The 60,615-nt window shown below is 32.2% G+C and overlaps 5 protein-coding genes across 6 annotated transcripts; 2 read left to right on the top strand and 3 right to left on the bottom strand.

Moving 5' to 3' along the window:
- Positions 1-6,938: 6,938 nt before the first annotated feature.
- Positions 6,939-12,677, bottom strand: LOC142626252 (endo-1,3;1,4-beta-D-glucanase-like). The gene is made up of 7 exons (XM_075800052.1): positions 12,485-12,677; positions 9,596-9,617; positions 8,267-8,396; positions 7,944-8,034; positions 7,765-7,854; positions 7,582-7,682; positions 6,939-7,228 (listed from the first exon to the last, which is right to left on the bottom strand). The coding sequence occupies exons 1-7, from the start codon at positions 12,630-12,632 to the stop codon at positions 7,088-7,090; spliced, it is 723 nt and encodes a 240-aa protein (XP_075656167.1). The 5' UTR covers positions 12,633-12,677; the 3' UTR covers positions 6,939-7,087.
- Positions 12,678-16,426: 3,749 nt separating this feature from the next.
- LOC142624798 (uncharacterized) lies at positions 16,427-17,059 on the bottom strand. Its single transcript, XM_075798548.1, has one exon. The coding sequence runs from the start codon at positions 17,057-17,059 to the stop codon at positions 16,427-16,429; it is 633 nt and encodes a 210-aa protein (XP_075654663.1).
- A 4,989-nt stretch (positions 17,060-22,048) lies between these two features.
- Positions 22,049-25,767, bottom strand: LOC142624007 (endo-1,3;1,4-beta-D-glucanase-like). The gene is made up of 7 exons (XM_075797501.1): positions 25,470-25,767; positions 24,735-24,756; positions 23,440-23,569; positions 23,109-23,199; positions 22,890-22,979; positions 22,706-22,806; positions 22,049-22,343 (listed from the first exon to the last, which is right to left on the bottom strand). The coding sequence occupies exons 1-7, from the start codon at positions 25,615-25,617 to the stop codon at positions 22,203-22,205; spliced, it is 723 nt and encodes a 240-aa protein (XP_075653616.1). The 5' UTR covers positions 25,618-25,767; the 3' UTR covers positions 22,049-22,202.
- A 5,422-nt stretch (positions 25,768-31,189) lies between these two features.
- Positions 31,190-36,409, top strand: LOC142623897 (ribonucleoside-diphosphate reductase small chain A). Of its 2 annotated transcripts, XM_075797379.1 has the most exons (9): positions 31,190-31,589; positions 32,989-33,149; positions 33,641-33,689; positions 33,779-33,905; positions 34,492-34,557; positions 34,663-34,779; positions 34,968-35,130; positions 35,256-35,326; positions 35,954-36,409. In XM_075797379.1, exons 1-9 carry the CDS (start codon positions 31,427-31,429, stop codon positions 36,066-36,068), a joined length of 1,032 nt encoding a protein of 343 aa, XP_075653494.1. In that variant the 5' UTR covers positions 31,190-31,426; the 3' UTR covers positions 36,069-36,409. The 2 variants fall into 2 exon arrangements, with proteins under 2 accessions (XP_075653494.1, XP_075653493.1); XM_075797378.1 differs by lacking the exon at positions 35,256-35,326 and having other exon boundaries at positions 31,287-31,589.
- A 12,470-nt stretch (positions 36,410-48,879) lies between these two features.
- Positions 48,880-60,051, top strand: LOC142624438 (mediator of RNA polymerase II transcription subunit 33A). The gene is made up of 12 exons (XM_075798003.1): positions 48,880-49,408; positions 50,930-51,040; positions 52,316-52,663; positions 53,029-53,348; positions 53,466-53,557; positions 54,081-54,441; positions 55,160-55,370; positions 56,039-56,153; positions 56,344-56,505; positions 57,094-57,754; positions 58,058-58,264; positions 58,697-60,051. The coding sequence occupies exons 1-12, from the start codon at positions 49,134-49,136 to the stop codon at positions 59,812-59,814; spliced, it is 3,981 nt and encodes a 1,326-aa protein (XP_075654118.1). The 5' UTR covers positions 48,880-49,133; the 3' UTR covers positions 59,815-60,051.
- The last annotated feature ends 564 nt before the right edge of the window (positions 60,052-60,615 follow it).

Here is a 60,615-nt window from a genome sequence, read left to right as displayed (position 1 = left end):
TTGATGTTGCCAATGAGAATTGAGCTTTTGATATTGCTAGTGAGAATTGGGTTTTTGATGTTACCAATGAGAATTGTGTTTTTGATATTGCCAGCGAGAACTGAGCTTTTGATATTGCTAGTGAGAATTGGGTTTTTGATGTTACCAATGAGAATTGTGCTTTTAATATTGCCAGTAAGAACTAGGCTTTTGATATTAGCAGCGAGAATTGGGCTTTTGATGTTACCAATAAGAATTGTGCTTTTGATATTGCCAACGAGAATTGGGCTTTTGGTGTTGCCAATGAGAATTGAGTTTTTGATATTGCCAGCGAGAACTGGGCTTTTAACATGACCAATAAGAATTGGGCTTTTTTGATATTGCTAGTGAAAACTGGGCTTTTGATAAATAAATTGTCATGGGTTTAAATCATAGGCTTTGATCATGAATTTGAATTCCATTGATAAAACTGCAGTGAGTTTAAACCATGGGTTTTGATTATGGATTTGAATTTCATTAATAAAATTGTTTTGCCATGGACTTGAATCATGGGCTTTTCAAATATTGTCAAGCATAAGTATTTTTGGACTTTAAATATAATGGGATGTGTGCATTGGGCTCGTAGGGCCGGTTTTGGGCTTAGCCAAATAATGATAATAAAATTCGATAAAATAAGAGTTCTTTTTTGGGCTTTTTTGTGATAGTTTACATTATTATCCAATTTAAATAATAAGATATGAAATATTTGTGGTTAACATAATAATAGGGCAAATTTTTTTTGGCAAAGCCTAATAGCTTATTAATGGTCTTTGAAAATAAATAGGTGGTACTTAAATAAAATTAGATGTAAAAAAAAATGTACCCTAACAATGCCCAAAATAGCAGATTGGGTTGGATAACAGATTGAAACATTGCAAACCCACTACAACTCAACCCACCTGCTTAATTATACATAAATAATATATATATATATATATATATATATATATATATATATATATTAGTTCAAATTGATCAACCGTGTTAGGACATATGTGAATAATGTTAAGAACATATGTCTTTTAGAATTGGCTAATCCTTTGACAAAACACGCTTTACTTGTAATTGGGTAGATCTAGGATGTGTTTAATACTTCAAGGAACAAGAGTTCAAGTCCAAGTATTGAAACCATACAAATCTGGCTAAAAAACAAGTGAAAAAGTACTGAATTTTAAAGCTCGACAGATAATATCTATTGAGGTTTAAAAGGTTGCTTTAGTCCGATGGTCAACAGCTGCGCGATAGATACCCTATCTATTGAGAATTATGAAAATCAACTTTTTAGATCTGATTTCACTCAAATCTGTGTGTACATGTTTAGGTTTTCTTTTTTCACAATCCTAAACATATATAAGGATTAATTTAAGGACCGTCAAAGGTTGCGTGAGTGTAGAGCAAAGTTTTGTTCATGCAAATTGTGACCGGAGATAAAATTTGCCCTAATTCATATTTCTCTTGAAGAAGCTACTACGTTTGTATGCCATTGGGTTTTGTAACTAAGGAGATTCGTGATCTTCATCGTGTTGATGAACTGAAGAGTTTTGCAGCCAACATCTTTTTCAAGTTGGTAAGTAAGTTGCATATTGGGATCCGCGCATCGATTGGTTAGTCACGTACTGGAAGCCATGCATTGAAAATGAGAGATATTGTCACTACAGAACATGTCTAATTGTTTATTGGGGTAAAGGTTCAACTGTAGGTTGGTATAAGGTACTAGGATGCCTTTATTTGTAACCGCTTGTTATGATAATAGTAGATTTTCAAGAGTGGTGACCTTAAATTCACCCGGTGGAGTTTTGCCTCGGTGGTTTTTCCCATTCGTAAACAAATCACCGTGTCAACTTTATTTTCCGTTGCATATAACTTTGTTGGTGATTTGTTTGTGCTATTACGCGTTTTGCATGTTAATTGGATTAATTAATTAACTTGGCTAATTAATTGATTAATTTACTAAAGGGGTTAATACATTTTTGGCCTATCAAACCGTATATACTGTATGTAAAGTTAATCAATTCACCTAATCAATAACCAATTCCTTATACAAAATATAAAAATTCAATATTGAAACCCTCAAATCACTTCAACTGTATACTACATACACTCTGTATTTAGCCTTCACCTTCAACCACTTCCTCTCCCTCCCTCTTTCATGTTGTTTTTTCTTTTTCTTCCTTAACCTTTTTTGAAGCCTCCTTTATTTTTTTTTTATTTTTTTTTATCCCTTCAATTCTTCACCTTCCATCAACTGTGTAGTCTCCTAGACAACCACAAAGGTAGTTGTTTTTATGTCTTGTATCTTAATGTTTGTATCTCTATTTTTATTATGTTGTTTGTCTTTTTGATTTGAGTCCCATATAATCTTGTAAATCTTGAGACCATACATACCATTTTAAATTTTATTTGTTATGTTGGTATGTTGTTATTTTGAATGTTTGATGTGACTTTGGGAATATTAAGGCTCTGGGTTTGTTAATTCAATTTTCCTCAGTTGTAAGGCAACAACCTACTGTGAAATCTACCTTTAATTTTTTTTGTGCATCAGTTATATTTTGTGATTATGCATTAATAAATTGTAGATTGTGATTTTTTTTAAAATAACACTGTTAATGCCAACCCGCACAACTCTCCTAACCTGCCAAGTTGAAACTGCCAAAATTTGTAACCAATCCACCGGATTTAGACTTTGGTGAGTTGGTGGCAGATTAGAATTTTCCCAACTTGCTAGTGGTGATTTGAATAGAAATATTGGCTTCTACCCGCTCGATTCAACCCGTTCACACCCCTACTTATCATTGGCTAGCTAGCCCATGTGAACATATTTATGTATAAGTATAGGATAAAGAATAATCTATAAAACAACACAATAATCTAAAACAAAATACATAAATAAAATTAAGATTATTTGATTAAGATTATTCTATAGTCAAATATACATTCAGGAATTGTGTTGTTATAGCTACATGTATATGTGCAATATGTTTTTATTGGGTATTATTTATGTGTATATATATAGGGTCCGGTTAATGTATGTCATTAGGGTACAAAATAATCATCAATTTTAAGAAATTTTTATGAAAAATTGAAAAAGTTGTAAAAGAAAGTTAATTATTTTTTCATAAAATATTTCCTAAAATGGTTTCCTAACATATGCTCTAAGGATATACATTAGTAAAACCTATATATTATATATATATATATATATAAAAGACAATTGTAACAAACCATATTACAAGAGAGACCTACTTCTCTAGTAGTATATATATGACACACCACTCTAAAACTCACTTTGCTCATTCTTTTTGTTTCTACAAACTCTTTGTCCTTAAGGGATGTGAATTTTAGACTCATCAAGTTTGGTGAAAATTTAATCAAACTATGTGTTGTTTTGGTTTAATTTGTTTTTTGGCTACTTAAAAATAAGATTGTTTAAAAAAAATTATTATTAGAGCAAAGTGGACATATTTAATAGAAAAATCATCACAAAATCTTTTAAGACCTTTTTTTTATCAGTTTTCTATGCATAGGGCTAGTTATTATTATTAAGAAGTTGATACTAAGTATGAAATAAACTCTCCTATATAAACATTTTGTCCTTTTTGATAATTTACAACTCAAGCCACTATTTTTATAAGTACTAGTCAAAATTCAGTTTAAAAAAAAAAATTTTTAACAGATTTTACCAAATACTCTACTTTTATTAATAAAAATAATAATAATAAACCCAATTTCATCGCACTTTTTGAAACTACTATTTTTTCAAAAAGCACTATATCAAAAAGCTGAACCAAACTCATCCTAATTCTCGTAGAAAAAGGTTTTTTCTTTTTTAGGTGTGAAAAAAAAAAACATTTTTAGAAAGTTACATAATGGGTAGAGCAAAGTATAATTCTCACTCTTCACCTAAAAAAAAAAAAAAGTCAAATTGTAACTTCTCTCTTTATCTCTCTTAACATATGTAAACTTGTAATTTTCTTGGATATGTGATAAGTCCAGTAATCCTACAAATAAGAAACTCGATAATTAAGTTGAGTGAAAATCTAGAGGAATATATATATTTATTTAGCTTTCAAATCTTTTTTCCATGACCAGGAATTGGATGTTCAAATTTGTATTATTGTGTTGCCTCAACTAAAATTTCAGTTTAGTTTCATAGTCAGATTATGTACAGGTGTCAAAACCTTTTCTTTCTTTTTTTTCAAAACAATTGCCTCAATTTGATTTCCATGAATTATTTCTACTAGTGTGTAATTTCGTGTATATGCACTGGTACAATTAAAAATAATCACAATCAAATAGTTTAAATTATACATTTTTTGAGAATTGGTTCAAGTTATACATGATATATATTAGTCTACACATTTTTTAAACCATACATTTCTAAAATATGTAATGGTTTCTTATTATTTATATATATGATATAGAATTTAATTGAATTTAGACTTTTCGGTATTTGAATCCAATAATTTACTTGCCACAAAAATTTAAATTTAAATGGACACGTGGCATAAAATTGAACTCCAATTGAAATTCAATTTAAGCGTTTCCTCCACCAAGATTCCTTGTCTACTTGTATTGTATTAACTATCTAGGATTGCTTAGAATCAAGCTATAGAGAAATTCAACTTGGTATATTTTCATTCTAAAATCCAATATCCCGAATTTTTTATGGGAGATATGCTTTATCTCATTCAACCTGTTCCAGTTCATCATAGAAATGGGATTCACATGACAGAGATTCTAAACATCTACATGTTAAAGATGCTTTCATACCATGTTAGATAAATTAGAGGAGATAAAAAATAGATGCGGAAGCATAAAAGAGTAACACAAGAATACTTGAAGAATTACGTGATTCGGTCTAACAATTTACTCTTAAGGACTGCATTTTTTATATATGAGTGAAGTACAATTCCTATGTTACAAATTTACAATGAACTAGTTTCTAAAAAAAAAAAATACAATGAACTCAATATAAGTATTTACAATTAATAAACTTGTAGTTACAAGTATGTCTTGGCTTGCACATCAAGCATGATTGGGCTTGAATTTCTCTAAGGCCTCGTTTGGGAGGAGGGAACAGAATAGAAAAGAAAGAAATGAAAGGAATAATTTTAGAATATTCTCCACTTATATTGTTTGGGAATTTTAAGTGGGAGGGAATGGAATGGGTAGAAAAGAACACTCATTCCTCTCTATTCTCTTAAAATCTCAAATTTTCGTTTCCCCTAAAATTGAGAGGACTGAGAGGAAATAGAATTAGATTTAATGATTTTTTTACTAAAACTCCCAAAATACCCCTATATATTCAACCCTTTATTTTAAAATAGAGGTCTAATAATAATATTGTCATAAAAGGATTTCATTATATTCCCTCCATGTTACTCTTAAACAAGATTACTTACATTCCATTCCATTCATTTCCATTCTTTAATTTTAATACAACCAATTAAGGTTACTTAATTCTATTTCATTCCATTTTTTTCATTCATTTCCATTACTTAAATACATTCCATTCAATTTCCTTATGATCATTCAATTCCATTCCCTTATGAACTCCCAAATGAAGCCTAACAGTACCAAAGTCGCATCCACCCAGGGACGGCTTTATACATTTAGGGGTCTAAGGCGAAAATTGATTATCTTGTTTTAGATGCAAAATTACTACTAATTAACATGAACTACGCATAATTTTTTCTTTTTTTTAGAAATTTTATAGACAAAAAATTTGACAAATTTTTTTCAAACTTATTGATATGGCAGATTGATAGTGGTAATTAAAAGAGTGATGTTAGTGGTAGACTTAGATGAGAACTAATAAAAATTTGCTAACTCAACCCTTATTATTATTATTATTTATTTTTAGAAGTGCAACATTCACAATATTTTTTACAACAAATCTCAGATTTTAAGTTGCTTTTTGTTTTTTATTTGAAAATATCACTATAATTTTTATTTTGCCATCAATAACAGGCTGTAACCAAAGTTTTCAGACCCGGACCGGTCTGGGAGGTTGGACCGTGAAAATCGAGAACTATATGAAAATTCGGTTTTTTAAGCATAGAGAACCGGACATATGTGATAATTCTGTGAACCCCTAAAATCGGGATTGAACCCCTAAAGTTGGGGTTGGACCACATGGTCCAACCCCTTAACAATTTTTTTTATAAAAAAAAAAAACTTAATGCAATTTATTCTACTTAATTAAATTATCCATATCTTACAAGGAATAAAAAAAAATTATAATTAAAATCCTTCAAAAATATTCAACTTTACTTCAAAAATTAATCATAAAATTTAATATTTTCATGGTTATTATTTTATTTTATTAACTTTCTTATTTAATAATTAAATATATGCTTGAAAATCATTAAATTTCTCTCACATATATAGATATATTAGTCAATTTTGCTAGTTTTATAAATTTAATATTTATATTTAGGCTTTAATTAATTATTAAATTAATTATGACGTTATCATGGTTTGATTCCGGTTCGATCTCTGTTCGACCTCAAATACTTTGAACCTCTCTCTTTTACGGTTCAATAAACGGTCCGGGTCTAAAAATCTTGGCTATAACAACTTACTACTCAGCATTTGTTGTAAAAGTGTTGTGAAAAATATTGTGGACATTTCATTTTTCTCTCTTTTTTATTTATTTTTCATCTATTAAAAAAATATTATTTTATTTATTGATTATAAATAACCCTATTGGTTAAAATTTGACGGCCTTTTTTTTACTTGGGGCCTTAGGCAACCGCATCTCTTGATCTACCATTCAGCCGGCCCTGCATCCACCTCATATAAATTTCTTACAAGTCTGTGGCTTGACAGGAGACTTAAACAGGGGGCATAAATTTAGGACTTCCAGGATCACATCAAGTAGGAAAGCTATAATCATGACTTAAATACAATCCCATAAAATCCTCAGTAGCATCCCATAATATCCTCAATCAAAATACGAATCAAACAAACTCAAAATTAAAAAAAAAAAAGAAAAAAAAAAAGCAGCACAAAGTCTAATTGAAATCATCATAATATCTGGTGTCCACACCAGTGTATAAACCAATTTTCACTTAACGTACTTGGTAAACCAATTTAACATGTCCAAATGAGACTCTTCAGCACTTTTGACAGCTGATTCATCATCAACATTGTACCTTAATGTCCATCCATGAGCCACACCAGGGAATATTTTCACAAAGCTGTCGAACTGAAAGATATAAATAGTGTGAGGGTTAAAAAAAATGCAACTGAATTATCATTAAGCTTTGACACACAAAGTAGATGCTGCAAATCGCTTCACTTTTGTTTTGGGAAGAAGAAATAGTATCTTTCACAAAAATAACTAGAAATTTTAAGCAAATTGCACTAATGCTGGAAGAGATTATGCTCTCTCAATTGAAAGACATGACTAAGAGCATTTTACAGGCTTTATTTAGTTCTAAAAATCTTCTGTGATGGAATTTTACTTGAAAGTTATTTAAATTGGAACCAAATGTTTACAGTTACTAAATTCAAAATCATGATGTGAAAATCCAAGAATGGCCTTTCTTAAGAACTCACCTCAGATTTTGCCAATAACTTCTCTCCAAACTGTTTCAATTTTTCCGGTGGGGACCATTGGTCAATCTCAGCTCCCAGTATAGCAATATGAATCTTAACATCTGAAACAGTGAACTTTAACATCTGAGACAACATGCAGTATGTAACAAAATTTAGCATGAGCTTGAAAAATGGGAGACTTGCCATCGACTTCATCTTCTGTGATTGAACCAGGATGCAAAACGACTGCAGCGCGAAGGTCAGTAGAACTTGCTAATTTCACTAACACCATCCCTGAAAAGTATGCAGGCAAACCAGACGTTTTCGAAGATTTCAGGCTTTAAGTTTCTTGTCAAAGTTTAAATTGAAAGCAAATCACTTACCTCCCCAGCAAAAACCTGCAGCCCCAATAGCAGAAACCCCTTTACTCTTCAAAGCTGCAATCACAGCTTTGGCATCCTCATATCCTTTATCCTAGAAGGAAAATGTATTTAAATTAAGCTTTAAGGAGTCAGGAAAAGGAAGGTAGAAGTCGTACAAAACAGATGATAAGTCATTCTATTTCAACTTAGGTCCCAAATAAAACATGCATAAACATGTGATAGTCATCAAAGGCAAATCAAAATGGCCCCTGCTTGTTTTGTTGATTCTTGCACAATTTTTCATATGCCCATCCCAAATTGGAACTGAAATACAAGAAACTAACCGGGTTGTGAACTTTTCCCCACGACTTTACATCAAAGTTAGGGTCGTTATAATCAATAATAGGGTCGCCATAGAAAAAATCAGGAACTACCACCAAGAATCCAGCTGCTGCAATTTTGTCCGCTAGTTTCCTTCACAGGTTGACAATGAATAATATTAAATATCATATAATTAGGAATAACTGATAATTGAATGCATGAATGTCCAGTATTAGTTAAAACAAGGATTGATTTAGCTGGTGAATAAGAAGAGTGACTTGGAACAGAAACAAATCCAAGACATGGGTGATGGCAATAAGGTTCAATTCAAGTGCTTAGTGAAAGCTCAAATATGATAAATCATGGTATGCGAAAAACAGTCTTCCACCAATTCAAATGACAGAGGACTGGAGATCATTTGGCTCAAGTTTAGATCATTCATTATGAACATAATCAACAGATCATTTACATGTGAAGGACTAACAGGTGGTATGAGAAATATCAAATACATTGTGAGTGAAAAAGAATAAAAAGAAGAGGAAAAGTACATTTACTGGGCTAAGTATGGTGTTTCAGACTAGTAATCTGAACATCTTATACTGATGCTATGTACAATCAACAAATAGAAACAAGTTCAATTTACAAAACATTAAAATTAGTAAAGGGAAACTACCAAAAAAAAAAAAAAACTTGTGATATTTTCCTCTAAAACACAGAGACCCCCTGAACTGTGAAATGTTACACATGACCCCCTGTAGTTGTGTAACATTCATGGGGTTCTTTATATTCCCAATGTTGAAGGATCTGGGAGAGGTGATTGGTTAGGCATCCCTACCCCCCCAAATTTAGGGACTGTGTTTTACAAGCAAATCACATGGAATTTTTTTTTATAATTTCTCCATATAGATACTTGCCAATTTCATTTCTCTTGTTCTTCTAAGAAATTATAGTCTGAAAGTTTACGAACTCATCATTGTATCCACTTCCATTGATAACTCTATTCTTATGATATTCAACAGCTACATTTTCCTTATGCTTAGCAATAAACTAGTACAGATCTTTTGCTAACTCATATTATTATTGGCTTTAAATTTTCAACCAAAGCTAGTTGGTCCTTTCAATATCTATCTTATGTTTCTCTTCTTTAATATTTAAATTCCCAATGGTAAGTATTGAATGTTGTAACAAATCCATATTCTCTTATTTTGAATGATAATTCTCTTTAAAGAACAGAGGCAAGCACCCAAATTTGCAATTAGTTTCCTCTATACAGCTTAATTGAACTTCAATTTTGAGCAATCTAGTTGGTTACAATACTTGATCTAGTGAAAGAAAGAAGTCATTAATTGTACCTGAAATTTGGTGCTTCATACCCTGCAAAGCAAAACATCACAAGAGGATGCAGAGATTAAATTGTAGCTTCTAGGAACATAATCAAATTTATTACGAGTTATACAAGAACCATATAAACAAACCCAAATGGTTAAAAGTTTTTTTTTTTTTTTTTTTTTTTCTGTTAGCAATTAAAATCGCATAGCATTTAACAAGGATGTACCCAAAAAGATAATCAAAACCCACCTCTAAGCATTTTGAATTAGAGTCTAGAGATTCAAGAATTCAAAATATACATACAACTTTATACATATAAAATATGGAATAAGATGAAGTTACACCCAATTTTTGTAACTGAATTGGTACCTCCCCATGGACAAAGTACTTGGGGGTCTAGGGGAAGAGTTCGAACTGCAGGGTAAGCAGCATGTTGTAATTATTTCTCCAAAAAAAAATAACTTTTTTTTTGGGATATAAAGAAAAAACAATTTTCATGTATTTTTTAAATAAAAAACATGTTTGGTTGGTTGAAATTAAAAAGATAGTTTTTTGAAATAAAAAATAAAAAATATGTTATTACTAGGATTTGAACTCTAATGCTAACTCATTAAATAAGATAGATTTATTAAATTAAATTCCTGTTTTCATTGACTTTTGAAAATTAGAAACTGAAAACAGTCTTTTGCATGTTTTCAGTTTCCTTCAGAAATTGAGTTTTGAGAACAGTTTTTATTTTTTGTCCATTTTGAGTTCCCAAATAAGTTTTTTAGTCTCAAAAATATAAAATTGTTTTTGGAAATAGAAAATAAGGGAAAAAAACAGTTACTAAACATACTAATACACAAGGAAATAGGAGAAAGTCTTAAAAAAACTGATAGTAGTGTATATTTAAAAGGGCATAACTCTTGGATACACAACACATGCTTTAAATTTCTTTAACTCACACTCATTTTTCAATGTGGGATTAACCCGCTGTTTTTCTTTTGAGAATACTAAGGTTATGTTTGGTAATAGTTTTTGTTTTCTATTTTCAAAAATTTGTTTTTGATAATGTAAATAAAAAACAATTTTCTTGTATTTTTGAAATAAAAAACATATTTGATTAGTCAAAATTACAAAAAATTGTTTTTTGAAGAAAAAAATAGAAAAAAAACTAAAATATGTTGTTATTAAGATTTGAACTCTAATGCTAACTCATTAAATGAGACAGATTTATTTGATTAAATGTGTATTTTTACTAACTTTTGAAAATTAGAAACTGAAAACAACATTTTATATGTTTTCAGTTGTTAGAAACATATTTTATGTAGTTGCCTAATTATTTGACAAAACGCAATTTACTTATATTTTGGTAGATCTAGGATGTATTTAATACTTCAAAGAACATGTTGTTCAAGTCTAGTATTAAAGCCATGAAGATTGGACTAAGAAACAAGTGAAGAAAAGGTGTTTACTAAAGCTGGACACCTACTGGACACCTGTGGACTCCTGCGGACAGTTGCTCGACAGATAGCTATCTATCGAGATTTAATGAGACTCAATACCTACTATCTATCGAGGTATCTATCGAAGTTACGGAAATTCAAATTTTCAGATTTGATTTTTGGGTCAGACTTTTGTATTTGTGTAGGGTTTCTTTTCTCACAACCTTAGGCATATATAAGGCTTATTTTAGAGACTGTTACATAAGAGAATACAAAGAGAACATATGCAAAAGGTGACCGAAGCCTTATTCTCTCTGAAAGAAGCTACTGCGTTTTTTGCACCTTAGGGTTTTATAACCAAGTGCTTCTTGATCTTCATTGTTGATGAAGTGAAGAACTCTACAGCCAACATTCTTCTTTCTCAAGTTGGTGAGTGAGTCGCGTACTGGGATTCGTGCAAAGGAATTAGTCACGTACTGGGATCCGTGCATCAAAGGGTGACGTTCATATATTGAAGAGTTCAGAGGTTTTGAAGCGGTAGAAAGTTTCTGCTATGAGTTCATCTACAGGGATTGTAGAGTCTAGGGACAAAAGTTTTGTACTAGATCTGAAACTTCTCTTTACTATAGTGAATTGCTTTTCCGGAAGGTTTCCCCCGAGGTTTTTTCCAGTGAAACTGGTTGGTTTTATTGGTTTTCCTGGATCATCATATCTTGTCTTATTTATTTTTCTGCTGCACTTATATTTGACATGATATTGATGTTTGTTTGTTTTAACAAGTTTTATGCATGATAAATCTACTTAACAACTTGGATTTAAAACTTATTAATTCTATCAACCGGGGTCTAAATTTTCCAACATCAATTTCCTTCTCAAATTGAGTTTTGAAGATAGTTTTTGTTTTCTGTCCATTTTAGGTTGTTAAACAAGTTTTTTAGCTTCAAAAATAGAAAATTGTTTTTGGAAACAGAAAATAAAGGGAAAAAACAATTATCAACCATACCCTAAGTATTTTTAACACACACACGAGGAGAGAGAAAAACACCCAGTATAACTATCTACGAGTGCTACACCACTCAAATAAATTTACTGCTAAATTAAATATTTACATTATTCTTAATATGCATGTCAAATTTCTTATTAATTGGATATTATTAACCATTCCATCATGTTTTGTGTAATGTATAAAAAAAATCATATTTTGAATGTGGTAAATAGTTATTAAACTCTAATCATCTTGAAAATTACAACCACGTAGAGTAATTTAATGGTAGATTTGACAAGGTGTCAAGGTATGTATCAGGTAAAAAGATATTGAATTATGTAACATTTTTGAAAATTATATCATGTATAACTTAAAAAAATAAAAGACAAAACATACACACATAAGAGAAGAAAAAGAGTTCTAACACAAAATCACACCTCATATCACTTGAACGCAACTTATTATATGTATTTAATTAGAGAGAGAAGATAAATTGGTACCAAGACCATCAGAAATGAGAAGGATAGCAAGCTTAGAATCTGGAGAGCCAGTGATGTAAGTTTGAAGGCCTCCGAAGTCTTGGACAGTCCCTTCTCCACAGATTGAGCTCAGGGTCGATGGGTTCTCAAAGCACTGAGAGCTCGACATCTTTACAATTATCAATGTCAAAGTTAATCTGAAGTGAAGCTTAACTGAGCTCTTATTGCAGAGATAGTGAAGACTAAAAAACAAAATGATTGAATTTGATATTTGAGAAACGTCAGTACTTACGTAACACTAACAGGACTAACTAGCGTTGGTTCGTATAATCTCTTCAAAACAATTCTATATTCCGACCATATTTTTATTATCTTTTTCCTTTCACATCACCATAGAATCCATGTCCCTACTTCTGTTTCCAAGAGTTCTAAATTTGTTCTTATATTTACAATTGTTTAATAATTTAGGAACAAACTTTAATGTTAAATTTTGGGTAAAATACAAAAATCATATTGGTAAATAATCAAACCAACACCAATCACCTTTTTAGTACTTATAAAAAATATATAATTTATTAAAAACAAAACGACACACAGAAGTCAATTTCTGACAATTTTTTTTTGAAAATTTTTGAAAATCCGTACATTATTTAGTGATGAAAATAAACTCGTGACAACACAACAATACAATTTTGAGCATCCGTACATTATTTAAAGTGCTGTTCGTTCGGGTTGTCCCAGGCTCAGCCAAGAATATTCCTTGCTGGTATGGGCTTGAGCATCGACATGAGCATTTACAATTTTTTTTTCATTTCGTACGTTTTAGACTTATTTTTCCTATTTTATATACTTATTGTTACAAAATACTCACATCAGTTTGTTTATTATATATATTTATTTAAATAAAATATTCATTTCTTTAACATTGTGAACAGTAATCATGAGAGTGAGGTGAGAAAGTAAATGAGAAAAAGAGAGTGAGGAGAGAGAAAAAAATAATTATTATTATTTACACAGTGAACAATAACCATGCATATATACATGGTTCCTATTTATTTACAAGACCATTGTGTATATTTAGACATTTTTATAAAAACTGATGTGGGAGGTTTTTGGGTTAAAATGTGCAAAATTAAACACTTTTTGTATTTTAGAAGACTATCCATGAGCTGGTGTGGATGCTCTTACAAGACTACTTAGATTTACCACCAAGCTATAGAGAAATTCAACTTACTCTTTTTTTTTTTAAAAGAAATTCTAAAATTCAATACCCTAAACTTTAGTGGAGCCACACTTGACACCATTCGACTAATTCAAGTTCACATAGAAATGTTACGTCTACAATATTTTTACAATAAATTATAGGTGGCAAATTGTTACTATTAAGTAAAAAGTTTATATTAGTTGTGGGCGGGCCCAAATTATGACCAGTAATAGTCTGCCATCTAAATTTTTTTGTGACAGTATTGGGATAGGAATGGGTTTTGCTTGATGTAGATTCTGAATATGTACCAAAGGCATGTGTAACTCATACAAATTTCTTACAAAGATGTTCCCATCCCCCTCGATGTATTCCAAACCCTCTCTCTTGTTAAGGCCTTAGTTAATGGATCTACAAGATTATCACAAGATTTAACATATTATATATTAATGATACCATTACTCAAATAAGATCTCACAATACTGTGTTTTCTTCTTATGGGTCTGGATTTGCCGTTATAAAAACGGTTACGTACTCTACTAATTGTAGCAGTGCTATCATAATGAATTAAAATAGGTGGTATTAGTTTTTCCCAAAAAGGAATTTCATGCAACAAATCTCTCAACCAGTTTACTTCCTCACTTGCTGAAGCTAAAGCTATAAGCTCAGCCTCTATAGTAGAGTTAGCAATAATAGTTTGTTTTTTAGATTTCCAACATATTGCACCACCACTCAAAGTAAAACTTCCTTTTAAATCTAAAAATAGTGGGGGCAAAGAAGTTGTAGAAAATGTGTTATCTCAGCCTAGTTCTTCAACTCATTTACAAAATTAAGAAAATCTTGAAATTGAACTTAGAAGGAAATCTATAGGCTGTACCGTTTACTACATATCCAAGAAAAACACAGGTGGTAGCTGTAACACCCAATTTAAGTATTTTGGGATCCGTTAACTTTACAAAGGCTAAGCAACCCCAAACTTTAAAATATCCCAAATTTGGCTTATGCCCCTTCCACAACTCAAAAGGTGTAAGTTTAGTTTTTTTGTGTGGCACTTTATTTAAAACATGACAGGCTGTTAAAATTGCTTCCCCCCATAGATTTAGAGGAGCACCTGACTCAATAAGCATGGCCTTTGTTAAATTAATCAAAGTTCTATTTTTTCTTTCAGCCACACCATTAGATGCAGGTGAGTACGGAGGAGTAGTTTCATGGATAATTCCCAAGGACTAAACAAATGAGTTGAACTCAATAGATTCATATTCCCGACCTCTATCACTTCTATATCTTTTTATTTTTCACCGAATTGGTTCTCAACTTCTCTCAGAAATATTTTAAATTTCTCAAAAGCATCACTTTTATTTTTTAATAGATAAACATATGCATATTTCGAGAAATCATCAACAAATGTGATGAAATACCTGTTTCCTCCTCGAGTTAATTTCCCTTTAAATTCACAAAGATCTGTGTGAATTAGTTCTAACAATTCAGTATTTCTTTCAACATTTTTATGAGGTCGTTTTGTAATTTTAGCTCGGCTGCATGCTTCACATTTTTCAAAGTCTTTTGTTAGTCTTGGGATTAATCATATGTTACTCATAATTCCCACATATCTACTGTTTATGTGACACAAGTGAGCATGCCAAAAATTCATAGAAGACAGCATATAAACAGAACTAGCATATGACATATTATTTTCAATATTTAGTTTGAACATTCCACCACAAGCATACCCTTAGACCACAAATAATCATTTCTTAGAGATTACATATTGATCAGATTCTATTGTTTGTTTGAAGCCAGCCTTATTCAGTAAATAGCTTAACATTAGATTTTTCCTCATGGACGGACTGTATAACACATCTTTCAAAGTGAGCACACATCCAGAGGTAAATTTTAACTCAACCTCACCACTCCCAAGTACCTTGGTTTTGCTAGAGTCACCAAGCATAATTGTTTTTTCTTCTTCAAAAGGAGTGTATATTTTGAACCAATTTTAATCATAGCAGACATGCGTATTGGCACCAGAGTCTGCCCACCACCTTTCAACATATTGGATCATGTATATGTCTGTAATCATAGCCACTAATGGCTCTTCGGTAACATTAGCCTATGGGACAGATTCATGTTTCCGAAATTTACAAAATCAAGCAATATGCCCACTCTTGCCACAGACAAAACATGCATTAACTTGTTGGTTATTGTAACGGGGTCCTTGGTTCTTATTCTTTTGACTAGGGTTGCCCCTATTGTGAGGTCCACCATAATTTTTCATATTTTTCTTTCTTGGCCTCAATTGAGAATTTTTAGGAAAATGATCTTTGGGCTAGTTATTGCTTGCTGAAATTAAATTTACCTTGGTGATAGAATGTCCATTACCCTCTTATGTTATAAGTGCATCTTGTCCTCTAGTGGTAGAATGTCCATTACCCTCTTGTGGTAGAATGTTCGTTACCCTCTTCGGTAACATTAGCCTATGGGACAGATCCATGTTTTCGAAATTTACAAAATCGAGCAATATGCCCACTCTTGCCACAGACAAAACATGCATTAACTTGTTGGTTATTGTAAGGGGGTCCTTGGTTCTTATTCTTTTGACTAGGGTTACCCCTATTGTGAGGTCTACCATAATTTTTCATATTTTTCTTTCTTGGCCTCAATTGAGAATTTTTAGGAAAATGATCTTTGTGCCGATTATTGCTTGCTGAAATTAAATTTATCTTGGTGGTAGAATGTCCATTACCCTCTTGTGTTACAAGTGCATCTTATCCTCTAGCTTCCTCCTCTATACGGATGCGAGTGATCAAGGATTCTAGGGACGTCTCCTTTTGCTTATGGCGCATTGATTTTTGGAACTCTTTCCAAGATGGTAGTAGCTTGTCAATAAGACCAGGCACAATAAGGTTGTCCTCAATCTTTATGCCTTCGGATCTAACTTCTGCTACGACCATTTGAAAGTCTTGAACCTGTTCCACAATAGATTTGGTATCCACCATTTGATAGCGAAAGAAACGACTAGCCGCATATTTCATTGCACCAGCCTCTTCAAAGTCATATTTGCTTTGTAAAGTTTTCCAAATTTTCTTTGCAGAATTGTATGTAGTATTATAATAATCATAAAAATGATCCGCAAGACAATTTAAAAGATAATGACAACATTTATACTCATCTTGTTCATACGTATCTATTTTTTCTTGATGATCATAAAGTTCATCTTCGATTATGTTGTCAGTAGAGACCTTGTTTGGATTCTTCTCAATGAGGACATAGGCTACCTTAAAAAGACTTAGATAGAAAAGAACCTTGGCTTTCCATCTTTTGAAATGGGCTCCCTTAAAACAGAAGGGCTTGTTGAGATCTCCAACATTGTCATTTGACTTCTCAGTTGTTAGCTCCATTTTGAATCTCCTTAAAATTGTTGGCGCAAACACAATAATAATGGAAACAACACAAAGAGAAACTGAATAATACATTGAATATTATTAAATTGAAGAGATGAACACAACACTATTTGGACTGAGGCGCGGCACTCACTCTCTTTAAGGAGATTCAAGCCCTTGGTTGGCTAATCTTTGTAACCGGTGTAGACCTTCTCTGACTTGTCTCCCCCAAGATATAATAGCCCAACAAATGTTGTATGGCTAGAACAGCTTCTGCACAAAGTATTCAAGCCCAAAACTCCACCAGAAGAACACCTTTCTTTGGCCCGAAATCTCTCAAGTATTAAGGAATATTATTGAATTCACTCTCTCACACAATACTTTGAGCTTTTAAGTTTTTCTCTTCATTCACACTTGATATGAAATTAGTCCATAGCATAACCATATATAGTCTTCCAACCCTTCACATAACCTACATGTTATTTATTAATTTAGAAAACTTATTTTAAATTATTTAATCTAACTTACATACAAGTAACTCTTTCTTTAACAAATTTTATTATTACTCATCTCTTTATTCATCTTTAGTTATTTTAAGTTTCAACATATTTAATTTAAAATGTACTAACAGTGTACGTGTATGTGAGGTAGAGTTGGAAAGGAAAAGTGGAAGGAAGCAGAAGTCTTATAGAGAAGACTAAATAGAGACTAGTATTGAATTCAGTAAGTCGTATGTTAAAGATATCAAGGCTCAATCTTAATCAAAGTTCAAGTCTATTATATAAAACTAATTCAAGTTCATTTGATCAAATTCTACTTAGAATGCAAGCAAAGCAATTCTAGTCTTACTTGCAATACAAGCAAAAAAATCATGTTCCTACTAAATTTAACTGGTTGTATATACCTAATAACGGATTTATTGTAAAATAAAGGTCTTAATAATAAAGATGCAGTTATCATCATTTTTATGTCCGAAGTGTTACATGCTTTACATTTACAATCATGCACTGGCCAGTGCGTTGAAGACCCGTCTGGTAATTCTTAAAAGATAGAGCTCTTTAGTTCACTGTATAAGTTTTATTTTTTCCCTCCTTTTGTCAGTTCCATGCCATTTCAAGTGGTTTGTACGGGTCACTACGTGCTTGGTCTAAAGTTCCCTGTAAAAGCCTGCTCTTCTCTGGACAAATTCAATCCACTTGTCTTCCTTCATGGTGATCTATGCCTCCAGAAAGCTAAACATAAGAACATGGCATCCCTTGCAAAATCACATTGAATACTTTGTCCAACTTTGTTGTTGTGGAAGGAGTTGGATTTTTGCTTTATAATAATAGAAAAAAAAAAAAAAAGTTACCTTGATTTTTTTGGCTATTCCATTCCCAATATGCCTTGATGCCTTCTTCAATTATATCTTTTATACCTTTTTTTTTTTTTAATAACACAGGTCAACTATTCAAAACAGCCCATAATGTTAGGGAGACAAATAAAAAAAATTGAAATATTAAGGAGCAATATAAAACAAAATCACATTTTAAGAGCGTAATTTGCACTTTTTCTTATTGATTACAACCAAACATGATCAAAACATCACAAAACATAATTATGTCCTTTCATAAACCTCATAAATATAAACATGACTACAAATATGAACTAACCTAAATCTCATTGCACACAAAACGAGATCTCAATACCGGCCAACAACTCACTCTTACACAGCCAAACCCTAACACCGAAGGGCCAACTTGGACAAAGTTTCATTGGGGGAAGATTTCTAGCCCAACAATGTTATATACGAAACAAATTTCACTTTTTTTTAACACTTGTGTAAAATCACTTTTACTTAAAATCATCACTAACATCACTTTTATTGTAAATCAATCACAATTCACAAGTTATTAACAGTTTTAAAATCTGTCACATATCAAACTTATTGTTCTCACAAGACGACCATACTCTAAACATCTCAGTAAGAGATCTCAATAAGCATCCCACTTTTTAATGGAGCAAGGAGTTCTTACACAAGTGGACCTTGCACCGAACACACCCACATTGCCTTGAAGTAGGTTAGGTCAAACCAAGTTGGGCTCAAGTCCATGTGAGCTGAGCCTTGTCCATCCAATATTTAATAATCTTTTCCCAAAAAATAATAATAATAGAAGAAACATCTTGAGAAGCCCACTATTTCCCCACTATTTTCTCAAAACTAGGGGTGTGCATGAGTTGGGTTGGGTCGGGTTGAGAGGGTTTTTTAACCCAACCCACCATGGTGGGTCAAAAAAAATTCAACCCAACCCAACCTAGCCCATCACATAAGTCAAACCCAACCCACATGGGTCGGGTTGGGTTAGGTTAAACTCATGGATTAGACAAATTATTATTATTATTATTAAATTAAGTAAAAAAAATATAAATATAAATATATTAAAAAAACCCAAAGCTTAGTATCAATGTAACTCCTTAAAGGCAAACAACAATAGTAATTTACTAAGTTTTGTGTGAACTAATTAGCTTTAATATAGAATAGTTAATTATATAATATATTTTATATATATATATATATATATTAAATATATGGGTGGGTCGGATTGGGTTTGATAGATTTGAAATTTTATGACCCAAATCCAATCCAACTCACTATCAAAAAAATTTTTATAACCCAACTCAACCCAACCCAACCCAAGCCCCCAAGACTTAAAAACCAACTTAATCTAACAGATTGAATTGGATTAGTTTGGTTTTGACAGGTTGATTACACAACCCTCCTCAAAACTAGTAACACGATGAAGCCCATAAACCCAACCCCCCCCCAATTTCACCATCACCAATTTCAACCCCTACTGTCGGTTTCTCCTCTCTTTCTTTGTAAGTTTTTGCAGGGTTTATCATCTCAAACCCCAATATATCATTAGCTTCAAACGCACCACACACATACGCACAAAAATGGGGTCTTTGGAGAACGGGGTTGAGAAACTAACACTACATGTCAGAAGAAGAAGAAGAGCCAATATTGAAAGAGCAAAACCAGAGGTTTTGCATCTTTCCCATAAAGTACAAGCAGCTTTGGGAGACGTACAAGAAGGCTCAAGCCAGTTTCTGGACCGATAATTTCTTAACCTTCTTGATTTTTTAGTACATGAATTCTGTGTTCTTTTTGTGAAAGTTTGGGTTCTTCATTTTAATCTGTGTGTTCTTGGAAATTGGGAGAATAGAAAGCTGAACTGGTCTCTGTTCAACTTGTCATGTTTGAATTGAGTTTTAGTGTCATTGAATAAGGGACCTCAAATATCAAGTTTGAATCTTTTGGTCCTTAAAATGCTTTGTTTACTATGCATCTATCAAAATGCCACCAAGATAGAACCTTTTGGCCCTGAAAGTTCTTAGTTTAGTCGTTGAGAAATTCGAGGAGGATAAAGAAGAAGACTTGAAAATTTTTGTATTGAATTGGTTGAGTTTCTAGGAAAGCATTATAAGGAAAATGAAAAATTCACCCACATGGGTTCTTTTTTCTGTTGAATAAATTTTATATAATCGTAAATCATTTGTTTCATATTATTTGAAGTGACAAAAAATTCATTAGAAGTGATTTATTTCAAGATATATAATCATTAATTAAGTTTTTCAAAGTCCAATTAAGTTGAGTACTTGAATATTGTAGTAGTTATATTTTTCCAAGTTTTAGAATTTAGGACCCATGTTTGGGATCAACATCATTTCCTGTTTTGAATTCTGTTCCTATATTTGACTAACCAAATGTATTAGAAACGCTGGCCTTAGTAATTGAAAAATGTTGAGAGGCTGTGTTTGTGTTTCAATGACTTTTAAAGAAATGAATGTCTACAATGGAGAAGTTATCCTATTCTTTCTATATATCAGATAAGGAGCTGTTGTGCCCCTTGGCACTTAGAGAAAAACAAAGGTTAGCCAAATGAAACTGACCATAGAACTGTCACGCTTTAGCTGTTGCAATTGGATTTTCATTATTGCTCTTGTTTTTTGAATGAGGCATTTAAAGGCTGAATTTGCCCTATTCTTTCTATATTTTTATTTTGTTTTGATAATTGATTTTGGATTTATTATCTCATATGCAAAGGTCTATGCTGTTGATTGAAGTTATGGATGGGTTAGATAAATTAGGGGCAAATACATTATTGAAATGTCAAACAACATGGCCATTCTGCAGCTTCTACCATCTGGAACTATTGGCTATAATGTCAGGATGCAAGTCTATGTTGAGTGATATGCACCGAAATAGAGAACTGAAGAATCTGGATTCAGGTTTAGAAACAAGATGTTCAACTTCTAGGTTGAGATATTCCCCTCCCCACCTTGTCTTTTTTTGTTTTGGAGTAGTAGATACACTGGAAAAATGTAGTGCTGCAAAGCATCACTTTCCTCTTCTGAATATAGCAATTACCCTTTTAGTTGGAAAGGATTGCACCTTGTTGTGCCAATGTGTGACAGATATTATTAATTTTATAAAATTCATTGCTATTATCAGTTATCTCATAGTTATATCAACTTCATACACAAAATTTGTTTAAACCAAAGTCACTTCAGTTATAGTGTTTAAATATTTCATGTTCGCCATTTAGAACAGATGTTATTATTAATTTTACTCTCTCTCTCTACTATTTTTTAAAATATTTATCACAAAAATTGTTTAGACATTTTCTCCTTGAAACTTAACTCGTGGTTAAACATGAAAGTATGACCATTGTAGTCCGGATTGTCTCCACCAGGATTCTTTGTCAGCTTGTATTGACTTCACTTCTTAGGATGGCTTAGCATCACCACCAAGCTATGAAGAAACTCAATTCGTTATTATTACTTCAGTCTTAAAGTCAATATCCCAGAAGTTTACTGGAGCCATGCTTAACACCATCAAACCCATTCAAGTTATTGGCTAGGAAAATAGGAATGGGATTTGCATGACAGATTGACAGATATTTTGAACATGTACCAATGCCATGTCTAATGGATTTTAGGGTTTAGGGCTTTTAGGAACACATCAACAAGAAAAGCTAGAATCATGTCATTAATACAATCCTATAAAAAAAAACCCAATCAAAATAAAATTCAAACTTATTCAAAACTCAAATAAAGCACAAAATCTAGGTCAAATTGGCACAATATCTGGTGTATGCACCAGTGTACAAACCAATTTTCACTTGACATACTTGGTAAACCAATTTAACATGTCCAAATGAGACTCTTCAGCAATTTTTACAGCTGACTCATCCTCAACATTGTACTTTACTGTCCATCCATGAGCCACACCAGGGAATATTTTCACAAAGCTATCGAACTGAAAGATATAAATAATAGGAGGTTAAAAAAAAGCCACTTAAGTTTTAACACACAAAGCAGAAACTGAAAATCACTTCATTTTTGTTATGGGCAAAAGAAATAGTTTTTTCATAAAAATAACTAGAAATTTTACTCTACTTGTGCTAATACTGGAAGAGATTATGCTCTCTCATCTTGAAAGACATGATGATGAATTTCATGTATGAAATTCATGCATTTTACCCAGGCTTCATTAAATGCTGGAAATCTTCTATGATGGAAATTACTTTAAAAATTTTATAATTGGAACAACATGTTTACAGTTATTAAACTAAAAATTGTGATGAGAGTATTTAAGGATGTCCTTTCTTTAGGACTCACCTCAGATTTTGCTGACAACTGCTCTCCAAACTGTTTCAGTTGTTCCGGTGGGGACATATGGTCAATCTCAGCTCCCAATATAGCAATAGGAACTTTCACATCTGAAACAATGAACTTTAACATCTGAGACAACATGCAATCTGTAACAAATATTTAGCATGAGCGTGAGAAATGGGATACTTGCCATTGATTTGATCTTCTGTGATCGGACCAGGATGCAAAATGACTGCAGCATGAAGGTCAGTAGAACTTGCTAATTTCACTAATACCACCCCTGAAAATAATGCAAGCAAGCTAGATATGTTATCAGATAGAGCCCTCACGTTTACCATGCAAAAACCATTTTCAAAGATTTCAAGCAATTAGTTTCTTGTCAAAGTTGAATTGAAAGCAAACCACTTACCTCCCCAGCAAAACCCTGCTGCCCCAATGGCTGAAACACCTTTACTTCTTAGAGCTGCAATCACAGCTTTGGCATCCTCATTTCCTTTATCCTAGAAGAACAATTTGTTCAAATAAGCTCTAAGTGGTCAGGAACAGAAAGGTTCAAGTCATACAAAACAAACGATAAGTCATTCAATTTCAACTTAGGTCCCAAACAAAACATGCATAAAATGTGATAGTATGTCAATTTGGACATCAAAGGCAAATCAAAATGGCCCCCGGCTTGTTTTCTTGATTCCTGCACAATTTTTCATATGCCAAAGATTATAATTGAAAAGCAAGATACTAACCACGTTGTGAACTTTTAACCATGAGTTTACATCGAAGTTAGGGTCATTGAAATCAATGATCGGATCACCATAGAAAAAATCAGGAACTACCACCAAGAATCCAGTTCCTGCAATTTTGTCTGCAAGTTTCCTTCACAGGGAGACAATGCATAATATTAATATTATATAATAGGAATAACTGAGAATATAATCCATGAATGTCTAGAACTATCTAGAACAATAATTGATTTAGCTGGTGAATAAGATGAGTGACTAGGAACAAAAACAGCTCTAAGACATGGATGATTGCAGTTAGGTTCAATTCAAGAGCTTAGTAGAAGATCAAATATGATAAATCATGGTATGTGAAAAAAATTTGCTTCCACCATTTCAAACCACCGAGGACTGGATATCATTTCATTTGGCTCATTAACATGTGAAGGATTACCAGGTGGTATGAGAAAAATGAAATACATAGTGAGGTAAAAAAAATATAAAGAAGAAGAAAAGAACATATCCTACGCTAAGTTTAGTGTTTCAGACTTGTGACCTGAACATCTTATACTGATGCCATGTATAATCATAAATTAGAAAGAAGTTCAGTTTACAAACCCTTAAAATTAGTAAAGGGAAACTACCAAAAAAACTTTGTGATATTTGCCTCTAAAACACAGAGATGCCCATTGTGTAAAATTTATGGGGTGATCTATTCCGGTGTACAAAGTTTCCACTTTTGCAAAGTTTGTGAGAGGTGATTGGTAAGCAGCCTTACTCCAAAATTCAATGGTTGTGTTATACAGGCAAATTACATGGAATATTTTATAATCTCCCCTTATACATACTTGCCACTTTCATTTTTCTTATCCTTCTAAGAAATTATAGTCTGAAAGTTTAAAAACTCATTTTTATTCACTTTCCTTGAAATCATGTTCTCGTAATATTCGTCAGCCACATTCTCCACTCAAGCTTAGATCCTTTTTATGCTTAGTACAGATCTTTTGCTAACTCAAAGCATTATTGGCTTTAAATTTTTGATACAACCACAGGCTTTGTGTTGACATGCTAAGTTAGCTGGTCCTTTCAATATATATCTTATGTTTCTCTTCTTTTATGTCTTAATTCTCAATGTTAGTATTGAATTTTGTTACAAATCCCTATCCTCTTAATTTGAATGATAATTCTCTTCAAAGAACAAAGGCAAGCACCCAAATATGTAATTAGTTGCCTCTATACAGCTCAATTGAACTCTTCAAGTGAGCAATATAGCAGGTTACAATACTTGATCCAGTAGAAGAAAGAAGTCAATAATATAGTACCTTAAATTTGGTGCTTCATACCCTGCAAAGAAAAGCATCACAAGAGGATGCAGAAATTAAATTGCAGCTCCAAGGAACATAATCAAATTTATTACAATTTGTACAAGAACCATATAAACAGACCCAGATGGTTAACAGATTTCTGATTGTTTGTTAGCAATTAGAATTGTTTAGCAAAGATGCACCCAACATGTGTATCTCTTTGAAGTACCTAACTATTTCCCCACGTGTATACTATGTAGTCTTCTTCTGTTCCAGGTATATGCATGAAGGAATCTCTTGGAGTCTCTCCATTTCAAATATTGTCTATTTCATCCATTTCATAGTACACGTTAGATTTTACAAATCTAAGGCTGTACAATTTGCCAGCCCGAAGATACTAGTTAGAGATTTTAAACCCGGATTTCATGGACCTTGTAACACTTTAAGAACCACTACAAAATGAAAAATGATATGTCCACAACATTTTCACAACATCAACAAATCTTAAGTGGCAAGATGTTACTGGTTGTTATTGTTAGGACAAAAAAGTAATCTTCGTGTTAAGTTCAAGTTTGATCCAATAACAACTACCTGTAATTTGTTGTGAAAATATTATAGACGTAGTATCTTTTCTAGACAATTTGTTTTTTAATGATCAATAGATCCATTTCTAATTGTTTGAATTAGAGTCTAGATATTCAAGAATATTGCAGCATAAATAGTATGTAAGTTTATAAGAAGATGAGTTGGTACCAAAAACATCAGAAATGAGAATGATGGCAAGCTTAGAATCTGGAGAGCCAGTGATGTAAGTTTGAAGGCCTCCAAAGTCTTGGACAGACCCTTCTCCACAGGTTGAGCTCAGCGTCGGTGGGTTCTCAAAGCACTGAGAGCTCGACATCTTTATAATTATCAATGTCAAAGTCAATGTGAAGTGAAGCTTAGCTGAGATCTTATTGCAGAGATAGTGAAGAATAAACAAAGAAAAAAATGATTGAATTTGATATTTGAGAAACGTCAGTGCTTACGTAACACTTCAACAGGAGAAACTAACATAGGTATCATCTCTTCAAAACATTTATATATTCCAACCATATTATTATCTTTTTCCTTTCACATCACCATAAACTCTATGGCCCTACTTATGTTTCCAAGAGTTCTAAATTTGTTCTTATTTAAATTTATTTTATAATTTAGGAACAAACTTTAATATTAAATTTTGGGTAAAATATAAAAATCACAGTGGATAATAATTCAGCATTGTTAAAAGCGAGCTTAAGCGCAGAGCGCAAAGCCCTTAGGGCTTTTTCCCTCTAAAGCAAAGTGCCCTCACAAAAACACGCTTTTTTTAGCCTTTTTATTAAGCTTAAAGCGCGTTTTTTTGCTTTTTGTAAATTTTTTAAAAAAAATTCCTGATTTGATTTTTAGTCATTAGATATAAATATGTTTGATATAAGTCATGATTTAATATTTAAAAACTAATAGTGTGGTGTACTATCATACACCTAAGCTTATCTCTTTAGATATTTTTGAACTTTTGACCACAACCACACAAACAAACGCTAAACTAAGGCTCACAAAGATTAACATTACTTAACATTCTAGTATTTTTTAGTCTTTGTCTTCTTGGTTCTATACTTCTATTTTGATTCAACTATGTTTTGTAATTATGGCCATCAAATATCATGGTTGTATATATTTTGTAAAGCACAAAATAATTATATAAATGTTATATAAATTATATAAAATGTTTTATTATAATTTATATGATTAATTGATCACTTGATTGTTGTATTGATCATTAATAAATTTTTTAAAATTTATTAAATTTAAAAAAAAAATGTGCGTTTCACATTGATCAGGCGCACGCTTGCGCTTTGCGCCTAGGCTTCAGGAGGCCTTTGCGCTTAAGTGCGCTCAGCACTTTTAACAACACTGGAATAATTAGAGCATAATTGGTTGTGTTGTTTAAATAACAGTTTTCGTTGTTTAAACAACACAACATGTATTTCTAAAATACTTTTTCATCACACGTATTTTGACAACGCTTAAACAACACTACTAGAACAAAATTACCAAATAGACCCTTAAACTAATACTAAGATATTAAGCAAAAATAAAAAATAATAATAATAAAAAAAAAAAACTAACACCAAGCACCTTTTTAGTACTTCTCAAAAATATCTAATTTATTAAAAACAAAATGACACATGGAAGTTAATTTCTGACAATTGTTTGAAAAAAAAAATAGAGGTTTGAAATTCTGTAAATTATTTAGTGATGAAAATAAACTCAGATTTTAGTTGAGGCAACACAGCAATACAAATTTGAACATCCAATTCTTGGTCATAGAAAAAAAATTGAAAACTAACTAAATAAATAAATACGTATTCCTCAAGATTACAAAAGAGATGTTAATTAATTAAAGGTCCAACTGATCACCGCATTTGTCTTGTAAATATGTAGTTACTAATAATCTGACCAAAGTAATAGGAATTAGACCTAACACGATTCAAAATAGAACAACTTTAATCATTTCGATTTGTTTGAAAGCGAAAAAAAAAGAGGGTTCCAAATCTAAGTAAACATCCGAATCGCCCATGAATCTCAATGACCAAGAATTATAAATTGACGCGGGAAGGAAGTTTTCCATACCCAGAATCTCACAAAAACTTTCATTTTTATGAATTGTTCATTCAATGAATTTTGAATAAGTCGTACCTACTCAACTTATTTGTGGAGTTTCTTTTTTTGTTAGGGTTATTAGATGTATCACACATCTAGGAAAATTACATGTTGTTTACATTCTATTTGTTTCAACTGAAAATGTTTTCTAGAAAATATGACGCATTTTTTTAAACACTTTTTAACCAAAAACTAGCTCTATCTTGTGCTAAGTTGAAACCCTAAAAATGAGTAGAAAACATTTTCTGGCAGGAAAACAAGTTTATTACCAAATGGGAAAATAGACCCTAAATTTGGAGTAGGTAAAAAAAAAAATTAAGTGGGAAAGCTACTGATTTTGAGGGGAGAAAAAAAGTCAAATGTTGGACAACATTGACCAATGATTGGTCTGTAGAGTAGGGGGTGAACAGAGAGAAGTTACCATTTGAAGTTTCTTTTTTCAAGATTTTGAAATCTGAACCGTTCATTGAACCGTAAAAAGGAGAGGTTCAAGGTTTTTGAGGTTGAACCGAGGTCGAACCGTGATGATGTCATAATTAATTAAAGCTTAAATATAGATATTAAATTTATAAAACTAGCACTATTGACTAATATATCTATATATGTGAGGGAAATTTAATGATTTTCAAGCATATATTTAATAATTAAATAAGTAAGTTAATAAAATAAAATAATAAGATGAAAATATTAAAATTTATGATTAATTTTCGAAGTAAAGTTGAATATCTTTGAAGGATTTTAATTATAATTTTTTTTTTATTCCTTGTAAGAGATGGATAATTTAATTAAGTATAATAAAATTGTGTTAAGTAATTTTTATAAATAAATAAAAAATGCTAAGGGGTTGGACTGCACAGTTCTTGACACTAGTTCGTGCGGTCCAACCCCGGTTTTAGGGGTTCACGGAATTAACTAAAAATACGGTTCTTCATGCTTAAAAAACTAGTTTCATTCCAGTTTTCGATTTTCACGGTCTGACCTTCCAGTTCGATCTGGTTTCGAAAAAAGTGTCTTTTTTTAGGTCTATATAACATTCTAAAATGTGTTTTTATTACATTTAAAAAGCGAAACCGTTTTCTAGGACACAAATGAACTCTGTTGATCTATGATCTTTAGGCTCAACATGGAGATGCTGGTCGTTCGGGTTGTCTCAGGCTCAGCCAAGATTCCTTGTCTGTTTGTATTGGCTTCACCACTTGGAGACTACTTAGAATTACCACCAAGCTATAGAGAAATTCAACTTACTATTATTATTATTTTTAAAAAAATTCTAAAATACAACACCCCAAACTTTAGTGGAGCCACACTTGACACCATTCAACTAGTTCAAGTTCACATAGAAATGCTACGTCTACAACTTTTTTACAACAAATTTTAGGTAGCAAGCTGTTACTAGTAGGCAAAAAAGTGATGTTAGTGATGGACCCAAATGATGACAAGGAACAGTTCACTACCCATAAATTTTGTGAAAATATTGTGAATGTAATATTAATCCAAGTTCACAACTAGGATCATAGGAATCGATTTTGCATGATGTAGATTCTGAATAAGTACCAAAGGCATGTGTAACTCATACAAATTTCTTACAAAGAAGTAGCCCACCAAGACACTTAGACACTTAGACAAAGGGTATAACTATGAAGGTAATGGTTGTTAGGGTTTTAGGGACTTAGGGTTTATGGCTTCCAAAGATCAAAACAACAAGGAATGCTTTAATCATGTAATAAATACAATCCCATAACATCCTCAATCAAAATAAGAACCAAACTAACTCAAAACTCAAATAAGCACAAAAACGAGTTCAAAACTTCAAATCAGCTTAACATCTGGTGTTTGCACCAGTGCACAAACAATTTCACCTTACATACTTAGTAAACCAGTTTAACATGTCCAAATGGGGCTCTTTAGCACTCTTGACAGCTGACTCATCCTCAACATTGTACCTTACTGTCCATCCATGAGCCACACCAGGAAATATTTTCACATAGCTGTCGAACTGAAAGATATGACTAATATAAGGGTTAAAAAAATTCAACTGAATTATCGTTTAGTACTTGAGTTTTGACAACAGCAGAAACTGAAAATCAAATTTTTTTTTATGGGAAGAAGAAATAATGTCTTTCTCAATAATAATGAAAAATTTTACTTTTACTTGCTCTAATGATGGTGTAAGAGATTATGCTATCTCATTTTGAAAAACTTGTTTCGGACTATAAATTTCAAGTTTATATTTCGAGGATTTTACCTAGGCTTCATTAAATGCTGGAAATCATGAACCAGATTCATAATTTTGTGACAGATAAATTGAGCCAAAAAAAGCCCCAACTTTTTATGTCCCAAGAGTTATATGCTTGCATTTACAATAATGCACTGGCCAGTTTTTATCTCCTTTTGTCAGTTCCACCGCTTTGATTGTTCCATCTTCCATGCCATTTCAAGTGGTTTTCGCTTTTTACTAGTCACTACATGCACGGTCTAAAGTTCCCTGCAAAAGCCTGCTCTTCTCAGCGGGACAAGTTCAATCCACTTGTCTTCCTTCAAGGTGGCCTATGCATCCAGAAAGCTATACATAAGAACTTGGCAGTTGGCATCCCTTGCAAAATCAAATTGGAGACTTTGACACTTTGTCCCACTTTGTTGTTGTGGAAGGAGTTGGATGATGACTTTGTAAGTACCTAAAAGTTATTTCATGAAAGTTTTGATTTAAAAAAATTTAAAACAAAAAAACTACCCTGAAAGTTATTCCATTTTATTTCCTCTGTTTTCTTAATATATCTTCTTCTTCTTCTTCTTTTTTATTGTAATTTTTGGTTATTACATTCCTTCTATGCCTTCTTCAATTGTTTCTTTATAGCTTATAAAATAATATGGGTCACCAATCAAAACAACATATAAAGTTAGGGAGATAAATTAAAATTTTGAAACATTAGGGAGCAAAATGACAAGGCCTTTAAACTTTAGGGGTGTATTTTGTACTTGAGCCTATAGGTTACAAACAAACTTAATCAAAACATCACAAATCATACTTATGGAGTTTCACAAACCCCATAAATATAAACATAATTACAAGTGTGAACTAACCTAAATCTCATTGCACCCAAAACAAACTCTCAATACTTGCCAACAACTCACTCTTACACACCCAAACCCTAAAAAATGAAGGGCCAACTTCGAGAAAGTTGCATTGGAAAAAATTTTGAGCCCCACTGCCCAGCAATGTACATAACAAATTTCACTTTTTTCTTTTTCACAATCTAAAGTGTTAAATTGTGATTGGTGTAACATCACTTTTATATAGAACTATTACTGACATCACCTCATTGTACATCAATCACAATTCAAAATTTATCACCCTAACAGTTATAAAATTTGTTATGTATCAAAATTTATTGTTCTTGCAAGGCAACCATACTCTAAGCATCTCGAAAATGTGTTTCAAAGGGCATCCCACTTTTACAACAAGGAGGTCTTACCCAAGTGGGCTTTCCACCCCACACACCCACATCGCTTTGAACTAGGTTAGGTCAAACCGAGTTGGGCACAAGTCCATGTCAGCTGAGCCTTGTCCATCCAATATTTAATGATCTTTTCTCTAAAAAAATAGAATTTTAAAAAAAGAAAAAACAAAAGAAGAAGAGGAAGAAGAAAGAAACTTATCGAGAAGCCCACTAGCTTCAGCCCACAAAAAATTCTTCAAAACTAGTAACACAATGAAGCCCATAAAACCCCAAAAAAAATAAAAGTGTTACAACCAACTATGACACCCAAAACGTCGTCGAAGAAAGGAATCCAAGCAGTCTATTTCAATTCCAACCCACCATGCACGAAATCAAACAAACATTAAAAAAACACCAATAATTCACGGACTCTGTTTGTGGTTTCGCTTTCACGGTTTCACCATCACCAATTTCAACCCCTACTGTCCGTTTCTCTTCTCTTTCTTTGTGGGTTTTTGCAGGGTTTATCATCTCAAACTCCAATATATCATTAGCTTCAAACACAAGCACAAACACATACACACAAAAATGGGGTCTTTGGAAAATGGGGTTGAGCAACTAACACTACATGACAGAGAAGAAGAAGAAGAGCCAATATTGAAAGAGCAAAACCAGAGGTTTTGCATGTTTCCCATAAGGTACAAGCAGCTTTGGGAGATGTACAAGAAGGCTCAAGCCAGTTTCTGGACCGGTACTTTCTTATCCTTCTTGGTTTTTTTGGTACATGTATTCTGTGTCCTTTTTGTGAAAGTTTGGTTTCTTCATTTTAATCTGTGTATTCTTGGAAATGGCCAAATGGGTATGTTTGTTTTTCTTTAATTTCTGTTGGTAATTCATGGTCTCGGGCACCTATTGTTTGAAATGTTGGTTGTTGCCGTTAAGACACATATATAGAAATGTTATTATATAAGTTGTCGTTTGAACCCCATCAATGGGCTGCGCATAAAATGAATGTATTTTGGAGTTATCTCATAATTCATGGAATTATGTGTTTGTTATAGAAAGCTTGTATTTTTTTTCTTAATTTTTTATTTTTATTTTTTTTTTATGTTTGAACTTGAAAGCAATTAAATTTGAATTGGGAATTCATTATAAGGTTTTAATTTATGCTTTGGTCAAGTTTTGCATTTTCTTTTGGCTTGTTTCTGTTATATGTTTGTCATTTTTTAGAGAAGTTGTTCAATTATGTGTTTGAATTTAATATATCAAATTTGGTTGGGTAATTCAGTTATATGATACTCCCTACCCTACTTTTAAAATTTGAGTTTATGTTCTCATGCTTTTGAAATTACTCTCTTTAATGTCATTAATGGGGTCCAGCCATCCAGAACATTACTTTAGATGAGTTGAAGTCTCAATTCATACCCTTTTGGGCAGTTCTAGCTATTGACAAATCAACAACTAGGACATATGAGGTGTTACAAATACAAGAATTTCATAATGTTTTTGGAGATAGAAATTGAATTTTGTGAAATTGTTGGTTCTTTGAAAGAAAGAACTGTAATTGAAATAAATAAATGGGTTATTGCATATAAATATTTATGCATTAGTTTGGGAACCTTGGGATACAACAGCTGTTTAATGTATAGAAAATGTCATGTCATAGTGATGACAGACATTATTCATATGGAGATGTCTTGTTCTAATAGCACAGTCATCATTAAGCTGAGTGAATTCCTCTTGCAAGAATTACATCAGGATTCTGAATTATTTCTCATGATGCTGTGCAAGCGTTATTGAAAAATATCACTAGCGGGAAAGCTTACCGGCATACCAAATTATGTAAATGTAAGCTATTATGGGCAGCAAGTTTAATGCACAAAATTGATGTATAGTGAAGACTTAAACTTCAATATGTCTCAGACACGGAATAGTTACATCATTGGGACTTGCTTGTAAGTGCTTTAAACAAATTGTAAGACACTTTTGCTATGCCTGCAGTACCAAGCATAAGACAAGTAGTGACATTTGAATTTGAGATATGTATGTGAGGCCATGAGTCCAGCCATTATTATTTATTGGATCAGGCAATGCACATGTTTTTTCTTTTTTTCAATGCATATTCTAATAACTTTTCATTTGACTTACAGCTGAGGAGGTTGATCTTTCCCAGGATATGAGGCAGTGGGAAACACTGTCTGACTCTGAGAAACACTTCATTAGCCATGTGCTGGCATTTTTTGCTGCTTCCGATGGGATTGTATTGGAGAATTTGGCTGCAAGATTTCTAAATGATGTTCAAGTACCAGAGGTGAGTTTCATGTTCATGCTGACAGTAGTATATTAACTTTGGTTTTCATTTTTTATGGAGAGAGTTTTGTACATATAACCTCATAGGAGAATTATATTGTTGAGTTAATTGCTTGTTCAATTGTGCGAATAGGATTGGGGACTTGCTATATAAGTTAAGGCATAACTTTTATGGTTAATCACCTTAAATTTCTTCAAAATAGTCAAGCGGCAGAGTGCTCTGTTATTCATGCCTCTTTTTATGCACAATTATTAGAAACTTTGGGGAAGAATATGCCTTTTAAATGCTTAGTTCTGTGATGGTGTTTTTATATTTTGGATATATAAAAATGTTTAATAAAATCTGTATTCCGTTTTAAGAGATATAATGGGGATCAGATACCTCTGTCACGCTTGTCCCTTTACTGCCTAAGCCAAGTGGGGGTGCATCAGTATCACCTTTTACTTCCTTATTGTTGACCATCTAAAATGAAGGCTTTTCCTTGATCTCAGGCTCGGGCATTCTATGGATTTCAAATTGCAATGGAGAATGTTCATTCTGGTAGAGCTTTGTAAGTGATATATGTGGGTTTCTCTCTATAAGCTAGTACAGGCTACCTGACTTAAATATGTTCTGCTGCCTATTTTCAGAAATGTACAGCTTGCTTCTGGAGACATATATCAAGGATTCAAAAGAGAAGCATAGATTGTTCAATGCAATTGAGAACATTCCTTGTGTGGCTAGGAAGGCTAAGTGGGCTTTAGATTGGATTCATAGGTATGTATGAAGTTTTGTTTTAAATATTTTTGATATCACTACATATAGAAATTATATTTAAGGAAACCCTAATTCATTTATAAGGATTTAAAGTAATGTTGAGGATTTTTTTTCTCCAATATTTTTTATGAACACTAAAATGAGCAGCATCCTTTACTCACATATCCAGGGTATCAAGCTCTCATATGATCACTCACAAAAGGAATCTTAGAGATATTGGGTGTGTGTAATTACTTGTCAACATGCACCGTCCTTTTTTTTATGTGGGGGGGGTCACATTTGTACACTCCAAGCAACTAGATTCAATTTTTTCCTTCAAACTAGTAAAAATGCCTGCTACAATAGAATGCTTATACCATGTGTTTGGGCTTTGCTGCATACAATTCTCAAAAACTTAAATTTTGCCGGTGTAGTTGGATTAATAATGTGTTATATAAAATTTTCCATAAAAGGAAATGTAACAAGTATCAATTTATAAGGCCATTTATCTGACGTGTTTAGTTCTACAAGTTCTTTAGTTTTAGGAAGATTTTTCTCATTTTGCATCATATGCAAGTAACAATTTCTCATTGTGCATCTTATGCAGCTCCACCTTGTTTGCAGAGAGAATTGTTGCTTTTGCATGTGTTGAAGGAATCTTTTTCTCTGGAAGGTAGTCTTCCTTAGAGATTATGGACATTAGGATATGATTGTCTTTCTTTTTTCCCTTATTTGTTCTGAATTTTCATTGTTTGTTTTGTTTCTTTGTGGTTGCCAGCTTCTGTTCCATATTCTGGCTTAAAAAGAGGGGAATGATGCCAGGCTTGACATTCTCAAATGAGCTTATTTCTAGAGATGAGGGCCTCCATTGTGACTTTGCTTGCCTTCTTTACAGGTTCTGTCTCTTTTTCTAGTGTAATTGTCAAAATTTCACATTTGAGGGCTAGAATAGAGAATTATAGTTTGGTGTTTCTACAATAAATATTTGACAGAAATCACAGGCATAGGTTTGGTTTCTCTAATGATATGCAAAGTAACAATCATAGGAAAGACAGAAGGTTCATTTATTGTTACTGCTTACAGTTTGTTAAGGAATCAATTACATTGGGAAAAAGTTCATCACATTGTACATGAAGCTGTTGAAATCGAGACGCAATTTGTGTGCGAGGCCCTTCCATGTGCATTGATTGGCATGAATTCAATACTCATGAGCCAGTATATAAAGTTTGTAGCTGACCGACTTTTGGTATATTTCCTCTAATTTTTTTATTTCTCACCCATTCTTTCCCAGGGAATGGGATTTGGCATTTATTGTTAAATAATTCCATGTTGATTTCTTTTTTTGTGAAATAATGGTTTTTTTGAACCCAGGTTTCATTAGGGTGCCAGAGGAAATACAATGTGGAGAATCCTTTTGATTGGATGGAATTTATTTCTCTGCAGTGAGTATTGATGAAAGCATGCTTAGGTTCTGATTTTAGTCTTTAAGTTAACTCAAGCAAAGGTTAAAAGTACTGCTGATCTCATTAGGATTTCCTTTCATTTTCAAGTGGGTTGTAACCCCTTGAGGGCGCCTTTTAGAGGGCTTTAACAGCCAGATATTTTTCTTTGAAAACCAATTGATTTATGGGTTTCTACCATCCCCTGCATTGTGATAAAATATTAGAAGGTGTATGATATTATCATAAGTATGATCATATCACTATTAGCACCTGCAGGGACCAATCAAATATTGGTCCCTGACTTAAATTATCAAACCATGTTTACAAGAATTGAGGTGTGAACAGCCAGACTTAATGGAAGTATGGGATAAGGCTTAAGAGAAACTTAGGCAATCAGACTCATTTGAGTTGGCGACATGTTTGGCCAAAATAAACCGGTCAAACCATTTTTTCCCCTTTCCGTTGGCGTATAATATTTTGACTTTGAGCTAATGAATTTATAGAATGTGGTTAAGGTCCTGAAATTTGGTACCAGTTTGGTTATTGAAGTATAATCATACTGATTATGACATCATGCACTTGAGTTCTGGCTTAATTTTCTTCAACTTTATTTGTTTGATTGAACAGAGGAAAGGCAAACTTTTTTGAAAGAAGGGTGGGCGAATATCAAAAGGCATCTGTAATGTCAAGTCTTCAAGATGGTGGAAAAAACTTTGTCTTTAAGCTGGATGAGGACTTCTAATCATACTTATCCCACCCCCTCAAGTATCATACAGATGCTAGAACTGGGCATCAAAATTTTGTTACTATTCTTCATGGTAACCTGTTGTGTAAATCTATTCCAATTATTAGCAATTTAAAGGCATCATCAAGGCCTAGTTTAAAATTGTAATTTTTATTAGAAAAAAAAGTTTATTTGAACTTATATAAACTTGTCAAATGTACAGAATACTAAGGTAGTGTGTCTTCTTCTTATCTATGATTTTTAGTGGCTGTCATAATCAAAATGATGGCATGTATCTGTTTTTTTCGATTGATTCTAAGGTGGAATGTTTATGTCAGGCTGTTAGCACTTTGTATGCACTTGGTATTTGTTTCTTTTGCTTTCGTCACTTGTCCAGATGATATTGAACTGAAATCTTGACTTGAAATCATGATCAATTTTTCTATTTAGAAAACAAATTGCTTACCGTGTGCGCAACAAGGTTTGTGCAATGACGAACGCCCATTACTTTATTTAGATATGGACATGGATATGGATACACTGTGCATGTATGTGTGTCTGCACATTTCTAGACACCTATAGGGTGACAAATCACAAACCAAAGTCAGGTTGTCCAAGTTGTTGAGACTTCTCACTTCTAATAAATTGTAGTAATTTGCAAGTTTTAGAAAAGATGTTGAAGGAATATGACATTTATGATCCCTTTTAGTAGTAAAGCTTCCATGAACTGTTTATTTTATGCTCTATTGAGTCTATTCTCATTGGAAAAGGAAGAGCATATTCAGGATCAGATTAATTTATTCTCTATTTCATTATAGGTTTTAATCTTAGTTAGGGTTTGTTTACTACACGTGGAAAGCTGAAGGTGGAATTGAGTGCAAAACCCTCATGTTGCTTAGCCATAAAGGACAAGGCGCATGCAATGCAAGTGTGCTTGTGATTCAAGTGAAAGCAACACTTTTAAATGCAATAGATTACTATTTCTAAGATAGATCTTCTTCTTCTTCTTTTTGCTGATTAATCCTTGAATAACATAAAAGAGACAGAGAACAATACATGCAATTAGGGACTAGGAAATCGTTCAATCTATAGAAAATTAATTTATCAAATTTGTGATTGATATAGTTCATTCGCACAAATAGTTTTGATCTGTTAAACAAAGGTTTTAGGTCCACAATCTAAATTCTACATGGTGAAGTGGATATTTTTGGTTGGCGTTTCCACAAAAAGCTTGAAACTTTCCTCTTTTTTTGGTTGGCAATTCGACAAAAAGCATGCACATTTTGCATTATAAGTCGTACATAAACAAACACTAGTAAGCTAAAAAACAGAGGTGAACTTGAAGATCAAGATAGAAATTCTATGACCACCCCACCAAGTTGTTTTTCTTTTTCATAAAAGTTTATAAAAATATTTTCTAAAAGGTCATTCCTTAATTTTTTTTTTTTTTTCATTTTTTATTAGAATCCTAAATTTATGTTGCGGTGGCTTGTTTTTAGCTGTGAATTGATATAATGTTTGGATTTGAGGTGGTTTGTTTTTAGTCGTGGACTGATATGATGTTTGGATCTGAAGTTTCCTTTTGGATATTTGCATGAATGGCTTTAATAATAGATTGTTAAACCAACCAACCAACCCCCCTCCCCCTAAAAAATAGGTTCCAATTCCATTAAAGAAACGATGGCATGTCATGCCTAGAAGTGCAGGTGGAGTTATTTAGCTTGTTTGGCACAAAAGGAATATTGGTTCTTGTGGACATTGTCTCATATTATTAAGAAATGAATTTAATTTTATAATAACATATAAATTATTTTAAGGAAAATTTCTAGGTACTCCTGGAGTATAGTGAAATGGTGCTCCCACCTCTCACATTCATGGTGAATCCCACCATAAATTTAATGAGCGGGCCCCATCATGAATGTGAGAGGAGGGAACACCATTCTTCATGCTCCGGGAGTACCTAAGTATTACTCTTATTTTAAATGGATTTGGAGCTTGTGGTTATAATATTTAGGGTTCACCAAGAGTCTTGAAACTCAACTGGAATATTTGATATTTTCAATGGAGACATCTATGATTCAAAATTCAAATCTCTTTACTCTTAACTATCCATGTATAAATAAAAAAATATTTAAAAAAAACATTTAAGGATTCAAATCTTTCCACTTCTATCGTTACTTTTGACTTATAAATAATTATTATTAGTAAAAAGAAAACACAAATACTTCGTCTAATTGATGGATAGAAATGCAATAGCAAGTTGTGTAATTAATGCTCCAATGGAGTTTTGAATTCTCCATCTAAACAAAGACATTTCAGCACTCACCTTAGATTAATTAGTTGGCCAACAAATCCTTAGAAAAAAAAAAGTCGGTAAACAAAGAGGCATTTAATTAATATATATCAAATTGTCAATAACAGTTGGACTCGATTCAGATCTATCTGTGAGAAAATTATATGTGGGATATGCCAATATATTGAGTGTTGTATCCTAATTCATTTTAATAACCTCCATTTGCATCAAGACATGGCACATAATAAAAAAATGAATTTTTTTTTTAATTAAATAGCAATACTAGACTTCATTAGATTCTCACTCCCATGTTCTTATTATACCCTTATTCATATAAAATTAAAATTAAAATTAAAAAGTTCATCTACCCTTCACTCCTAGGACTCATAAAAAGTCTTGAATTTTTTATTCAATCACGCCTGGTACAAAGGGCCAATATATCAGACAAATGCATTTATTTATACATTAAACTTTTTCCCCAATGAGATAGTGGGTTTATTTTAATCCTTTTATATATATATAATTATCCATATTCTAAGGTTTCATGATGACTTTAACAGGATATAAGGATAAGGGGGACTATATAAACTTGAGACCTAAGTCAATTAAGACAATGATGTATTTTCCTCTTCAAGGATGGGACCTCTCTTATCAACTCTCTCCTTTACGGATATGATCATTAGATATGAAATTAACGTGAGGAATCTCGAGAATTACCAATAATAGTTACTATTATGAGAGTTTAAAAGTCTTGGGTATCTCAATAATAATTCATGAGATTCTAAAATTTCACCTAAAAAATTAAGGTTTAAAAAAAAAAAAATTATAATTTGATAATTGAGGAAGGAGGGAGAAAAGAAGAAGGATTTGAATTTTGGACTTTTTCGATGAAACTATCAGGAATTATCAGTTAAATTACAAGACTTTTGGCAAAATTAAGATTTTTAATCTTTTGTACGTTGCACTTAATTGAAATTATAACAAATCTCTCTTAAAACTAGTTAACAATCCTTACCTATTAAATTAAATCCTTTTTGCCCCATTATAACTATCAAATAATTTTAAAAAAAAAAAACATTTTTAACCGGTCTCACCTGCCATAATGCAGAGATGTGTTGTTTTCTATCCCATTAAATTTACATATATTTATAAAACTAATTTTTTAATGCATCTTGAACGTTAATATTTAATTTCTTCAAACAGTTAAATTCATAAATTTGTATATACAAACTCATTTAATTCTCAAAAAAAAAAAAAAAATTCATTGGGACCTAAAAGACCCCAACTTTCTTTTGATTAGCAAAAAAGATTGAAAGGGAGTGGTAACTGGTAACATTCTCTTTAATTATATCTCCATTTTTTGACTGATTGAGTCCATAGATGTTTGAATAGAACTAAATGGCTCCAATACAGATTTTTATTTTTTGGATAATTTTTTTGATTCAAGATAAAAATTATACTTTAGATTAATTTAAGTATATATATGTGTGTAAAACTCCCTCTTAGAGACTTAAACTCTAATTTTTTTCCTTCATCTTATAAGAATTTAACTCGCACTCGTAAAGTGACCATAAAACCAATTACCTGGTTTTTTTTTTTTTTTGGACAATTAATTAGTGGTATAAAGTGGTACTCGAAACCTAAACCGAAGTTTTAAATGAAGAAAACAAATGCATTTATTAGTCATCTACCTACTACGGTGAGTGGTGACTCTCATCCTGCCTCTTCTATATGGTCTGTAACGACATTAGAATAATAAGTGGCAAGTTCAGGGTCACATAGGCATGGCTCTCCTCTTTTTGTCTTTGCCTCTCTCTCTCTCTCGCTCTCTGCTTGTCAGTTGTCACCTCTTCATGTGTGTTCACTATAGGCAGTGTGGCCCAGTGGGGCACTCAAAATTATTGTTCCGAAAGTAATGGTGGGTGATAGTTTGATACCAAGTTACCAACCTCCAATTCTTTTTTTTATGTATATATTATATTCTTAGTACAGTACCTTTTTTGAATTCTATTCTTAGTGCATTATTGGCCACCCATCTACACGCCATTCAAAACAAAAACGAAAAAAAAAAATCACAAATAATTTTAGAATTTTCGATGCAACAAAGTTGTTATTGGTTGGTAAAATTATGATGTTAGAATTAGTAAAGTGAGTTAGTATTGTTAAGTGTTGCGTGTATTGTAAAATGAGTTGGTATATTAAAAAAATTAATTTTTTAGATAGTAAAATAGCAACATGCATGTATCCCCGAATGTGAATACTCTAATGATGAATTTATATTAGAATTAATAAGATAGAGTCGTTAACTCAATTATTATGAAAAATATTGTGAAATATGTTGTGTTTTTGTAAATACATATATGGGTAGCAGTTTTCTTATTCTTAAGTAGGTCACCATTATCAATTATGATTGCTTTCCTTGGCCGTCTTGGATTTGGTGAGAAGGCACTCTCTTTTTAGAGGCACTCCTGAACCAATGTAAAGTATTATTGAGATTAATATATAAAAAAAAAGAGAGGACTCTAATCATAAAGTTTAACTATAAAGTGTGTGAATTTTGTAGTTTCTCACCAACTTTAATCTGTGTTTTTTTTAAACCCACTTATCACACTTTACCACCTTCAAATAAAGATGATGGTGCCAACTTTAATAGTCACATGTTTTAGGTATTTGAATGTCTGATTCATTTCACCTAATTCATTTTCAAGTGGATATTATAGCTATAGCCATGCAATGATATTGATTTGTAAACACAGTTTATCACTAATAAGTAACAACTACCACGTAATGATGGTGGTGATCAGTTAAAGAAATACCCTTAATGAGTCCAAACTAATTAAAATTTAATTCATAGATTCAACTTTTAGCATCAAAGCATGCTTTGACATGATAGTTTTCCTTGCTTCATAACTTACCAAACTATATACAAATACGTAGATCTCAATGTCATATCCATTTTTGGTTTCAATGTCTGGGGTGTTGAACCAAATGCCAAGACTTTTCTTTGAGGATAAAGATGGACCAGTCCCAATATTTCCTTTTCAGCTACATGATAAGGCCAGAACTCTGTGAAGCACTGGTGCTTACCAACCAAATAATATAATAATATAATTCATAAATTTGCATAAAAAAAAAAAACAGAAACTCGGCCTCCATGGAAAAAGTGTGTATAAGAAGCCAACGAATATGCAGAGATCATTATCACTTAGAGTTGGACCAACTCTGGTGGGGTCCACTTCTCTCCCCCGTCATCATCTTCACCTACTCTAACCACTATATGAAAATTTAAAATAAAAAAATGAAAAAAATGGTAGTTCCACTAGGCAGTGAGCCAGTGACCAACCCATTGAACCTTATAAATTGGGATCATATGTGGGCCATGACGTGTCATACTATTTGCTAGGTGGGTCATTTTCTTGAGAGCAGTTTGATCCTCTGATCCCAATACCATGTTAAAGAAGTTATAAAAGAATGGAATTGATGTAATGGACATGAATAAAGAGTAATAAAATGTTGTTTAGCAACAAAAAAAAAAGAGTAATAAAATATTTATTTCTATCATATTTTAAATATTCGAAAATAGAGAAATATAATAGAGTAGAAAATAATTTTATTTTGAGGTTTAATAAACCAAATTGTAAAGTAACCTTAATAGGGACATTCATGATATTTGGGCTATGACTTGTTATATTATGCACAATTGAAGGAGAAAATGGGTTTTTGTCCTTCTTCTTCTTCTTCTTTTTTTTTTTTTTTTTTTTTTTTTTTTTTTTTTTTTTTACTTTCTAGCAAAATGTTCCATTTTTCAAACTATTTAGGGAAATGCATCTGTTATGAAACTCGAATTTTTAAAAATCGAGTTCCAATTTAAACCTCAATTTATGGACAATTGAGTTATAACAAACTGAAAATTTTAAAAAAAAAATTCTGGAACTCGAGTTCCATGTGAAGTACTCAAGTTCACGGAACTCAAGTTCCTTGAAAAAATTCAAGTGGAACTTGAGTTTCATGAACTCGAATACTTTACATGGAACTCAAGTTTAAAAAAAAAAGTATTTTTTTCTTAATCCACGTTCCTTATAATTCGATGTTCCACTCGAATTATACATTTGAAACTCAATTTATACAAAATCGGGTTTCAAAATAGGGACATTTTTTTAATTAGTTTCAAACATAGGGCATTTTGCTATAAAGTTTATGAGAAATGGGTAAAAGCCCATTTTGGCCCACAATTGAACCATAGTCTTGGATGCATCTTGATTATGGAAATAGCATATTGAACATGTCTTCACAATACTTAAGTCCCAAAGATGTGTGAGATTCATCGAATATGAGAAAATTGTGTCATATGTCAGTTTCATAAGATATTTTCTTTTGATTTGGCCCCAAATGTCCAACAGGTAACAACTTAGGAAATTCCACTTAGCTAGTTCTCTTTCCTTTTTTTTCTTTTTAGGGGTGAATTAGTTCATAGTTTCTTTAATTCAAAAGCTAGGTAGTTACATCTTATAGGTATGTGATAATTGTTATTCCATGTGTGACTTGTGTCACTGTGATGTTTTTTAGTTTTGCCATATTGTCTTATTCCCAGGACATCTAAATCTAAACCAAGCTAAAAGAGATGATTAGTCTACATCAATGGCAATTTCATTTATAAACTATCCATCTTCTTAATATAGAATTTATTAATTAATGTTTTTTTTGGTAACCTGTTAATTAAATTTAAGCAATCTTCATGGTGAGTAAGCACAAAGTAATACACCTGTCCTATCCTCCATAAAATATAGTACTTTTAGCCCCTTATTAGAAAATAAAAATACTCAAAAGTTTTTTAATAAATAATTCAATATTATTCTTGTGTAAATTTGATTAAACCTTTTATTCTTATAGCTTTTTAACTTATTTATAATTTTAAAAGTATAGTTTTTTAAGCTATAATAATCTTTTTATCCATTTTCAATATAAATAAATAAGCTTTATTGTTAAAATATGTAATTGTAACAAAAAAAAATCATATTAAACACGTTTTGGCTTTTTTTAAGGGACGACATAAGTTACTTGTTGAATTACTCAATTTACAACAACAAAAAAAAATTAGGAAAACTTTTATATTAAACTGTTTTCAAGGCTTTCTAGAAATAAAATTGTACCAATCTATATATATATGGTCATAATTTTCTTTTTCTTTTTTTAAATTTGGATAAGTTTTTTTTTTTTTGAGAGTCAGGATAAGTTTGTTTTGAAGATATAGATTAGTAAGAGAATGTCTTATTTCGTAGGTATCTTAAGTGGAGTTAGAGATGTATATTACCGGGTTATCCTCAAGATTTTTGCCTATTAAACCTAAGGTTTAGGGATATTTATGAATTATATAAAAGTTTAATCTAAAAAAGGGAATCCTCTGTTTCAAAAAAAAGAAGGGGAATCCTCTTATAAATAGTATAGATATTTATTTATACTATATATAGATAAATAAGATTTCCCTCTTTCAACTGAATTTTTATGTGATTCAAAAATACCCTCATTAATGAAGGGTGACTTTATTTAGAAATAGGGTCATAAATGTCGAATAACAAATTTTATTTTGAATTCAAAAAGATAATTCCTAAAATTTATGATTTTTTCCCCTTCACATTCAAAAAAGAAATTATAATTACTACTTATTTTTAAACTTTATCCCTTTTATTTGTTTGAAAAAAAAAATATATTTTTAAATTATAATAGATGCAAATTATTAACTGTTAGGATCATATTTTGTGTAATTGGCTAATTCTTTGACAAAATGCATTTTACTTGAAATTGGATAGATCTAAGATGGATTTAGTACTTTAAGAAACGTGTTCAAGTCAAGTATTAAAAACATGAAGATTGGTCCAAGAAACAAGTGAAGAAAAACTGTTCATTAAGTCTTAACAGATAGCTTCATAGAAGCCTGCTATTGAGACTTAATGTGAAGCTCGATAGATAACTTGATAGTAGCTCAATCTATCAAGAACTACAATTTTAGAATTTTCAAATCTGAAATTCGGCCCAACCTATAATATTTGTTTGGGGTTTCTTTTCTCGCAACTCTAGACATATATAAGGTTTTATTTTAAAGGCCGTCACATACGGATATAGAGACCAAGACACTTATTTTCTCTGTGTGAAGCTACTGTATTTATACGCCATAGGGTTTTGTAACCGAGTGCTTTTCAGATCTTCACTGTTGATGAAGTAAATAACTTTGCAACTAACAACATTTATTCGCATTGCTAGAGTTAGTCACTTACTTGGGATCCGTGTAAAAGGTTAGTTACAAATTGGAGGTTTATGCATCAAGGGAACGAAGGCTACTAGAAGATCAAGTCCAATTGGGTATTGGAGCAAAAGTTCAACCGTAGGTTAGTATTTCGGGATAGTCCAAGGGTAGTTGGAAAATTTCCTTATACTTGTAACTGCTTGATTGTTGACTAATGGATTCTTATGAGTAATGACCTTAAAATCACCCGGTGAAATTTTTGCATTGCGAGGTTTTCCCCATTTGTCAACAAATCATCGTATTAAATTTATTTTTCGCTGCATTTAGTATTTTTGGTGATTTGTTGGTGCCTTCACATTTTGCATACAAATTGATCTAATTAATCAACTTGGGTAATTGAATTAATTAACCGAGGGTCAAGTTGTCTTAATCCAACATTTACTCTTACCCAAAAAAATAAAATAGCCTCCAAGCACACACGTGAATAGGTGCTTAGAGGCTAGTATATTTAAGGAGTTTTCTCTATTTGGACTGAACATTTTTTTTTGTTCCAAAATGCCCATACAGCCTATGTTTAATTAGAGGCAAAACTTGTGGATAATACTATAAAATTATATCTCTAACTCTTACTTAAAACATTTCCTACAAATATATGATCACTCTCACACTAACCCTTTTCTTCAAAACAAATACGTATAAGTTTACTGTTTTTTTTTTAAAATAGAAAAATAAGTTAAACAACCCCATGTTACTATTTTTTTCTTTCCTTTTAAAAAAAACCATCCACATGTTTATCTTTTTATCAATTTTTTTAAAAATCCTCAAGTTTATCAAAAAGAAAAAAAGAAAAAACTAAATAGATATATGCCCGTTTGATTACAATTTAAACTGCTTTTAACGTCTTTTTTTAAAAAACTAACTGCTCTTAACTTCTTATATTTATCTAAATTAACAATATCAAATCCTTCATTGTTCATAATTCTATCTCTATAGGTTGGAAGTCTTGAATCCAAGAGGTTTAATGTGATATATATATATTTTTTTGTGTTTAAACATTAATGTTGTTTTGAAAGTCATGTGTCTGATGCTCTAATTTTAGGATCACCGCTAATGCATTATGTTGTTATTTTCTTATTTTTATTCTTTTGTGTAGACGAATTTCTTGGTTAAGAACAAGGTCAAAATTTTATCTTGCTTTAGATAAGTCTTCGTGTCTATCATATTCTATCTTGCTTTAGTTTTTGATCTCTTACATTCTGTCTTTTTTTCCTTTTTTTTCCTTTTTTTTCACCTGTAAGTTAAGGTTGGAGATGTGTTCCAGTCTAGCAAAACTGACGCGCCAATAGGGATGAAGGGAGGACTGCAGCGAAAAGCGAGAAGAGAGAGACGAATGGAGCATGAACTATGGAGGAACCACAACTAAAGCATATGCTTTGATGTTTTGTGACAATGAAATAATAGAATAGTTGTGTTCAAGTCTATTAATAGTGTTGCGGTTGTCATCCATCGCATCATGGGATCTGTATGACTTTTTTTTTTTCCTACTAAGGGTTATTGTTGAAAACTTGGATTTGGGTGGTAACGCACAATTGCGCGGGATAAGTCTTCACGCGTAGAGAGTTACGATATTTTTTTTGAGAGAGTTAGGAAGTTAATCATGATAATTTTTTTGCATCCAAAACCCATTATACCCATCATACGGCTAAGTATTTTTGTGATTGAAAAATATAGTAATCTCCATTATAATGGATTAAAATTATTAACTTTTATCAAAAAACTAAAAGAGCCTTTGATAAACCGTTACATATATTATATATATATATATAATGATAAATCATTACATATTCTAGAAATGTATGATTTTTAAAAAAGTGTAAACTAATTTCATGTATAATTTGAACATCTTTTATAAAAAATGTATAATTTGAATCGTATAATTATGATTATTTTTAATTGTACTCGTACATATACATGTGTTACATACTAATCTATATATCTATATATATTAATAGGAAAAGCAGAGAGAAAATCCAATTAGATTTCAAATTGAAATTCAATTAGAGTCTAATTTTGCGCCACGTGTTCTATTTAATCTAAGTTTTTAAATTATTGTGCCAAGTTATTTAATTCAATGTAAAAATTGAAATTCAATTAGAGTGTAATTTTACGCCATATGTCTCATTTAATGTAAGTTTTTTAATTTTTGTGCCAAGAGAGTTTAATTCTATGTTAAAAATGTGGAGTTCAATATAAAAACCCATTAAAAAACCTAATCATATATATATATATATATATATATTTAGAGAGAGAGAGAGAGAGAGAGACAAAGAGACAGAGAGAGAGTTAAAGCTGAGAGAAAATCCAACTAAATTCTAAATTGGAGTCTAATTTTGCGTCACTTGTCTCATCTAATATTTAAATGTGATTCAAGTGAATTATTAGGTGCAGAAATCAAAGAGTCTAAATTAAATTAGATTCTAAATTGAATTTTAATCGAAGTTTAATTTTGTGTAATATGTCCCACCTAATTTTTTAATTTCTGTGGCAAGTAAATTATTTGATGCAAAAACCGAAGAGTTTAGATCCAATTAAATTCTAAAGCATGTCTAATTTTGCACCATATGTCTCATTTAATTTTTAAATTTGTGCATCAAGTGAATTATTAGGTACAAATATCAAAGAGTTTAAATTCAATTAGATTCTAAATTAAATTTTAATTTATATGGATCCATCTAATTTAAATTCATATGTCCATCTAATTTTTAAATTTTTTTTTGTGGTAAGTGAATTATTAGGTCCAAAAACTGAAGAGTCTAGATCCAATTAGATTCTAAATTATATATATATATATATATATATATATATATATATATAATAGGTGAAACTAAGAGAAACTCAAATTAGAACTCCAAATTAGAATTCCAATTCTGTGTCATGTGTTCTAAATTATTTATTTTTCAAGAGTTTTATTTCTTGATTTTAGAATAAAATGTGGGATTACATCATAAATATTCATCAAAGTGAGTTATTAAGTACAAAAATCAAAGAATCTAGAATAAATGAATCATAAAAAAAAAATGCTCCACAATAATTAAAAAAATGGACAGTTTACATTTTATATCTAATAATATCCTTACAAATTTGTTTATAGAGTTAACAAAATATAAAAATGACTATTAATAGTATTTAAATTATATATACACAAGAATTATATTATACATCTTATTGTATATTTTTAAGTGTATTCATGCATATGCATGAGGTTACAAACTAGTATATATTAACAGGTAAAAAACTTAGAGAAAATTCAATTAGAATTCAATTTTGCGTCATGTGTCTAAATTTATGTGAGAACCATACCATAATTATCCACTTAAGTTTGTATCATGTGTCAACTTAAGTTTTTTAATTTTTGTGCCAAGTGAGTTAATGAGTGCAAAATACTAAGAATCTAATATTAATGAATTATACAAAATACAATAACAAAACCTAATTACATATACTCAATAAAAATCACCGCACAATAAAGATCACTACATGTTCTATCTTATTAAAAATTAGAAAAAAATTATCATAATTATTATTATATTTAGGTAATAATTTTAATATGTAACTAATAACGTTTACTTTTTTTTTATAAATTTGACTAATTATTTATATTTTTATTATAAAAATTTTTGCTTAATTTTAAATGTATCTATAACTATGCATGTGTTACATGATAATTTTTTTAAAAAATTTGACTATATTTTTATAATAAAAATTGTATTTAATTTTAAATACATCCATGTGTTTGTATGAATTACATACTAGTTTATAAATAATAAATGAAATTACAATCCAACTAGCAATTGAAAAAATTTTAAATTGACAAAAATAATTTATTTGAAGAGTTCAAATAGGTAAATCATGAAAGCAAGAAAATAATCAAATAATAATAAGTATGCATGTTTTACATGCTAATTTTTTTTAATAATTTGACCAAATTTATATTTTTATAATAAAAATTATGTTTAATTTTAAATGCATCTATGCATTATGAGTTATTTACTAGTTTATAAATAATGGATGAAATTACAATCCAATTAGCAATTGAAAAAAAATTAAAATTGACAAAAATAATTTATTTGAAGAGTTCAAAAAGGTAGATCATGAAAGCAAGAGAATAATCAAATATTAATAAAGCATTCAATTCAATCCAGATATCAATCAGGGTGACTCATTCAAAATTAAATAATAAAAGAATCCCCAAACATGTTAAATATTTAAACCCCACTTTTCTTCCTCACACTGCTTGACTCTCAGTAGTTTCTGACCAATCACGCAATCGGTACATCACGAATTCACGATACCTCCCATCACAGTATCACACAGAAAAGCCAAAAAAAAAAAAAAAAAAAAACACATAGAAAACATAAACAAACACACACAGACATAAACACAAACACATAGAAAACATAAAACACAAAACACAAAACACAAACACAAAAAAAAAAAGCACTCTATCTTGCTTTAGTCCCAGCGATCATAAATCGAAGTGTGGGCTAAAATGGCTGTTTCTGTACAGAGTTGTACATGGGACAGTGTGATAGACATAACAGAGGTGGCACAGCAAAAGGGCATGGATCCTCTGCTCTGGGCGTTACACTTGTCATCGAGCTTGAGCTCAGCAGGAGTGGCTTTGCCTTCTTTGGAGCTCGCTGATGTGTTGGTTTCCTACATTTGTTGGGACAACAACGTGCCTATTCTATGGAAGTTTTTGGAAAAGGCTTTATTGCTTAATATTGTGCCCCCTATGCTCCTCCTTGCTCAGCTCTCTACCAGGTTGGTTGGTTTGTTTGTTTGTTTCTGTGTTCTGTTTTGCTGCTTGTTTAAAATGGTTTTGATTTTTTGTTTTGGGGGGGTGGGTTTTTGTGAGTTGAAATGGGGTATTCTTTTGTGGGTATTAGCAAAAGTTAGTGAATTTGTTTGAATATTATTGTTTTCTCTTTTTTTTTTTTGAACCTTTTGTTTTTGTTTGTTTGTTAGTTCTGTTTTCTGTTTCCAATGGTTTTGTTTTTATTTATTTATTTTTTGTCTGTGTTTTCTGGGTTTTGTTTTTCATTTTGTTATTGGTGGGGGGATTTGAAATGGGGTATTCCTTGGTGGGTATTGGCGAAAGTTTGTGAATTTGTTTGAATCTTTTTATGTTTTCTTTCCATTTTTGAATAGTTTTGGTGTTTGATGATTCATGGTACCTGTGTTATTTGATGAGTTTCTGATGCAGTTTGGGACCGTTGACTGCACTGTGTTTGGTTCCTGAGAAAATGGAGGACAATAAAGTAATGTCTAGAGTCAAGAGGTCATTGGTTTTGTTCTCAAAAGCTGAGAATAAGCCAAATGATTGTTTTGAGCTCACTTTATCGAAATTTGAGGATTAAAGTGCTATTTTTATTTCTGTTTGACATCAGGATTCTGAATTTCTTTCTTGTTCATTTCCCCATTATTCGTCTCTCTCTGTTGGTCATTCTTTTTTCTTCTTCTTTTTTCACCTCAAGATTCTGAATTTACTTTTTGTTTATTTCCTCATTGTTCCTCTCTCTCTCTGTTTGACAAGTTGTTATTTTATCTATCTTTCCAGTCGTACCAAATTCTTTCAGTTTGGCCTATGAATGAAAATGAGTGTTGCGTGTAATGCTTTATGTCAAATTTGATTCTAAGAAGTAATAGAAAGCAACCTTTATTGTATTTGGCTCACTTGACTTATAGAGCATTGGTTCCCTCGGGTCATGCACAACATATCTAATACTTTCAGTCTCTCACATCTTTTTTTCCCTGCATCTTCTTCCAACCAACACAGACCTGAGCTTTTGTTTATAGCACATTACAGTACTTATCAAATGGCATTTTCCTATGAACTTGATTTTGCAATATTCATGAGCACAAAATTGTTTTTGTTTATCTCTTTTGGGACTGAATGGCATCTACATTCTTGATTTAGTTTAGAATCAATTTCAGCGGCTCTCTTTGAGTTATTGAGTAGTTCTACCCTCAGTTTGGGTCTTGGAAGGATGGGGGAGAGGAAAAGAAAGGTGACTGGAGTGGAGATTGTTTCTTAGTATTTTGCAGGCTCTCCTTCCTTTGATATCCAAATGGAGGTTTTATAATTCATGAGAAACTTTTCATTAATAATATATCTCTTGTTGAGGTGCTGTAATTTTCCTGTTTTACTCTTGCGAAGTGGCTTATTTATTTATCAAATATGAAAAAAGGATCCACACAAAGAAAGTAATTATGATTTGGTGGCTTGGCTGTCTTGTTTGGCACATTCACATTTATAGTATTGCTATTTTTTATTTTCTGCAGGGTCATTCCAAGTAGACATTCTCGGCCAGCGGCGTATAGGCTTTATCTTGAACTCCTTAAGAGACACGCTTTTACACTAAAATATCTGATAAATGGACCAAATTATCATAAGTAAGTTATATTTATTAACTTATTTATATATTTATATTCTACTTGGTTCACATTGTCAATATAATTAAGCTCTTTTCTGTTGCCATCTAACTTATAGAATTACTGTTGTGTTCTGACAGACCATTTGTATTGCACCATGCCAAAACAAAAAATAAAAAAGATAGGATCATGAGAATATTAATTAATTCGAAACTTTTAAGATTTACATATAACATTGTAAATGACATGAAGATTTTCAAATATTTTTTTGGTTAATGGCAGTCACCTTCTAATTAGTAATTATATACTGAAAAATGCTAGAACTGTCTTTATTAAAACCTTGTGGAAGTACTTTAGATAGTAGGCAATGCAATCATAAATGGTCTTGCTAGGGTACCTATTCCCCAAAGATGGTTGTGATGGTAAGGAGAACAAGAATTTGAGACATCAAGCTCATTATGCATAATTTTTTCAGTTAAACAACATCACCAATTTTTCATCTTTCCCATTCTACACCCAATATCAAGAGAATTTGAGGGTATTTTGTGTATCAAAAAGTAGGAATCCAAACAAGAGAAGACCCTTCGATGTCCTTACAGTGCTAGATGTTATGACTGACTAAAATGTATTTATGCTCTGTGGTTATCTTTAATTAGTAGGCTTTTAAACTGGTTCTCACTTCTCATGATTCAACAGCCAATGAGGTCCCCATTGTTCTAAACCCTTCATATGTGCTTAGGCCTTCTTAACAGCTCTGGTTTACAACACATAAAGTTGAAATACAGAGAAGAAGTGAAAAATAGCTACAGTAATTGCTAAGGAATAGGAAACCAGAGCTTTCCATGTTGACTTGGACTGAAATCTTCTCTTTGGGATGGTGCATGTTGGATGCATCACTGGCTGTAACTTTTATTCATTTTTGTTTATTATCTTTAATAAATTCACAAATTTTCAACGAGTTTCTGTGAAAATTTTATTTTATGTAGTACTACATAATTTGAATAAGGATAGAAGAGCTCTACAATTCAAGTGTAATGAAGTTTATTTCAAATTTTTTAGTTTACTATCTCTTAATTAATTCACAAATATTAAATAAATTTTTATGACATTTATTTATGTGATACACATGAGTCATATAATAACAATAAAACCCCAAAATTGAAATTTCATGTTTGATGAAATTGCTCTCACTTAATTTATAACGCTTGTTTTCCATTGTAATTTTCTATCATAAAGTTTTCTAGTTTCTAACCTTTCTTTTTTTTTTTTTATTTTATTTTTTTAAAATTTATGCAGGGTCATGAAATCGATAGATGCTGTTCTTCAACTTTCACAGGGATATGGTATGCCTGTGAGTGAACCTGGGATTCTTGTGGTTGAATTTATCCTTTCAATTGTGTGGCAGTTGCTTGATGCAACATTAGATGATGAAGGCTTGCTAGAACTTACCTCAGATAAGAAGTCCAAATGGATAATTAAATCTCAAGAAATGGAAATAGATCGTAATAATAGTTTTGATGAGAAGAGGGCTGAACTTCAGGAGAGATTGCAAAATTTAAATACTGTGATGGCCATTGAGTTAGTAGGGGAATTTCTACAAAATAAAGTAACTGCGAGAATTCTTTACTTGGCTCGTCGAAACATGTATGTAGATTTCCCTTTTAATAACGTCCTTCTCAAACTCTGTTCATTTTACTTTAATTGCATGCAAGTGAAATCACACTGGATGACTCTTATGCTCAATAGGTCAAGCATTGGATAGTGACTGTTATCAATTGACCATTAAGTGCATTATTTATAGACATAACTTAATATTCTATGAAAGATTTTTCCAAAATAGTTGTCCTATATTTTCAGTGAATCCTGCTTTGTTATTCCATTCAATTCCATTTTTATAATTTTATGAAGTCATAACTATCATGTCTCTTCATAACTACCATAATCATATTTCTATTTGGTCTTCTTTTGAATGAAAGAAATTAGGCTAATAGTCCCTGCTACATTGTCAGGCCCTCACATTGGCTAGATTTCATCCAGAGATTACAGTTGCTTCAAGCAAATTCCTCAGCATTAAGAAATTCCAAAACTCTTACTCCTGAGTCTCTTCAGCAGTTGACTTCAGATGCTCGAATAGTATTGTCTCGAGAATGCAAAACAAGTTCACTACAAAAGTTTCATGCAGTCATGGCTTTTGGATCTCTCTCTTCCTCTGCTGGTCTATGCCAAGGAGCTAGCCGTTCTGCTCTTTGGCTTCCTCTTGATCTCTTATTAGAAGATGCCATGGATGGATATCAAGTAAATGCAACATGTGGCATTGAAATAATTACTGGTAAATTCAGAGTTTTTCATAGTCCTTGACATGAATCTTAATAGAAATGATGTCAGATCTGTTCTTCCAAATCCAATGTCTATAAAAATGATAATGTTAAGGTTTCAAATTGTGCAGGTTTGATTAAAACCCTTCAAGCAATAAATGGCACCACCTGGCATGACACCTTTTTAGGTCTTTGGATAGCAGCTCTTCGTCTTGTTCAAAGGGTTAGAATTTGTCATGATTGTACTAATCAGTTTCATTTATTTCTGAGTATATGTCAAATATTTTTGACATCACAATAATTTCTTATTTCATTCGAGTATCATGTCCTACTCCTTAAATTGTCTTGTTCTCTTTAGCCTTAGACCTGACTCAAATTTTTGTGTTTTTAGAAGTTTTTGTCTAACATCAATCTTTGAGTTTTCTTCCCTATCTTAATTGATCAGTAATCTGGAGAAGTTTTAAGCATTTTGGGGGAAAAACATCTGTTTGTTTCAGTGAAGTGCCTTTTTTCATTTTCTATATATATAAGAAATGGTATTTTATTGATGAAGAAAAAGAGCCCATGTACGCAGAAAGTGTAAAATGGGAACAAGAATTTCAAGTTCACAGATAAAATGTTTAGAGTGAAGAGATTGTTACTATCTAGGTTTCCAGTAGAGATATATATGCACATCACTCTTGAAGTTTTATTTTACATTATCTTAATTGTTAATCTTTTCAAATTCTAAATATTTTTCTTGTTAGGAAAGAGATCCCATTGAGGGTCCTGTGCCTCGCCTTGATACTCGCTTATGCATTCTATTGTCTGTCACAACCCTTGTGGTTGCTGATCTCATTGAGGAGGAGGAAAGTGCACCTGTTGATGAAACAGAATGCGGCTCCACTAATCATTGGAAAGAAAAAAAAGTTACAGGGAAGTGCCGCAATGATTTGGTCTCAAGCCTACAGATACTAGGGGATTATCAGGGCCTGTTGACTCCACCTCAATCTATTGTTTCTGCTGCCAATCAGGCTGCTGCAAAGGCAATGCTATTTGTTTCTGGCATCAATGTGGGGAGTGCATACTTTGAGTGCATCAATGTAAAAGACATGCCTATCAACTGTTGTAAGTGATATTTGATTCTTATCAACAATAGATCATTTAATGAATTTCTTCAGTTAGAGGAAAGGTTGGACCAACAGCAATGATGCCAATGGGCATATGGTAGTAACTAGCTAGGTCTACTCATGGTGCCTCCCAAGAGTACTAGCAATTCATTCTAGATGATATTGTGGCCCCTCTTTTCTTAACATACTTTCTCACTGTTGAAAATGAATTATGATGTATCAAATTGCCTTGATGATTTAAATGAGGCTTAGGAAAATCATAAAGAAAAGAATAGTTTTTTTTTTAATAAGTAATGAAAATTTTATTCGAAGTCATAAAAAGGAGTCACCCAGGTATACAGGAAGTATACAGCTATGGTCCAACCTAAGAAAAAAAGTTTGATTTTGTTCAACTGTTCAACTATAAAGAACAGAATAATTGAACAAAATTAAACATTTTTTTAGGTTGGACCACTATAACCTTTTAGAGTTTTTCCATTCCTTGTTCTATCTGTAGCCTGTTCTAATATTCTTGTTGAGACATACATTTTCTATCCCCAATATTGCTAATTATGTATTTACTTTATTTTTTGGCTATGTTTTTTCCTTACTCCAGTATTATTCAATCAATATGTATCTTTGCGTTTGTGTTTTGTTCTTTTTTTCATGGGGCAAGTATTAGTCTTCGAAATATGTCTTCTAGTTTTTCTAATCTTAGTTCTGTACCATTATTTCAGCTGGAAACTTGCGTCATTTGATAGTTGAAGCTTGTGTTGCCAGAAACCTACTGGATACATCTGCATATTACTGGCCAGGTTATGTGAATGGATGCATCAATCAAATACCTCATACTCTACCTGCTCAAGCCCCTAGTTGGTCATCATTTATGAAGGGTGCTCCACTGACTCCAGTATTGATAAATGCTTTGGTTTCAACTCCCGCTACAAGGTATACTCTTTCTGGTTCTTATTCTTAATTACTGTAGTTAATAAATCTGTGATACCCCATATTTTCCGAATTGGATTGGTTTGTTTTAGTGTGTTGTGCGGGCATTTGTTAAGTCCCACATCGGTTGTTTACTAGGTGGATGTTGGATTTATAAGTGATTATGAGGAACCCAGTTGCAGCTATAAGTGTAGATGTGGCTAGCACTTTCCTCCCGTCCTTACAGAATCAATATTTTTATAACAAGGTTTCTACAAGTCACCCGTTTGAGTTATTTAGATCCTAGGGTTTGTCCTAAAGGGGTGCATTAAATAGTAAATTGCATATCCTTTCTTTAAAAATATGCTTAATTAACTAGTCATATGATTGTTGGACATTCCAATTTGCGAAGTTCATTGATTTAAAAGATATATATATGAGTGTAATGGATTTTTCCTTCAGCCATTAACAATTATGATCCATTTACTTTATAAATGGGGTTCCCATATACAAAAAATATATAGATGATCTCTATGTGGTGAACTATTAGATTACTAATTAATGTCTTTAACTATGGCCTGGTCTTCAGTTATTCCTTTTTCTCTCCTGAAGCCAGGTATATCAAATGCTCTTTTTTGTAAATTTACCCAAAGGTAAATCCACTGAATTTAAGCTCATGGATTTGATGGAAGCTTAGCAGAACTCGAGAAAATATTTGAGGTTGCAGTCAATGGATCAGATGATGAGAAGATATGTGCTGCTACTATACTTTGTGGGGCCTCTTTAATTCGGGGTTGGAATATACAGGTAGCTAAGTTGAACTTTTACATACCGTATTTTAAATTCTTTGTTCCTGAATAGCTACACAACTAATTTCTTTGCCCTTGCATATTATTGATACCTAGCATTTCTTTATTTCTTTCTTTTTAATTTTGCTTTTAGAAATAGGGGCACTGCACAACTACTCTAATAACTCTAAGGTCTGCATTTCATGCAGGAACACACTGTTCATTTCATTACTAGACTATTATCTCCTCCAGTTCCTCCAGAATATTCTGGGAGTGACAGCCACTTGATTGGTTACGCTCCAATGCTGAATGTAATAATTGTCGGAATAACTTCTGTCGATTGTGTTCAGATCTTCTCTCTACATGGCTTGGTACTTTCTTCAATGCTTTTGCTTGGCTAAGAATATATATATATATATATATATATATATATATATATATATATATTTTTTTTTTTCCCCCATGTGTAATGGAACCAATAAATAATTGCAACAATGTGAGTGATATCATTAAACTTGAAGGTACTCTAGAATAAGGAAAGGCCAACAGAAAGTAAACTAAAATATAATTAAGACATGATGACATACAGTTTAATAATGTTGAGACTTTGCAAAGCATTATGCAAAAGGTTTGCTTGCCTTTGACTGAATACATCAGTTGAGTGTATTCTTGGCTACCAAATGAAGCATGATTATGAAATTGAAAGAGGAAACGGGGATAGAGGCTCAAGGAACAAAGTTAATAATCAGAAGTTAGCACGTTTAGTAATGTAATAATTACAGGTGTAGACATGTAGTTTGTGATTAATATCTCTAGCCAAGTGTTGAATCTTCAATTAAATTGACTTGGAATTGGATTGTATTTATTTTCAAACTCCGGTGATTCTACACAAGGGTGTTAATGACCGGGAACGTTAGGTCAGCTACAAAATAATGTCGCTTTTCTGAATTTCTTGCCAGGTTCCGCAACTTGCATGTTCACTGATGCCAATCTGTGAGGTTTTTGGATCATGTGTGCCAAATGTCCCATGGACTCTCACAAATGGGGAAGAAATTTCTGCTCATGCTGTGTTTTCAAATGCATTTATTCTTCTTTTGAAGCTATGGAGGTTTAATCATCCTCCTCTTGAACATGGAGTAGGAGATGTACCCACAGTCGTATCCCAACGAACTCCTGAATACCTTCTATTATTACGAAACTCCCACCTAGTATCTTCTGGGAATGTAAACAAAAATCGAAATAGAAAAAGACTCTCAGCAGTTGCAAGTTTATCATCTCCACAACCCATATTTGTGGATTCATTTCCAAAATTGAAAGCATGGTATCGGCAGCATCAAGCATGCATAGCTTCAACATTATCTGGTCTTGTTCATGGAACACCAGTTCATCAGATTGTCGATGGGCTTCTTAATATGATGTTTAGGAAGATTAATAGAGGAAACCAATCCTTAACTTCAGTTACATCTGGAAGTAGTTGTTCTTCAGGAACTGGAAATGAGGATACTTCTTTAAGACCTAAATTGCCTGCCTGGGATGTACTGGAAGCTGTTCCCTTTGTTGTTGATGCTGCTTTAACAGCCTGTGCTCATGGAAAACTTTCTCCTCGTGAACTGGCTACAGGTTAGTGTGAGTGTTGGTTTGTGCTGGTTATACATGTAAAATTTGAGAAAACAAAATCAAATGAGTTTTATACTTGAATTTCTTTTATTACAACTGGGACCTTAAGATGATCTTTGCAACTGTAAGTAAAGTTTATATGACAGGATATTTATGGTATACTCAAATCACCATTATTGATTTAGGATGTCAGTAAATGACAATATGTTCTTTGGTTGAGTTGATGTAGCACCCGGTTGTTGATCAAAACAGGTTCCTTTTAAACTAGGGCAGTGTTATAATTTATAACTTTTTCAATATTTTCAGGTCTGAAAGATTTAGCTGATTTTCTCCCTGCATCTTTGGCAACTATTGTGAGCTACTTTTCATCTGAAGTAACCAGGGGTATCTGGAAACCAGTTTTCATGAATGGAACAGATTGGCCTAGCCCTGCTGCAAATTTTTCTAATGTTGAAGAACAAATTAAGAAAATCCTTGCCACCACTGGTGTTGATGTCCCAAGTCTTGCTGCAGGTTTTCTCTTGTAAACATTATAACTTCTCAATTATTAGTTTTGCATGTCTAGACATCGGCCAAAGACCCTTACTTCTGTGTCTGCCATTGTCAAAGATGTCCAAAGTCAGAAGCTTAGTGATAAATATAATCAATCCTGATTATTATAATACTTAAGATCTCCTTATTTAGGATTCAAGCTGTGTCAATCAAAATTCACGTTTTTTTAACACCGCCCCCTCCCCCCCTTCTCCCCCCACAAATTTAAAAAAAAAAAAAAAAAAAAAACCAGAGAATCCCTTACTGATCATGTCTTACAGGATTAAGATGATTATACTTATCATAAAAGTATTAATTTGATTATGAGCTATTGAAATTGGCTTCTTGGAGGTCTTTCTTTTCATTATATACAGATAGTTCTCTAGTATTCTGATAGAGAAATGGTTCTTGCAGGTGGAAGCTCTCCATCTACACTTCCACTTCCCCTGGCTGCCTTTGTGAGCCTTACGATAACCTATAAAATTGACAGAGCCTCAGAACGTTTTCTCAATTTGGCTGGCCCAGCCTTGGAGTCCCTTGCAGCAGGTTGTCCGTGGCCTTGCATGCCAATCGTGGCTTCCTTGTGGACCCAAAAGGCGAAGCGCTGGAGTGACTTTCTTGTCTTTTCTGCATCTCGAACAGTCTTCCTCCACAGCAGTGATGCAGTGGTTCAGCTCCTTAAAAGCTGCTTCACTGCCACACTTGGTCTGAATGATGAACCTATTTCAAGCAGTGGTGGTGTTGGGGAACTTCTTGGCCATGGATTTGGATCCCATTTCAGCGGTGGGATGTCTCCTGTTGCTCCGGGCATTCTTTATCTACGTGTTTTTCGATCCATTAGAGATATTGTGTTTGTAACAGAAGAGATTATTTCTCTCTTGATGCATTCTGTCAGAGAAATAGCATCTAGTGGACTTCCAAGAGAAAAATTAGAGAAGTTAAGGACAAGCAAGAATGGATTGAAATATAGACAGGTTTCACTTTCTGCATCAATGACTCGGGTGAAACTTGCAGCTGCACTTGGTGCTTCTTTGGTATGGTTATCTGGAGGCTTGAGTATAGTCCAATCCTTGATAAAAGAGACCTTGCCTTCTTGGTTTATATCTGTTCACAGATGTGAGCCGGAAGAAGGGTCAGAAGGGATGGTTGCAATGCTTGGGGGATATGCTCTTGCCTACTTCACAGTGCTTTGTTTGGCTTTTGCTTGGGGTGTTGACTCAACATCATCTGCATCAAAGCGGCGCCCAAAAATCCTTGGGACGCACATGAAATTCCTGGCAAGTGCACTTGATGGGAAAATTTCACTTGGTTGTGATTGGGCCACTTGGCGTGCTTATGTCTCAGGATTTGTGACCTTGATGGTTGGCTGCACACCAAATTGGGTACTAGAGGTAGATGTAGATATCTTGAAGAGACTGAGTAGTGGGCTTAGACAGTGGAATGAAGAGGAGCTTGCTTTGGCATTGCTGGGGATAGGTGGGATTGGTTCAATGGGTGCAGCTGCTGAACTGATAATAGAAAATGAGATGTAAATTCCTCTCCCTCTTTTCATTAATTTTTTTAGGATGGCCTCTGTTCTATATAGAATGTAATTGTACATTAATCCCTCATAGGAAAGTTTTTTTAGGAATAAACTTCCATTTTGTATAGTTAAGGTTCTAAAGTTTGCCCAATGGAAAAGCTTCACCCTCAAGAATGGGGAAATTTTGTCCAAAAGGGGGTCATATTTGTGCAACATAATTTCTCTAACCATAAATTCTTCTTGGAAAGTTTTGTCAGCCAGTTAAATTTATGTCATCTTCTGCTTATAATCAATCCATTTTGGCTAAAGGCTTTGAAGCTTAACATGAGGTGCAGTATTCTTATATATAGAATGAATAAGCGGATGAGTTTTAAGAAAGCACTCAATTCTGAGATGAGTTGAGAGATTTTGTAAGTTTCATCTATTAAGCAACAGAACTCTCATGAATTTAATTGAGTTTTATTGTGATGCCTTTACAAGCAATGTCCATTCTGTTCTATTTGTGTTTTTAGTCTTAAACTCACTAAAAACATATACTATTTACTTCATTTACTTAGATAAAATATCTTTGGGCCTCTTAAACTTTATTGGATAGTAAGCCAGCCACAGCAACTTGCGTTTGACTTTTTATAAACTATATGTATGTATCTCTGTTTTGGGCCTTCCACTTTCTTGGATGGTATACCAAACCATTGAACAAGTTCCTGTTATCCTTTTCTTTTCTATTTTTTTTTTCTCAAAAGCCCACTCGTAATGTGAAATTCTTTTAGATTCAGATAACTTTTCTACACACATATGATTCACGAACTAT

Source organism: Castanea sativa, chromosome 2 (assembly GCF_040712315.1).
Source record: "Castanea sativa cultivar Marrone di Chiusa Pesio chromosome 2, ASM4071231v1".
NCBI classification, from domain to species: Eukaryota; Viridiplantae; Streptophyta; class Magnoliopsida; order Fagales; family Fagaceae; genus Castanea; species Castanea sativa.
The sequence above is the reverse complement of the archived record's forward strand: the minus strand, read 5'-3'. Positions and strand labels throughout refer to the sequence as shown.

Excerpts from the sequence above, each read along its gene's own strand:
- LOC142624438 (XM_075798003.1), top strand. The coding sequence starts at position 49,134 with ATGGCTGTTTCTGTACAGAGTTGTACATGGGACAGTGTGATAGACATA. Across the intron at positions 51,041-52,315 it reads AATGGACCAAATTATCATAA|GGTCATGAAATCGATAGATG; the intron begins GTAAGTTATATT and ends AAATTTATGCAG. Across the intron at positions 53,558-54,080 it reads CTCTTCGTCTTGTTCAAAGG|GAAAGAGATCCCATTGAGGG; the intron begins GTTAGAATTTGT and ends TTTTCTTGTTAG.
- LOC142624798 (XM_075798548.1), bottom strand. The coding sequence starts at position 17,059 with ATGGAGCTAACAACTGAGAAGTCAAATGACAATGTTGGAGATCTCAAC.
- LOC142624007 (XM_075797501.1), bottom strand. The coding sequence starts at position 25,617 with ATGTCGAGCTCTCAGTGCTTTGAGAACCCACCGACGCTGAGCTCAACC. Across the intron at positions 23,570-24,734 it reads TATGAAGCACCAAATTTAAG|GAAACTTGCAGACAAAATTG; the intron begins GTACTATATTAT and ends CTCCCTGTGAAG. Across the intron at positions 22,807-22,889 it reads CACAGAAGATCAAATCAATG|ATGTGAAAGTTCCTATTGCT; the intron begins GCAAGTATCCCA and ends TCATTGTTTCAG.
- LOC142626252 (XM_075800052.1), bottom strand. The coding sequence starts at position 12,632 with ATGTCGAGCTCTCAGTGCTTTGAGAACCCATCGACCCTGAGCTCAATC. Across the intron at positions 8,035-8,266 it reads GGGGAAAAGTTCACAACCCG|GATAAAGGATATGAGGATGC; the intron begins GTTAGTTTCTTG and ends TTTTCCTTCTAG. Across the intron at positions 7,683-7,764 it reads CACAGAAGATGAAGTCGATG|ATGTTAAGATTCATATTGCT; the intron begins GCAAGTCTCCCA and ends TCACTGTTTCAG.
- LOC142623897 (XM_075797379.1), top strand. The coding sequence starts at position 31,427 with ATGGGGTCTTTGGAAAATGGGGTTGAGCAACTAACACTACATGACAGA. Across the intron at positions 33,906-34,491 it reads GCTTTAGATTGGATTCATAG|CTCCACCTTGTTTGCAGAGA; the intron begins GTATGTATGAAG and ends CATCTTATGCAG. Across the intron at positions 34,780-34,967 it reads TTTGCTTGCCTTCTTTACAG|TTTGTTAAGGAATCAATTAC; the intron begins GTTCTGTCTCTT and ends TACTGCTTACAG.